At 40.8% G+C, this 72089-nt stretch overlaps 3 protein-coding genes across 4 annotated transcripts; 1 reads left to right on the top strand and 2 right to left on the bottom strand.

The window, feature by feature from the left end:
• Positions 1–1102: 1102 nt before the first annotated feature.
• LOC134224067 (ragulator complex protein LAMTOR1) lies at positions 1103–2861 on the bottom strand. 2 transcript variants are annotated; one of them, XM_062703304.1, is made up of 6 exons: positions 2718–2861; positions 2560–2637; positions 2319–2482; positions 2094–2230; positions 1697–1770; positions 1103–1630 (listed from the first exon to the last, which is right to left on the bottom strand). In XM_062703304.1, the coding sequence occupies exons 2-6, from the start codon at positions 2632–2634 to the stop codon at positions 1538–1540; spliced, it is 543 nt and encodes a 180-aa protein (XP_062559288.1). In that variant the 5' UTR covers positions 2635–2637; positions 2718–2861; the 3' UTR covers positions 1103–1537. The 2 variants fall into 2 exon arrangements, with proteins under 2 accessions (XP_062559288.1, XP_062559289.1); XM_062703305.1 differs by having other exon boundaries at positions 2696–2818.
• A 7588-nt stretch (positions 2862–10449) lies between these two features.
• Positions 10450–37905, top strand: LOC134226973 (GDP-Man:Man(3)GlcNAc(2)-PP-Dol alpha-1,2-mannosyltransferase). The gene is made up of 3 exons (XM_062708139.1): positions 10450–10685; positions 10764–11957; positions 37432–37905. The coding sequence occupies exons 1-3, from the start codon at positions 10666–10668 to the stop codon at positions 37670–37672; spliced, it is 1455 nt and encodes a 484-aa protein (XP_062564123.1). The 5' UTR covers positions 10450–10665; the 3' UTR covers positions 37673–37905.
• Positions 35364–36730, bottom strand: LOC134226974 (uncharacterized). Its single transcript, XM_062708140.1, has 4 exons — positions 36654–36730; positions 36315–36420; positions 36181–36255; positions 35364–35573 (listed from the first exon to the last, which is right to left on the bottom strand). Exons 1-4 carry the CDS (start codon positions 36713–36715, stop codon positions 35484–35486), a joined length of 333 nt encoding a protein of 110 aa, XP_062564124.1. The 5' UTR covers positions 36716–36730; the 3' UTR covers positions 35364–35483.
• Positions 37906–72089: the final 34184 nt, after the last annotated feature.

Consider the following 72089-nt stretch of genomic DNA (forward strand, 5'->3'; position numbering starts at 1 on the left):
TTTATGCACATCGAATATAAAAACAATCCAAGCTGCAATTGCCAAGCTGTAGCATTCGGGGAAAGATTTCGCTTTAAAAATCTGAGGAACAACACCAAACAACCGGAAGGCGCTTTCATTTCTCACTGCTTGGAACTGTGTCAAGGCATATTGTTCCACGTTGTTTCACTGTCCACAGTTGTTGAAGCGGATAACCGTCTGGGTTTTTGTCGTGCTCTATTTCCATGCAGTTTATGCTATGATAAATTTGCCAACGGCAAAGAAGAATGTATTGTATTGTATCCTACCTTACATAGGGGAGCTTTTCCCTTTTTCGCTCCCATACTCTTTGCGATGTCGAAAGCAAAGAAAAAAACAAAGCAACGATTTCGACGATCCGTCCTACTAATATACACATTTTTTGTTCCGGTTAAAACAGGTTAAAAAGTACAACAGGAATTGGATTTTTTCAAAGGTGTATTCTATGTTTAAAGTGTGATATGTATAATACTACTAATAAATTATATAATCAAAAAGAAGTGTTAATTACACAGTATAAGAAACGTTCCATCCCGTTCGGTAGACCGCTCCTTATTAAATTGTTTTTGGAGGATAACAAAATGACAAACTCCATTCCTCTATAAGCGCTTCTATAATTGTTGTACGGTCCCTCCCTGATACAGTGATGATTCTTTCGCCTCATTTACATACTGTCTGTCATTTGCATCCCATCATACATCGATTTTGGTTTTACGCATCAAAAACCGCATGAACTCAAAAACCCGTAAAAAACTGCTTCGATAGAATCACTGGCAGAGACAGAGGTGGGGCACCACACGATGCAATCACACCATTGTTCTCAACGGCTATTATTCTTGCACCAAGCGGTGCCCCACCAAATAACAATAGCTGGCTGCGCCAGTGGATAGAATTCGATATTAGCAGTTTTAACATACTAAAATAGGCAAAGTGAATTCTGAACAAACAATTACTTAAACATATCAAAATAAGTGATCATGATAAAAAAAACTGTAACTAAAGGTTGGAAAACTAAAACATGGTAAGATTAATCCGGACAGCATCTTCCTTGTTCAGTATGTAGTCCCAAATAAAACGTCCGATAGACTTTCATAAAAAGCTTATATACTTATACAAATATTCATCATTTTCTTTAAATACAGGCTAGCATTTTTTCCACATACATGTTGCTTTGATTTTAATGATACTTAGAGAAATCTTTCTATCTGGGGCACACAATGTTCAAATTCAAGAATGTTAGACTTGAATTTAGCGAGAAGAGATTTGAAACTGTTTTTACATAGTTGATTCTTGATCTATCTATTACACTGTATGTAGGAAACCTAACAAAACGGAACTAAATAATGTTCGACACTGATAAAATATATGTAAATAAATGATGTTATTGCATCATGGTTACATAACCACCAAAACTATGATAGCGGAACAAACAGAATAGGGATTGAAAAACTAAACGAAATTGGTTGCAGCATCACCCATCCTGCCTGTGTTTCTACAGATGCCGCCGGATAGCGTGGTATTATGGAATCCTGAAAGGAACCACCAGATTCTCAGTGTGTTTAACCTTGATCTCCCCGACGGCAATATTTGCCTTCTGCACCATGTCACGGATCTGTGGGGTTGAGAAAATCCATTTTTCGATCAACTAATAGTTGGAAAACAAAATCAAAATACTCACCATACTCAAGTCTGCTGCCGCGATGGGCACTGACGTTAATACCGACTCGGGCTTCGCGATGTCCTTCAGAAGTCCTAGAAGCATCAATAAATAGAGAAGATGAATTCATTTTACTGGTTCTAATTTCTACAGGAAAGATAATGTGAATATCTAAGATACTCATTAGCCCTTGTGTAGATTGTGCTCGATCCGATTTGGAATAAATCTGCCAAGCAAGGTAACTTTTCGAATTCTATGCTAGGCCAGAATCTGTTCTAGGCAAGATTTTTTTCCAAGCATATGAGACAGTAGTCTGACAAAATCCCCATGCCACATTTAAAAACTAATTCAAATTATTTTGATAATTTTTATACTCTAGCATAAGAAATTCATAGTTCCGCAACAACATCCAACTTACCGATATGGTGCACATTATTGGGATGCTGCACGGTACTCCATTGCTGCGTCAGCCTTTGGGAGTAAATCTTCACCCTATCGTTGTACTCGTGAGGTTCGATGTTGTGTATGTCCATGGCTGCAACATCAATTACATTGCTGCAAAATATCCGAATAATTAAAGACAAACATTACGACATTGTATAATAGAACTCTTAGTTTTCCAGTCAACCAAGCCGAAACTTACGCCGCCGTATCCTGTATGATTTTATTCAAAGCCGAGACGTCGTCCTTCTTGGGCATGGAGTTGGCATATTCCTGGGTAAGATCCTCGCTGTCCGACCTTCGGACGGCGGGACTGTTGCTCACCGGATTGTCCAGCAGGTGTGTCCGCTCGTTCGGTTCATTGCCCTATCAAATGGATTATTGATCATTAAATTATTATCGGTCGAACATTATCACTTCGTAAAAGGAGAAAGGTAACATACCTGTGCCGAAGAATCTTCATGACAGGAGAAGCATCTGGTAGCGTAATCTACCAAAGTACGAAAACAGTCATCCATTATCTGAAAATATTCCAGAGAACAGTTTTTATTTTTACTGCCGTCGAACTGTTTTTCTCACAGATTGCACTGCACTATTAGACTTGAATGTGTAGTGATTTTCCCGTTAGAATTAATCGGATCTTTAAATTTTAATTAGCAATAATAACTTATCGATACAGTAATCTGAGTTATTGACCACCATTGACTATACTTTCGCAGTTGACGTATTCCTTTGTTTAGAAAAATGAGAGAACCATCCAACAAAAGAAGGTATGCCCTCGCAATGTTGCCAGAAAGTCTTACCAACCAAAAAGACAATATTATTGACCTCCCGGATAAAAAATATCATTAAAATATTACAGTCAAACCTCCATGAGTCGATATTGAAGGGACCATCGACTCATGGACAAATCGAGATGAGGAATATGAAATCCGTGGAGAACTGTTTGAAGGGACCATCATAGTAACCCAGAAAATATTTTTTGATATGGAATAATTTGCTTCCATGAGTCGATATCGAGTCATAGAACATCGACTCATGGAGGTTTGACTGTATAATTTTTATTGTTCCAGCACCATTTAAAACAAAGTTTTTATCATTGAATATAATGGAATTTTGACAATAAAATCACATGAGAAATAATGGTTTCTTCTTCTTCTTATTGGCATTACATCCCCACACTGGGACAGAGCCGCCTCGCAGCTTAGTGTTCATGTTCATTAAGCACTTCCACAGTTATTAACTGCGAGGTTTCTAAGCCAGGTTACCATTTTTGCATTCGTATATCATGAGGCTAGCACGATGATACTTTTATGCCCAGGGAAGTCGAGACAATTTCCAATCCGAAAATTGCCTAGACCGGCACCGGGAATCGAACCCAGCCACCCTCAGCATGGTCTTGCTTTGTAGCCGCCCGTCTTACCGCACGGCTAAGGAGGGCTAAGGAGGAGAAATAATGGTTTACCACGATAAAATGAATGGTAAATGGAACTTTTACAATAAAAAAGGGGGGTTGTTATGTATCTTTACAATAAAAAAATCGAAAATTTTCCATACAAAATTCGGAGCAAAACAATTGATTTTACGGTTCTTCAATGGGATGATTTCGAGCGACAAAACAATAGAAAACATTGTGTTTTAAAGGTTTTCAATTACTTTTTCTATTGTTTTACAGTAGAAAAACAACAGGATTTAGAAAACATTATACTCCAATATTACAATAAAAATACAATACAATTAATTATTTTACAAATTATTTTATTTTGAATATATTTTAATTCAGTTCAAACTTTTTTTTTCTCTCATTTTATTGTGGATTTACTTGACCATTGGATTCGAAGGTCGGTTCACTTGCCTATTTCAAACGTTCCTTTTTCCAGCAAGGTATGCCAAACTCAATAAAATGTTTGGTAGATTACCTTGTTTTTTACTCCTTGTCCCTCAAAAAAGATGTCAACACATCGGAAAAAGAAAGAGAAGTCCGAGGGAAACAGCAAAAAGCACGTGGCAGACTTGTCAGTTTTGACGGATTTTACTATGAAGACGGGTGTGAAGGTGAAAACGGCGATTTCAACGACCGTTCAAGGAGCGACTATTTCGAACGGTCGGGTCCAATAGGGAAATCCACGTACAATAACTCGTTGTGCGTTGCTTCCGTATCGAGTGGTGTGCCCCCGAAAACGCGAGCACTTTAAAACTTGGATTCTGTCAGGAGTGACCTTAAGAGCCCCGCACATAGGATACGTTTGCGTTGCGTTTGACAGTTTTCTCATGGGAAATGTGTCAAACGCAACGCAAATGTAGGCTATGTGCGGGGCTCTTTACAATCGTGATTTGCTGGTTTGGATGATAATACATGTGTCATTTTTTAGTTGGGCCTCCGCTGGTTGGGCCATGACCCAACAAAAAAGCATTCATACATCAAAATTCAATGCAAACGCCGAAAATGGGTTTTGACGTCATTGGACATCATTTGCGATGTTGAATTTGAAATGCACGAGTTTAAATTTATAACAGAATTCGTTAGTTGGGTCGAGGTTGTGACCCAAGCAGCGAAACGCGACTGTACATTGAACTTTTGTAGTATAACACTTTAGATATTTACCTCGATGCAGAAGCCAGTGACCGCTTGCCCAGCACCAAAAACAGCAATGAGAAAGACACTTCCTGCACCATACAGAGCAATTTGTGGAGGAACTTCAGAAGGAATTTTTGCAGGAGTTTCTGACGGAATTTCTGAAGGAAAGACTAAAGACTAAAGAAACTTCCGAAGGAATCTTGAAGAAATTGCGGAGAAATTTGTGGAGGAGCATTCGGAGGATTCCCTGGTAGAACTCCATTAGTAATTTCTTGAGGAACTTTTAAAGGAATTTCCTGAGGAACTCTTAGAGGTTCTGATATATTTAAAGCAGTCACTGAAACAACTAGAATTAATTTAAAAGTTTATTTAAATAATTAAAATTAAATCGCCTCTAGATTTTTTTTTTCGGTTTTTGTTCTCGATTTTAAAAACATTTAGGGGCTTATAGGGTAAAACGTCCTATCGTTGTGGTATGCCCAAATGTTGCGGTAGTGTTAAAATAGTCCATTCTGGATATAATACCATTGAAAACAATTGTGGGTACGCTAAAACTCTTCGGATTAACAACTAGAACAGCTTTTGTTCAACATTTTTCGTTAAAAATTTGAATCCTTTGAGCCTATTGCGGTAATGCTAAGGTCCTATTGTTGCGGTATCGTTCTCCATGAGAATTACATGCAATATCGCAACAATAGGAATTACCTTCAACAAATATCGCAACGATAGGCAACTGCGTCCTATTGTTGCGGTAGCTTGATTTTATTGTGATAAAAACAAAACAACATAAGTTCAGCACAATTGACGTAATATCTACGAAACTATAATTAACGAGCATCCTATTCAACTACTACAATGTGGAAATCGATCAACAGGTAATTTTTGAAGAATTTTTGTAATGAATTTGGTTTTGACACGGTGCTTAATCCCTCCATAATAGGTCGTTTTACCCTATATAAGTTCTTTGGGAAACATGACCTTAAATAAGCCAAAGAATCGACTGAGACAATAAAACGAGATACAATTTTTGACGGGAAAAGTCAATTATTGATGGTGAAGTCTCGATCAGCTGATCGAAAGTTCGGAGAAAAATTACCGTACACTGTAGAGTATTCTAAGTGTGTACGATACTAAACAACTAGTATAACCAACAGATAGTAGAATCTATAGATAAGCGAAAGCATGATTGGGTTCGCTTTTTGGCCGCATATGACATATGACATTAATATTTTGATTGAAATCGTGACGTCATGCTCGTTTGGAGACACGTTTGACGGTTCGATTGGAGACAGAGGACTTCTCTTCGCTCATCTATATTCTCAATCCAGTTGAAACCCGGAATTGGGGGATAGCGAAGTTGGATTTTTCTCACAATCCGTACGTTAAACCTAACTTCGGAAGTGGTGCGCTGTTTTTATATCGCGAAGCGCGATTCAGCGCACCACTTCCGAAGTTAGGTTCAACGTACGGATTGTGAGAAAAATCCAACTTCGCTAGCACCCAATTTCGGGTTTCTACTGGATTAAGTATATATTCCACTATCTATAGTATAATCTATTTGTTGAAGATGATGCGACTACAAACCCCAGCATGCCATGACTTTTAAGTGAGCCACAAAATGCAAATTAATATAGAAATAAAATTTAGTTCTGATTTGACCATCTAGCAACAAAGTCGTTTTATTGCTTTCGGTCCGAGCTACGGCCACTTCCCATAGGTTATGGGCAATTTTGAAGAAAGTTCTAGAAGTTCAGTACCCCAGTACTTCAGACGGACTCGTGGAAGGAAGGAGATGCCGAGGCACGGGCCACTATTGTTCTTCTCGTTGACGACAGCCAACACCCGCTGATCCGAAACTGCAAGACCGCTAAGGAAACCTGGGAAGAATTGAAAAAACACCACCAGAAGACGACGATGTGCACCCACGTGTCGTATTTGAAAAAGTTGTGTAAAGCAGAGTACACCGACGACGGGGACATGAAAGGCCATTTGTTCCACATGGAGGAGCTGTTTGCATGCCTCGCGAACGCAGCGATGGTGTTGAAGAGTATGCTCGACTCGTTCGATACCTTAACTACAGCGTTGGAAAGGAGAACGAACGTGAATATGAATCAGATTCAGCTTCATATGATTCAACTTGTGATGCAGTCGAAGATGACAACGAAGAAGAAAATGATGATGAAGTAATGACGCCAATCCGGCGTTCAACTCGAAGTACAATGGGGAAAATGCCAGTTCGATTTCGGGAGACCACTTATGGCGGAACCGAGAAGTTTCGCTGAAGCAGTCAATAGACCAGAGGCGACGCAGTGGCGTGCTGCGATGGATGACGAAATCAAATCGCTGAAGATACATGGTACCTGGAAGTTAGCAATTTTGCCCGCCAATCGCAAACCCGTTGGCAGCAAATGGATTTTCAAGCGCAAGCTCGATGAAGATGGAAATGTTGCGAAGTACAAAGCCAGGCTAGTTGCGCAAGGGTTTTCCCAGAAATTCGGCACGGACTTCGACGAGGTATATTTCCATCAGTGGTGCGGCGAGTGTTGTTTATAGCCGCCAGTGCAAAAAATATGCTGGTGAAACATGCAGACGTGAAAACGGCCTACCTGAACGACGATCTAGAAGAGACGATTTATATGCGGCAACTACCCGGCTTCTAAGTTGGAAATGGTGGCGTCGTATGTTTTCTGCAGAAGAATCTGTACGATCTCAAGCAAGCGGGACACGTATGGAACCAAAAACTGTATAGCGTCTTGAAGCACCTAGGTTTCATGCAATCAGCAAACGATTCGCAATCGCAATCAGCAAACGTATCTGGTAGTATATGTAGACGATATGGTCATCGCTTGCCATACCGAAGAAGAGTACGCCAAACTGATAAATTCCTATGGACCCTGGCCACCTGCAACAAAAGAAGGAGGATGAGAAACTGCCGAACAGTCACCAGTATTCGAGTCTGTTTGGTGGTTTGTTGTATGTGGCAGTGAAAACTCGACCGGACATCGCGGTCAGCGTATCAATCCTTGGGCGATTGGTGAGCAATCCAGCACAGGCAGATTGGATGGAGGCTTAACGAATTCTCCGATATCTCAAGTTCACCATGGACCATGAACTTGTTCTGGGGCCAGGACCACCGGCAATGGAGATATTCGTCGACGCTGATTGGGCCTGCGATGCATAAACCCGGAAGTCGAATTCCGGATTCCTGGTGACATTTGGTGGAGGACCAATCCACTGGGCATCGCGGAAACAAACCTGTGTTGCATTGAGCAGCACCGAAGCGGAATTTGTGGCGCTCGCCGAGTGCTGTCAAGAGGTGCAGTGGATCGATGCTGAACGATTTCTGTGTAAACGTGCCGAAGCCGATTCGAATTCACGAGGACAACCAGTCGTGTATCAAGCAACTGGAATCCGAAAAGATGAATAACCGATCTAAGCACATCGACACAAAGCACCATTTCGTTCGCCAGATGTATCAAGAAGGAAAAATCTCGGTGCAGTATTACCCAACCAACAGCATAGTAGCCGAGTCGTTAACAAAGCCGTTAGCAAACCAAAAGTTAAAAAGGTTCCGCGAGACAGCTGGATAAATTCTTGTCGACATTAAAGATTTTCTTTGGCTTGTCTAAATTTATCTAGTTTTCCTGCATCACATTTGGTAGATACGATTTACAGTTTGATCGAGAAATAACATGTAGAAGAAGCAAGGGGTGTCTCAAACTTTCAATTTGTTTGGTATTTTCATTTTTTACTAAAAGTCTATTTCTTATTTTAGACATTATTGGGCTTAACAATATCGCCATGGATGAAAACCTGAAGGAACTCTGTTATGGAATAACTGAAGAACAATTTTTAACATTAGGATATTTGAAATACATGAATGTTTGAGGAAAGCTCAAGAACGTTAATATAACTCGCAAAGATGATGCACAAAATAGCAAGGCAAACAGTGTTTTAGATTTAGTATTAGCTTTTTGGAAACTAAGTCATTGTATCCCGTCCGTGATTTATTATTCTTATTATTCTTGGACTTTTGGCGGCATAATTACGGCAAACTACCAAAAATCCACACATTTTTATTGGCAAAAATCCATAGATTTAAGTTATGATGTATATAAGCGCACACATAACCATTCTTCACGTAATAAACCACTTATAAAATATATACAGAAATAAACTTTATGTGCCTCTACGAGGTGAACCGGCCCAGGGCCGAAAACCTCTCTAATAAAGATAATAATAATAACCTTACGTGTGGTCACGAATAAGCAATAATTTGATTAATGTGTGGATCCATATCGATTATATTGGGGTGGCGCTATTGCAAAAAATTATAATCGCGACACATATACTTTATATAGTTATTTTTAGCAGTGCATAACTTTTACCTGATTTTTCGATAGAATTTTCATTCTACGTGAAAATTAGGTAAGTTCTACCGGATCAGGATAGAATTCACCGGACACGTAAGTTTCACCTGAATTTTCTGAAGCATTTGCAGTATAACGTGTGCACGTAAAATGTACCACAAAATTCGGGTGGAAACAATGTTTAGATTATTGTCGGCGTAGGGTAACTGTCCTATTTTGGACCCCTTGAGGAAGTGCATCCCAATATATGCTTATATCTATTGAAATACAGGTTCGATATGGGCGGAAATGACACCATTTCAAATATGAATGTCTTATTCATGAAATAGAAATTCTAAATGAGCTTCAGTAATTGATAAATCAGTTAAATTTCTTATTTTCTGAAATGAAAATATTCTTTGTTTTGGACAGTGCAACATATTTTGGACCCCCAAATGTACACATTTTGGACACCCCTAATTTAGTCTCTTCAAAGTCGAATTTCTAATTTACCCTGGTCAATTAAGCCGAAGCCAAGTCTTATCTTTCGATTGGCATACATAAATAAGAAGATTCCTGCGTTTTAAATTCACAATTTGGACAAAAACTTATTGCGTACGTTCTGAGATTTTCAGTGATGTATACTCTGTATACTTTAAAGCGTAACGCATTGTAACGCTCGCCTCCTTGAACAAACTTATTTCCTCGAAATTTTATCTAAATATTGCTTTTTCGCACGGGAAACCAGTGACACAGATGCTGAACAGTATTAATTTCCTGAAGCCAATGGGGGAATTAGCAGCGGCATTGTTTTTAGTTCTGAAATCAGAAAAATGTCGCAAGGAGGGTCCAAATCAAGTTGGTTACCCTAGCACCAACTTAGAATTCGGATGTCAAAGACTTCCGAAACGAACTTTCTTCCGAAGTTTTATTTGTCAAACTAATTGATGCGTTGTTTAGCGCATCTTGAGGCGAATCCAGCGCACTACTTCCGAAGTTAGGAAAGTTGCCTGTATCTGGAGAAAAATCTAACTTCGGTATAAAAAGCGTTCTAACTTTATTCCGGATTGAGAATATTTCTCGCTTAACTTTTCAAAAGGACCTAAGTAACATTTTTTCAAAAAATAATTTGAATACTGCAATCATTAGCTTTCATGTTGTTCTGTTGATTGCGCTATTCAAATTAATTCATGAAAAAAATGTTACTTAGGTCCTTTTGAAAAGTTAAGCGAGATTTAGAGCGTGTTGAAATGATTTGATGGCTCCCCTGCTGAATGCAGAAAATCTCAAAATCTGGAAAAAGAATGTATTCCTGTATGCCAATTTCCGTTTTTATTATCTGAACTTTGGTTTGTGTCTTGGCTGACTAATCGTACTGTTTGTTTTGTTCTCTTTCGCATTCCACTTCCACGTCCACGTCAAAAACTAAAACCTGTCGCAATTTTTGTCACAATTTCGACTACAGGCAGAAAAAGTAAACAATCCTTATGGGCCGGTTTGGAATCGATTCCTTCCCAATAAAGTAAAAATCTACTTCGTGCAAACGTCTATTGAGTGAATCAATAAATTTGTGGATAATCAACAACTTTATATTTGATGTGAAAATTTGAAGGAAGCTCGCAATGTTTTGCATGTGCAGTTTGTAAGATTTAGACGATAATTTTATTTTTTCTAAACATGGATCAATAAGATCGATTGTGCTTTTTTATTCTCACCGTAGGATCTACGTGGCGCTTTTCATCGGATCGTTTCTATTGATTGGGCTGCTGACTGTATTCCTGCTTCTTCGTCAATTGATTAGAAGGCAGAAAAATAAACGCCGGTCCAATAACGATAACGACAAGTATGTGGCACTGTTCCATCCGTATTGTAATGCCGGCGGCGGTGGAGAACGAGTTCTTTGGTGTGCTGTAAAAGCTTTGCAAAACAAGTACGATGGAATCAAACTGTTTATCTACACCGGAGATTTGGAGGCAACTCCGAAAGAGATTTTGGATAAGGCGGAAAGAACTTTCAACGTCAGTTTGGACATCAAGAGAATACAATTTGTGTATTTAAAGAAGCGAAACTGGGTGGAGGCCAGACGATATCCGTATTTCACCTTGCTGGGACAAAGCTTGGGCTCGATGGTGCTTGGAATGGAAGCTTTGTTGGGTTTACAGCCTGATGTTTTTATTGATACAATGGGATACGCCTTTACGTATCCAATATTTTCTTACATTGGAGGCTGCAAGATCGGGTGCTATACACATTATCCGACGATTAGCACAGATATGTTGAGGAGAGTGCAGAACCACGTTAATACTTTTAACAATCGTGGTTATGTGGCCAAGAATCCTTTTGCAACGTGGATAAAAATCGTGTACTACAGGATTTTCTCAAGAATATACGGAATGGTTGGACGATGCGCAGATACGGTCATGGTGAACTCCAGTTGGACAGAGAATCATATAATCTCTCTTTGGGATGTTCCATACAAGACGCATCGAGTATATCCTCCGTGTGAGGTCTCACACTTGAAGAAACTCGAGTCGTTGGCAAGTGGCCACGAGAAGATTGTAATTCTATCGGTTGGACAGTTCCGCCCAGAGAAGGATCATCCCTTGCAGCTTCAAGCAATGTACGAGTTGAGAACATTACTGAACAAGGACGAAGCACTGTGGAATCGGCTCCGTTTGATGATTGTTGGATCGTGTCGAGATGATGAAGACCGAGAGCGTGTTAAGAATATGCAAGACTTTGCTAAGCATCTATCGCTGGAGAATTCTGTTGAATTCAGGGTTAACGTGTCCTACCAGGAGTTGATTCAGTGCTATCAGGTGGCGACAGTTGGTTTACATGCGATGTGGAATGAACATTTTGGCATTAGCGTGGTCGAATGTATGGCAGCAGGATTGATTATGGTGGCGAACAGGTGAGTCAAAAAATACAAGTTTAGCGTCAATTTTAAAAAGATCTTCAGTCAACGGTCGAACGGTGATAACATAAAGTACATAATCACAATTGAACATTTTTTATTTTATTTTATTTATGCATAATGTCCATCGGATCTTAAAGTCTACATGGACAGGAAGGGTGGGGTAAACAATAATCACTTTAAAACAATACAATATTCTTACAGAAAACATAATTCAAACAGTAAAAACATCTTAGAGGCTACTACATAAAACTTAAAGTATGCTCGATCTTTTATTCTTTCGGAGAAACGGCTAGATGACTCGTCGAATTCAAAGAGGTCCTCAACTAACGAGAAGGTCCTAACACATGCGGATATCGGTTCGTTGAATCCAAACAGGTTTCTATGGAATCTTTGCACGAGCAGGGTAGTACTTCGCAATGTTCTGTTAGGTATCCGGAAAGCTATCATTGAAAGCAGTTCGGGGGCATCTATCTCTCCATTGATCAACTTAGCAACCAGCAATGCTTGCTGAATTTTTCTCCTGCGTTCTAACGTGTCCAACCCTAGTAACCGGCACCTCTCAGGATATGGAGGTAAGTTGAACATATAGAGGGAGTGAGTCAGTTCCATCGTTGCTGTCACTGGCACCAGTTGTACAAAGGCTTGAGTTCCGCCAAGGCCATTCGTCGATTATGGGCAATCGTTTCGGCACCGACTCTATTGAAAGCTACTTCCTTCTCCGATTAGGGAGACAAATTTTCGCTAGAACAAGAACTAAACTATATGCACCGTTTAGTGCTGGAGATCCTTTCCTTTGGGAATGAGTTTAGAACTTGATTGATTTTGAGACGATCTGTACTATATGATTTCTTGTTTTCCTAGATGAAATCTGAAAAACTACACTACGACATTAAAAAGTTGATTTATTACTTTTTTCTTGGCGGTGCTCATAATCTTTAGTATTGTGAGTCGTCATCACGGTTGTCCGACATTTCGCGGTCTGTAATCTGTTTCGAGGTACATATATAAAATTTGACGGCATTGCCACTGGATGACTCCAAACGGGCCAGTGTAATGTGGAGTAACGTTACCGTAACGCTGGTAGATTACTTTTATGTAATGTGTTACGGAGTAAGATCTACCAAACCGAGCCCTAGCTTAATTCATTTTTGAAGCTAGGGCCATAAGTTGTGGTAATAAGGATTCATCGTTAGTCCTCGCTACCAATTGCATCTTGGAGGTAGCAGAAAGTACAACCTGTTTGGTTGATGGTCTAAGAGTAACTAACGTTTATTTCAATTATTAATTCTATGAATTACAAAATCATGGCATGCTAATCATCGTGCTTGATATACAGGGCTGGTAGCGAGTCACTTTTTAGTGACTTGGTCACTATTTTCAGCCAAGTCACTAAAAAGTCACTATTTGCATCCAAAAGTGACTAACGTCACTATGTTTCTGAAAATGGTCACTAAAGTCACTATTTTCGCACCGCCGATTGTATGAAAAGTTTAAAATAAAAATCATTTGTACCTATTATTGTTATTAATGTCAACCAAATCAAATGTAAACCTGGTAGCAATATATTAAATTTGGGATATTGCACCAAAAAAGCTCCAAGTGTATTGTGGAAATCGCCAGATTACTTACGATTCATATCAACTATGATCTTCTTCTCTCTAAGGTGGCCAAGATATAAAAATAGGTTTACTGCCGTGAATCGCATATCTGTCCCATCTTTGCTGGGTTTCATATTCATATGGACAAGTATGCGATTCACGGCAGTTGAGCTCTCTTACGTCAGGGAGAATAATGAACGATAATAGAGTATTGATAACGGAAAGTAAATTAAAATCGTTTTCGATTGATAAATCCGTCTTCACAGAAGAAAAATAATGAAAACTAAGATGCGCGTAAAAAATAAAGTCATGGAAAATTACAATATTTCGGCGCACATTGCCACAAGAAATCGCCTTTCGAAAAACGATTTAAATTTAAAATCGGGATCGAGAGGCTTGCATGCAGACCATATAGCGAAGCTTAGGCATACGTTTAGGCAACTTCGTATATAATTGGCTGTTGGTGGAATAATCAGTCAAAGATTCATGAAGCGCAACTTATAAAGTTCGATAGTTCACTTAGCTGAGTATGGCACTTTTTGTATTGCCAAAATACACATTTTTGCTGAACATGTCATCACTCTAAAACCTAAGGAAATCAAGATATTTTAAAAATATTTTTTAGCGAAAAAAAATTGTTTTGGTTTCACCTCAATATTATTTCACGCTGTGAACCAATATGGTTGGAACTAAGTTATAGTAAAATTCATGTTATATCTGAGTTCTGATCAAATTTTTAGTAAAATCGGTTCACGGGCAGATCTGGAGCTCCAAAGTTTTGTACGAAAGCGGAAATGGGCACTTTATTTTGCCGACCACTATATGTATTTAAATCGCTGGAAAAATCGTTTTTTAAAATTGTCATCAATGCTGCTTGAAAATCGTTGTTGAAATTATAAACACGAATACCTACCTCAATATCCAACTTCTTGCTACTTATGAGAGTGTCTCAAAATCGGTTGCCTCTTGCTAAGCTCCATTCTCCTACTAGTTACTGTGAAGATGGGCACAGCCAGCAGTAGCAATCATCATGATTTTGTAATTTTTGTCTTTTCTGTATTTTTGATAGTATTCTAGATAAGGATTTCAAAAGAAAAACATGATATCACTAGTTTCCAAGCTACTACGAGTTACACACTGACAATGCTAATGTAACTCAGCTCTCTATATACCTGGTTAAGACTTCATATAAAAGTCACTATTTGGTCACTTTTTCTGCATCTGGAAGTCACTATTTGGTCACTTTTTTCATCATCGTTGGTCACTAAGTCACTATTTTGAACGGCATTTAACGCTACCAGCCCTGTTGATATACCTTCAATACTCCTTCTCAAGAACGGTGCTAGTACAGGCCAATCTGTTCTCTCATCTTGTGTAGGGGTTTTGTCAGCATGTCAGCCAACATTTCCTCCGTCGGACAATACTTGACCTTCAAGACTCCAGTTTTTGCCAAATCTCGAACAAAATTGTACTTCGTGTCAATATGCTTTGTTCGTCTATTGTCGCCTTCAGTGCTTAGCATACTTATACAGCTCTGGTTATCTTCGTGGATGATCGCTGGTTGCTGGATGTCTTCGCCAAGTTCTCGCATCAGTTTAAAAATCCAGATTAACTCCTTGCTCGCTTCTGCCAGTGCAACGTATTCCGCCTCGGTGGACGATAATGTTACGCACTCTTGTTTCCGTGCTGTCCAGCTAATCGTACCGTTGCCAAGCATAAACAAAATCCCGAGTTAGACTTCCTGTCTGAACGATCACCGGCCCAATCTGCATCCGCGTATCCTTTGATGTCACCACAACCACCTAGCTTTAGTTTTAGTTTCGAAGTTTCTTTCAAATAACGCAATGCCCTTTTTGCTTCTGTCCAATCGCTCTCTGTAGGCTTACTAACTTTACGACCTAGGATGGACGCTGTAATAGCCAGATCCGGCCGAGTGCATACGGCGACGTAGAGCAAAGCGCCTACCAGACTCTGATACTTGTCGTTGGTGTTCATTATTTTCTCCTCCTTTTGCTCTGCAGTGACGTATCCAGGGTCCATCGGAATTGATGATGATTTGGCTTGTTCCATCCCAAATTTCACAAGCATTTTCTCAATATATTTTCTTGATTTATCAGAAAGCTTCCGTCTTCTTTCCGTTCAACACGTATGCCAAGATAACTATTTATATCACCTAGGCATGATATTTTGAAATTTCGTTCTAGATGCTTCCGTATTCGCTCGTACTCTTCGTTATCGTTGGTGACGATCAACATATCATCTACATATAGCAGAATAAAGGACAAACCCCCATTCCTTTTTACGTAAAGACATCTATCCGCTTCAGTTGCTTCGTATCCAATCTGCTTTAGAACATCGGTGATCGTCTTATTCCACACTCTTCCAGCTTGTTTTAAGCCGTATAGGCTCCTCCTTAAAAGACATACCTCTTCAAGGTTTTCGGTTTCGTATCCGGGTGGTTGGCGCATATAGATGGTTTCGAGAGCTCACCATACAGATACGCAGTTTTGATATCGATGTGCTTTACTTGCATCCTGCGACGTGCTACTACCGATAAGAGTGCTCGGAATGTGGTGTGTTTCGCAACCGGCGCATAAACCTCGTTGTAATCTATGTCGAACTTTTGGTTGCATCCCTGGGCAACCAGGCGGGCTTTGTACCTAGCTACATTTCCGCAATCGTCAAATTTCTTTTTGAAAATCCACCGACACCCTACCGACTTACGGTTTGAGGGTAGGCTCACAATGTCCCATGTGGAGTTTTCACAAAGCGCAGCATATTCTTCATCCATCGCGTTCTTCCAATGTTCTCGCTCTGGACAAGCTAGTGCTTCTGCTATCGTTCTCGGCTCGAACCATTGACTTACCAGACTGCTCGTTTCACGGAATCGGAGCGGTGGTAAACCTTTATTCGGTCTGCTTGACACACGTATCGGCGTGCTTGTTGACGGCAGTTCACACGGTGCGTTGAGGGGACGTTCGTGTTGTTCGTTAAGTGTGGTGTCAAAATACTGCTCGGCAGACATATCACTGCGATCATTACTTTCTTCGCAATCAGTTGTTGGTTCCTCTTCATCGTCGGTTGTCTTACTGAGAACGTCCCCTGCAACGATAGGAAATGGATTCAAATGGGAGTTGTCACTCGATGGGAAACGGTATTCAGTGATACTTCCATTGTTATCTTCTTCTTGTTGAACACTGGTGGTTGGCATGAAACGGGCATCTCTGCTATTGATGATAACGCCGGTACTCCTGTCCAAAAATCGATACGCCTTCTGCTGCGACGAATAACCAACGAAAGTCATCTTCCGCGCTGCTGCATCCAACTTCGTTCGGTTTTGCTTTGGGATCCACACGTACGCATCAACACCAAATATCTGCAAGTGACTCAGGTCCGGTTTTTGGCCCCACCATGCTTCATAGGGTGTTGTCTCCAGTGAGCTAGTAGGTAGTCGATTTTGGAGATAATTTGCTGTATTAATAGCCTCCGCCCAGTATTTCGTCGGTAGCCTTGCGTCCAACAGCATGCACCGTGCCATTTCGTTCAAAGAGCGATTTTTGCGTTCGGCTGTTCCATTTTGCTGCGGCGTGTGTGGTGTGGTAAACTGCTGCCTAATCCCTTCTTGCTTGAAAAATTTCTCCAGAAACCTGTTCTTGAACTCACCACCATTATCAGAACGCACGATCTTCGGTGGCTTCCCGAAAGTGGTCTTCATTTCCATTACGAAGTCTTTCAACTTCTCTTCAGCATCAAATTTCTCCGTAGAAAATACACGGTTGTGTATCGAGAACAGTCGTCGGTGATTGTGAGATAATATCGACATCCTCCTGGTGTAACGTTTTTCATCGGACCGCATACGTCAACGCTGACTAAATCCAAAGGCCTATCAGATCGCTTCTCGATTTTCTTTGGAAATGGCAGTCGAGCAAATTTCCCTTCGTGGCAACATTCACATACGGACCGTATACCACAATCATCAAGTTCAATACCGGTTGCCAACTGCTTTCGAAATACTTTTTGAACCGCGTCGTTATTTCGATGACCCATTTTCCTGTGCCACACGTGCTGACAATTTTCCGTATGATTCTGAGCTTCTACCTTCATTGCGTTGTGAGCGTTCTTGATGCAATACAAACCACCAGACAAAAACGCCACAGCTGCTACTTGTATACCCTTCATGATTTTGCAGCATTTAGAATCGCTTTGGCTTCTTTGGCAACTATCTTGCGCACCGAGATAAGATTGGCTTCCAAATTCGGTACGAACAAAGTATCTGAAAGTGTAATGGTGCGTTTGTTACCTTTCAGATCGCAGCAGTCTACTATGCATGTTCCTTTGCCTTTTGATGCTGTCATTGTTCCGTCGGCAAGCGTGATGTTTTCGACGATGGTTTCATCCAGTGCTAGGAAGAAAATCCGGTCGGCACACATGTGCGACGTTGCCCCAGAGTCCACGATCCAGCTTCCGGTTTTACTACTTTCGTTTACGGTGAATGCACAGTTCTCAGACTTCACTTCACGTACTGCTTTCGCTTTCGAAGGGATATTTCGATGTTTCTGGTCGCTCTTTGGGTCCGATCCTTGATCACTTGCTAGTTTTCGGCATTCTTTTTGCTTATGCCCTGGCCTTTTACAGTAGTGACAGATGATTGTCTTCTTGCCGCATCCAGCTCTCAGTACGGCTTCGTTGTAGCTTCCTGCTTTGACGCTTCGTCGATCAGCTTGGTTTTAACGAGCTCCAACGTCAGTTCATCATCCGCTCGGCTCTCCAACGCAGTTGTTAGAGTATTAAACGTTTTGGAAGACTGATTAGCACCAAGGCAACCTGTAGCTTTTCGCCTAGTTTCAATCCTGCCACAGAAAGACGATCGAAAACTTCCTCCATCTCGTTCACGTGCTTTTCCATGTTCTCACCTTCACTATAACGCTTGGCTATCAAATTCCGCAAAAATGATACCTTCGACGTAAGCGTTGGCTTCTCGAAATGGTCCTGCAATTTGTCCCAAGCCTCGCGAGCCGTTTTCGTCTGCTTCATGAAGCCATGCTGGTTGCTCTCTATCAACAGACCGATTGTCGCTCGCGCATGTTGGTCTTCGACGTCCCAGGCTTCGACAGCAGCAGCATTCCTCGTGGCAGCATCCCCAGCGGCAGCATTCGCTTGTGATCTTGGCTTGGTGACGTACTTCCAGAGGACTTCACGGATCAGAAGTAGTTCAGTACTGAACTTCCAGCTGCTATAATGTGATCCGTTTAGTTTCGGGACTTGAACTTTTTCCATTTCAACTTTGGCTTCAGAAAATTTTCTACTTCACTTGTTGATAAGAAGTTACTATGGCAATGGTAACCCAAGCTCTGGGCTCATAACCTCTTGGAGGTAGCAGAAAGTACAACCTGTTTGGTTGATGGTCTAAGAGTAACTAACGTTTATTTCAATTATTAATTCTATGAATTACAAAATCATGGAATGCTAATCATCGTGCTTGATATACCTTCAACATTGCAGTCTCTTATAACTAAATTATCTTTACCCTACAGATGGTTGAAAGACTCGAATTCCCTTCGTTTGAGGCTAAACTGTACGCAGCGGATGTAACCTTTCAAGCAATTTAGTTTAAAAACCACGGTGCCCATCGTCCTAGGCTGAACTTATTGTTAGGAAAAAATCGAGTTAGGGGTTCAAATACGATAGATATAAATATAGATAGATTCAAATATTTAGAAGCAAGGCAAGGATTTGGCTGGGTCTCCGATGCATGGGCTAGGACTCCGATAAAGGGCGCACCTTCAATGAGATTGTTCTTTGTGAAGGGTATAAATAGTGGGACCTTGTCATAATACTCTTGAAAAAAAAAAAAAAACAGAAACTGTGTCGAAACCTATACCGCATTGCTCCCCAATAGTAATGGAGTAATTCGACATGCAGCTATAAACTAAGGATACGGGGAATGCTACAATAGATCTAATACTGGTCGCAGTGGCACACCCGAACTGGAAAAAATGAGTGGTAGTCAGGGTTTAACGATATGATTAATAGGGACACGGCAGGTATTTCCGTCCATCGTCGTAGGGGCTAAAACCAACGAAAGCAACGTACATTTGCTAGAACTCCACTATAGCAGAACGTTTCTCCTGAGCTTACGATTTGGTACGTATGAGTTTTACAAAAAAGCGTCTTTTTTATTGGTTTTCGAGACTATGACGAACAGACGAAAATACCTGCCGTGTCCCTAGTATAAGTTATTTTGCCACGCATCAATTTCGTGAGTACGACAGCTGCCCAAGCCACGACGTAATAATCATCATAGGAGATTTGAACACTCAGGTTGCCCAAGAGGAGGAGTTTAGACCGACTATTGGAAAGTTCATCGCTCACCGGCTGACGAACGAAAACGGCCTACGACTAATTGATTTCGCTGCCTCCAAGAATATGGCCATTCGCAGCACCTACTTCCAACACAACCTTCCGTATCGGTACACCTGTAACGTTCCGTTCCGTTCCGCTAAGAAAACGGCTTAAGCGCCACCTTCCAAATTGAAAGGACCGTTAACTCGTGTCCGAATTACCCGACATGAAACACCCTTTCAGGGCAGGTTATTATAATTTAATTAGAACCGATGTCGCAGTCAGTTACCCAAACGTCTCTGACAATTAAACCGAACTAAATTCAAAGACAAAAAAAAATTTACGAAATAAAGAAAAATAATGCTCGAAAAATTAACCAATGGGGAAATGCTTAGTTACTAAATAGAACCCAAACCAATCTTAAAATTAATAATATATTTCGTGGCGAAAGAAAAATAATGGAGTAGCCTAACTAAAATAGAAGTAAGTTTTATTTTAATTCAATTTTAATTCGAAGTTGAATCTAGAAACAGCTCAAATTAATCGAGTTCAAATCGAATACCCTAAAAAAATTGATTGAAAAAAAAATACAAATTAAGGCAGACCTAAATTCCCTAGGTGACGTCACGTTTTGATTTATTACGTTCTGATACACTAGTTTTTTTTTCGGATCCACGGTTATCAACAAAAATTTCTTGACCGGTCTAACCTTCTTGGCGGCAACAATGCCTTGACGGATGCGCGGAGCGATCCGAATGGCCAATCGTGCTTTGCGTTGCTGACTTGCCGGCGGGCTATTTGAGCGTCGCTGCCCTGACGATCTCCTGTGGGCTGGCGTCACCGCGTGACTCACTCAGGGTATATGCGTCCCTTACTGCCGGTATTTTCATATCAGTCCCATATTGGTTTTTCGCATACTGAGATAATAGCCGGTGAAGTCTCAAAACGCATTTCCCATGCAAAACTTTAAAAAACGTAATAAATTCAAACATTCTGCGATCTGGTTGAAATTTTGCAGAGTCATTCCTCATTCAATGAGTTAATGCAAAACGATTCAAATCAATGGAAAAATAGTTGAATTTTAAGCAATCCACTTATGTAAATTCTTAATGGGACTGGTATGCGGGTACATTCAATATGGGACAAGGCTGGTTTGGTATTTTTTTCACATTTCTCCCGAACAAAGTCTCATATTTTATCATGTTATGTGGAAGTATGATAAAATGAAATGCTGTTCACGGTATTAACTCAAAAGTGACGAAAACCGAAATGGGACTGATATGCGAGTAGCGGCAGCTTAACAGTGGAGTGATGAGCTTTTAATGGCTTTGCTCACGCCTCACGACTTATTGGCTAGCGATCCGTCACGTTCGTGCACGCCTATAATTAAAAGTAGCGACGCAGCCTCACGCCTCTCAGCCTTGGGTTCACTCCCAGGTGAACACAAAATTAGGCACTTATTTCAATAAATTCAAGTTAACTCAACAAATTTAAAACCTAATCACATAAAACAGTTTTCCGAACTTACTTCGAGTTTAGTTTGATGATTCACACAGTTTAGAAGAGCTTTAAATTTTTTAAAAATATCACTCTGATCGTAATGATCTATTCACGAACAAGCACTCCACTTTTGTGAGAACACAATCGCGACCGAGATTGGGTTGAAACTATTTTTCACGACGCAATTTCCACCTAAAATGTACGACTAAGGGGAAGACTCGGATACAGGGTGACAAATGAAAATTTCCAAATCCGAGACCGTCACGAAATCATGTAAGATTTTGAACGTTAATAGCGCATTCATCTTTCGATGGATTTTTGAGATTTATATATCAATCGACTCGGAAACTCTCCACCAATTTTCCAGTTATATTGAAAAATTTGATTATCAACGTTAAAGCAGGGTATTGGACCATTTTGGCAGCACCTTTTTTTCCTGTTCGCAACGTTCGTTCGGCGGTCGTTCAGTGTATTTGGTTTTTGGGCTCTTCTTTTTGTGCGGTGCTTCGCACCAGTTTGCCACAAAAAGTAGGGCCAGAGCAGTGACCGCAGTCGGCGAAGTACATAAAGCGCATGTTTGTGCAAGGATAGGATGATCGATTGTTAGCAACGGCAATGCAATGTCATAATGCGATAATCGCAATGCAAATGAACAAACATGTTCGATTCAAAGATAACTTAGGAGCATGGTAAGCCATTTTATGATAAACTGAAAATTGTTAATTATATTTTTATTATTAAATATGCGCCAAAATCAAAAGAATAGACCTTTCCCGTCCGACCAAACACCTATGTTTTCTATTTTCCCCCAAAGCGTCCTTGGGTTTAGTTAACATTGTGCATAAAATAAGCTTTTTATATGAAACGGTTATTTTCTTACAAATTTAAAAAAAAAATTAACATCGTCTGTTTTATGAGGTGAATATTCCTGCCAGACGATGGTGATCCTATGAGATTTAGCATATTTGGCAACACTCAACAGTGGTGAGAACATTGTATAAAAATACTTTGTCTGGCAACTCTGTGTCATGTTTATTTATGATTGAAATGTCAAATGTCATCGCGAGCATACCCAGGCGCAGTTGTTTACCTATATAGGGCTTGGAACTCATGACCTCTGCAGAGGAGATGTGTACGTTTTGCCGGAACCAAGAAAGCTGAAGCTGCAACAAGAGGAGAATTTCAAGGACGCGATGAAAACTTGTAGGTGCTTCCGAAGGCGCTACTGCTACGAAGCATTACGTGGAAGGCGTATTCCAGTAGTTCCTGGAAAGCCGGATTGTTATCGAATTGGACATTGCTTTAGGAAAATATACGCATCAAGAATGGCCACCGCCGTCGGTCCGGTACCATCGCGGGAGCTGGAAGGACGATAATCGGCGAAGAGTGCTTCATCTATGCTATCGTGGGCAGTATTGGGGTTCAGTTTGTGCTGCTTCCTGCTGTAGGTAAATTTTGCTCCATTTGATCAGTTGGATTGCTTGATTCTGCCATCGCAAATTCTCCATTATAAACCTAATGCAAGTACTGTTCCACATTATCCTTACGGAATATCGTTAATTCCCCGTTGAATAACCCACAATGCTCAATGACTACCAAATAATACTGGTAGAAGCTCTGTCATGTTAAAAAAATCCCAGTCATTCAGCAACTGGCGGATTTATTTACAATCGCTGATCGCAGGGCTCGCCTCTATGCTCTGTCTCGGGGGGTTAGCCCTAAAATTGGCTACTCGTTTTCGGCGAATAATGTGATTTCTACTTTACGTCGTACTGAATGTTTTAAATTGCATTAAATAACTTAAGGTCACTCCTGACGGAATCCAAGTTCCAAAGTGCTCGCGTTTTCGGGGGCACACCACTCGATTCAGGGACGGCACCCAACTGTCATTTTTGTTGATTTAGCTTTGCTTCGTCGCAGCATGCGTGAAATAATAAAAAAGACAGTTTTGCGTTGCTTCCGTATCGAGTGATGTGCCCCCGAAAACGCGACCACTTTTAAACTTGAATTCCGTCAGGAGTGACCTTAATGTCCAAGGTCATGCCTCTTCGCTTATATCACGCATCAGCGGAGAGTGAAGGTTTTGGCAAACCGTTGTGAGACCAATTGCCTTCCTTCCTAGTCCCTGTCTGCGTGCAATGCTACCGTAGGCTAGCTTGATACGAGGTTCTCTGTAGTACGAATCAGCTTGATATTTTTGTTTAAGCTCATGATGCAGAAGCTTCTTCGTAGACAGTGATGTACAACTTTCCTTTGGCACAACCTGGAACAATCATTTGTCATAGTAAACATGTTCTCAAAAAGTGTTTCCGTCGCCGTTTCGCTACTTTGCGTAGGAGACTCACGGAATCATTCTTCCCCACACTGGGACAGAGCCGTCTCGCAGCTTAGTGTTCATTAAGTACTTCCACAGTTATTAACTGCGAGGTTTCTAAGCCAAGTTACCATTTTTGCATTCGTATGTCATAAGGCTAACACGATGATACTTTTATGCCCAGGGAAGTCGAGACAATTTCCAAACCGAAAATTGTCTAAGCCGGCGCCGGGACTCAAACCCAGCCACCCTCAGCATGGTCTTGCTTTGTAGCCGCGCGTGTTTCCGCACGGCTAAGGAGGGCCGCTATCACGGAATCATATTATCAATAAATACTTCAACCATTCAATCATCTAACCACTCTATCACTCAATTAATCCATCATTCACTTCTATTATTCCATAGTCACAAAATCAATGAACTCCTAAACTGCCGTCATACACATATTTGTCCCATATTTGCTGGCATTCCTATGTACATGGGACAACTATGCGTATACCGGCAGTAAATCATTTATCAGTTTCCTAATCATTACATAACACAATCACTCAATGATTTTTTCAATCCTTAATTTGCTTAACCTCTTAATCGATGAATCAAACACTCAATCAATCAAACAAGCAATCTGTTATTATCTCAACTGTCGTAATGTGGAGACTGTGTCTAAAAACTTATTCAAAAAAAAAACGTTGTCATTTGCAGCAAGGAGATGCAGTTGTTTATACTAAGTGGCCTGCTGACGTATGCATATTAGCATCAAAAGGATTCTGGAAAAAGTAGTAAAAATCAGGACCTAATGGATCACGAGAATTCACCTGAGGTATTATTGATAAAGCAGGAACAGGTCGTTTGTTGGACATTCCTTGTTCAGCGTTCAGTTATTTTTTGTTTACCTTGGAATGCTTTCAGAGTTGCTCTGGTAGTGCAACAGCAGTGCATGGGTTTACTGGAGTTCGGAATGCACATTTTCCTCGAACAAATTCGGTGAAATGTGGCCTAGAAAAGTAAACTAATGGTGCCATTATCGCCCCGCCCCGACCAACAGCATCCGGTTAAGTGGAAGACCATGTCGGAACCGAACCCGGTCAAAATACGTCCCGCATAAATCATTTCAACGTTGATGGCTTACGTTATTATGATCAGCCGTTAATCATGAGAATTTCCGTAGAGTTTCCTTGTTGTCTATTACGTAGCCACATTTAAGGCACCCGAAAGGTATTCCGATCGTTGATAGAGATGCGTCCAACGATGCTTGGCTTTCGTCCACTAGGATCAGCGTGCAGTTGCGGAATAACAACGGCCGAGAAACCGAAGATTGAACGCGCTTGAATTTGCACTTTGCTTGTCTGTTGAATAGACTCATTTTCAGCACCAACAATCAGCATCAACAGTGAACTGATATTTGCACCCACTTCTTGGTTTAGGTGGTCAGATATGGAATAAAACAAAAACAATGGAAATATTTCCGATTTGTCACAAACGGTGCTTGAATGTATTAAAATATCAGTTTGGGGAACTATCTACGGCTTCGAGGAACTACACACCCTTCTCTAGCGCATATCGAAACTTTCTGAGAAGTTGCACCACGCAGATTGGCGAAAACCAAGGCCGGCCACTGTCATCTTCTTTCGCCCGTTCGACGCCGCCCGCATTATGCTGCTGATGATTAATGTCGAATTCGTTTTAAAAGTTCCAACCTAGGTTGGAACCAATGTCATTTATTTTATACAGGTCCGGTTGAGCGTGCCTTTTGTTCGTATTAGTAGCTCAAAAAGTGTAAACATTTCTGATCAGCTGATTGCTGACGTCAAACTCACACCAAATTTCATTCATGAGGTGTGAGTTTGACGTCACCGTTCTTTTGTTTCCGGCACCCGAGCCACCGCCGGCGTCGTGCGAAACGAACACTGTTACTGATTCCGACATTTCACGAACACGTTTGCGCTCTCTCGCCCGAACCTGTATAAAATCCATAACATTGGGTTGGAACCAGTTCCAACCTAAGTGCTGTCAAAGTGTTTTTTTATTCGCTCAGGTTGGAACTAGGTTCGCACTAGTTCCAACCCCAAAGCTGTCGGGTTCGCACTGTGTTGTTTCACGGTTTCGCACCGGGTTCACCAATACAACTGTACTTCAACTGTCAAAACCACGTGGGTGGGTGGGACTGGGCGGAATAAACAAGCAGAAGGGAGAAACGAAACTGTCTGTTCATTAAAATAAAATGCGCGCTAAAAATCTTTTTTTCCGGGAATTTTGTGATATTTGTTATTAAAGTTTTAAATGAAATTAATCCGGTACTGTTGTTTAGATTCAGTTTAAAAAAAAAATTGTCAGGGAAGTTATATATTCGTAAGTTCATACAGGTTTTCCTCACAGATGGTGTCCTAAATTAGGTCGGTGGATGGAATTATGTAGTTTGAGAATTCCCCTTGAAACCCGTTTACAAAATCCGCTAAGAATTGTCAGAAAAATATATTTGAGGAATACCGAATAGAATTATTTCTTTTGCAGAATTTCTTTTGAAATTCTTCCAAAACTCTTGAGCGTTTCAGAATTTTCTTCGGGAATTCTGCCAGAAATTACTTCAGTAATTCTTTCTTGAATTTTTGGCGATATCTTTCAGGCATTCCTCCTTATTTTTTTCCAAGGGATCCTTTCGAGATGAAATTCCTTTGGAAATTCTTTTAGGAATATCTTTGAATACTGTTCCTGGATTTTCTCTGGAAGTTACTACAAGAATTTATTTGGAAATTCCTACAATTTAAGTCTTCTGGAAAACAGGAACTTACTCGAAGTTTTCGTCAGGAATTGCTCCGCGAATTTCGTACCTAAATTCCCCCGGAAGTACCTTGAGCAATTCCTCCGGGAGATTCTTGAAAATTAAAAATGCACGGGGCCCAAAATCCGGCGGAAAATTTTCCCGAGGTGTGAGGCTCCCTTTATCAGGAGAGGTAGCGTGGAAAAAATTAGCAAATCCTGGAGAATTTTTATTACATGCTTCTGAGTGTCCTCCGAAAATAAACTTTTGCAGAAATAGATGATTTTTTGTAGAATAAAAAATCTCTTTTACATGAATTCTATACGGAATTCTTGGTATTAAAATGTGCACGGGATTATTGAATATAATTAAATAGGGGAACTGTTCCGATCTCCATCTCACTGAACATATATTCATCTCATCGGGAAACAAATAAATGCAGCACCAATTTCGTTACCTCTTTTTGTCAACATGCGTGCTCACTGGCAGTGAGTCACTGCTGAGAGAAATCACAAAAATAATAAACAATCCAATTTCCTTTCAATTGCTTTGTCTTTGATGGGATGAATATCGGAGGCATGAGATGAATTCCAGGAGCAGTTTTTCTATTTATATCCACCCAAAAGTAAATTCCACTATCCGCACTGCCAGTGCACTGGATGTCCTGGATCATATGTTTCGAATCAAAACAAACGCGATGCTACGCACACCAACATATCCACTGACAGATGGAACTGAAAATGTTTTTTATTCAGGGTTCGGGTTGGCACTGACTTTAAACTGAGGTTTAAAAACGAATTCGACATAAGTTAATTGCAATCGATTGTCCCGGCAGGGCATAGACGACTATCCCTGGGCTTCAACGTCTGGAGACTGGTTATTACCGAACCTACCGGTGCAATGTAAACACGCCATTCGTTGCAGTTGCTGAAGGTACGGGCATCAATCATGCTACTGCAGCTGTCGGCAGTTTCGGACAATACCAGGCAGCCGGGTGACGAAATGTCTTCACCATATAAACGGGGGTGTACTGACCGATTTGGGCACCTACGAACGGATTCCAAAGGTGAAACAGATTTTTTTTTCAAAAATGCATAAGTTAGTATATGAACACAGGATTTTGTTTTACACAATTTACATTTTTCCACTTCTGCATCTAAAATGTTTACCGTACATTAATTATCACCTGCTTTTTCTATGAATGATTTAGCAGCTTGGTGCAAAGATTTTTGTTGTAAATTGGAATCACACAATCAAAAATTCGACGTAGAAAATCGTGTAAAACAGAATTCTGTGTACTCTAATTAACAGCTTTTCAAAAACACTCACCTCATCGATTCCATGAAGGCCAAAAAATGCATGGATTTGCGGTGATCGGTGTTGATAACCGTAGGCTTTGGCGAAAATGAGGAAGAAACGTTGCAACAAAGATGTGTTCCCTTGTCATTTCTTGACCAATTCGTATCGAGATCACGGAGTATCGACGGTATCGCCGAGGTTCCGTACCGCGAACGAGGAACCCACTTGGCACAGCAAATTTGGTTGACTTCAGCAAAAGAATAACATTGAACGGAGAGGGAAGTTGGTTCCGTTGGATCATCACAGCTGCAGGGAGCTAATTAAACCTTCATCTGGAATTTGGGTGTTTTTTTTTCAGTTCACTGGGTTCACTGGCAAGCGGGCCGATTGACAAACGCTAAATAAATAACACGATAAATAATATAAAGATGCAAACATTCTTGCAATATTTTTTCCGTAAAAAGCGGTTGTTTTTGTTTTTACTGACAAAAGCAAAACCAGAGCAAAACAAAAACAAATTTTAATTCACCACTCAAAATGACAGGATGGAAAAGGGTAGACTTGGGCTCAACGAGTTTTGTGGAGAAAAAAATTAAAGAGGAAACAGGGGTGAAAAAACCCTAAAAAAGTTTTTGATTGTTTTTCAATAGTTCCAGGCCTACAAAAATAGTGGTTTCTTAGGAAAAGTGTCTCAGAAAAATAAAATGAACTATTTGAGCAAATAATATTTTTTCACGGGAAAGGTCTATTCAATTTTAATTCAGGAAGTTTGAATGCACTTCAGATACTCTGTGGGTACAATCATGCAGGCTTATTGTATACGGCTACAGCTTCGGAACGCATACTTTATTGAAACGGGCTATAGGTTACAATAGAACTATTACTTTCTAGCTCCCGGATCTAAGATTCTTGCAATTATATTAATAATATGGTTGCACGAATATGTTATCCATAATGCCACTGCCAGATATTGGGAGTTAGATTGTAATAAAATAGCACAAACACCCTATTCCCGTCCGCAGCGTTTACTACTCTGGCGCATCTCAACCGAATGGCTTGGTTTTTGGTACCGTTCTGACTCAAATCCCGAATATGACTCATATTCCGAACACTGGCGTTTTAGCGCCCTAAAACTAAAACTGTCATTGGTTTTCCGCACTGATGATCAAGATAACAAACGAATTCAAACTCCTGTGGAGAAAATTACACGAATAAAGTTAAAATGGGCATTTAAAAGCTAAAGTTCGGAATATGAGTCATGTTCGGAATTTGAGTCAAAACGGTACATGGCTAGTATTTGTTGATTTCTAGTTGGCGCAACCGGGTTTTATCGACTCGCGCTTTTTTGTCAGACTCAACAATACGACTAAGTATCCCTTCTCTGCCAACTATTCCTCGTCACTCCAAATAACAGAAGGCGAAAATTCTGCCAAAGGTCCAAGGCTCGTATTCTTCCACCAGTGATGACTCGATGCTCTGACTACCATTGGACAGAGGCACCTGTTTGTCCGTAGCCAGAGCAGAGATTCTTTGCAAGGTCCAGGGTCGATGCGTATCGTCTCGCATCTAACGTAAAATCGCTAAATCGTGGTACACGCACTCACCACTCACCAGTATACACCCCAGCAACAAACATATTGCACATCGATCACAGTAACTTATATATGCCCGAATTTTCTCATAATATGGTTATTGCAACAAGATTGGCTCAACGTGTGCTGCTTGTGATATCATAACCACAGACAAACAGACGTAACAGCTTGAACAATTTTCTGAAAAATCCATCGCCCAACTCCTCTACCACCATCTTGCGAGCATGTTACACGAAACAATATTTCGTATGACATTATCACCAGAAGGCGCTGGAGTGAAATGTCAAACTCGAAGGTTTACGACGCAAGCGCCTCTTGTTGTGAAACTCGCAACCAATCAAATTCAAATTGATCGTTGAAATCATGGTCGATGGTATTTTTTCTAGTGTTACGTCTGTTTGTCTGTGTCATAACCATGTAACGCTAGTGAGTTGTTTTTATTTCAGAATAGTATTATTCAATAATCATACTCCACTATTTTCACCTATATACTACTAGAAATAAACTAGAATAGTGGTCGAAAATTTGGAATGAAACTGAATCCCTACTAATTTTACTCGTAGTCGAATGTAACAGTTGGAATTGCGAAAAGCATTATTACCACTTGGGGTTTTAAAGTTAAAGTTTTAAGTTATCGTACCGTCGTCGATGAGACAACGGGTCAAATGGGGGTGAGAATGGGTCATTGTTTCAACTACATAGAATGCTTGTAGAATAGATTTAATGTATCTGAGATGAGATCAATAAAACTGAATTATAAGTGACCTTTTTGAACGATTTTGTTATCCGACCTCCAGACTGTCGGTAAGGGCTTGGACGTCACCCCTGACTACGGTATCCAACAATTTTTTATAGTTTAAGTTATGGTAATTTTGTTCTAAACCAGTGACATAAGTAATCGAATGAATTATCTTAAAATATGACTACATTCCTCAATGCACCAAACTGTTCTACGTAGTTTACGTTGGGCGGTCGTGTCTTGTACATAACCCTTCAATTTTTTGGTTGGCTAATTTAATGAGAATCTCATTAATATTAGACAAGTAAGAGTAGCTCGGGTTAATTCTCTACGACGCAATAAATTTGAATTTATGAAATATTTATTTCATTAGAATTTTCATCTTACGTAGATGGCGCATCGTAGGTTTCTGTCTTCGATAGACTTTCACATATTGACAGCCTTTTAAGATTTTCATAGCGAATTGCACTATGTACTACTACATGAATACTAATCGGGTGGAACAACATAAATAGGGTTCTAAATAACGTTACACACCTGGAGATCACCACTGCAGACAGAATTACAAATCGATCACGTTCTGACTGATGGACGGCACTTCTCCGACATTATCCAGGACATATCGTGGCGCTAACATCGACTCTGACCACTATCTGGTGATGGTTAAACTGCGCCCAAAACTATCCGTCATCAACAATGTTCGGTACCGACGACCACTGCGGTACGACCTAGAGCGACGGAAGCAACCTGATGTCGCCACTGTATACGCGCAGCATCTCGAGGCAGCGTTGCCGGAAGAGGGTGAGCTCGATGGGCCCCTCTTGAGGACTGCTGGAATACAGTTAAAGCAGCCTTTAACGACGCAGCGGAGAACAACGTCGGGTATGTGGGACGAAGGGACGGAACGATTGGTTCGACGAAAAGTGCAGACAGATTCTGGAGGAGAAAGACGCAGCGCGGGCTGCAGCAAGGTACCCGGCAGAACGTGGAACGTTATATACGGAAGCGGAGACAGCAGACCCGCCTTTTTCAGGAGAAGAAACGTCGCCTGGAAGAAGCGGAGTGCGAGGAGATGGAACAGCTGTGCCGTTCTCAAGAAACACGCAAGTTCTACCAGAAGCTCAACGCATCCCGCAAAGACTTCGTGCCGCGAGCCGAAATGTGCCGGGATAAGGATGGGAGCATCTTGACGGACGAACGTGTGGTGATCGAAAGGTGGAAGCAGCACTACGAGGAACATCTGAATGGCGCTGAGAGTACAGGCAGTGAAAGTCAAGGCAGCGGAGGAGATGACTACGTCAGTTCAGCGGACGATGGAAGCCAACCAGCCCCCATCTTGAGGGAAGTTAGGGATGCCATCCAACAGCTAAAGACCAATAAAGCAGCTGGTAAGGAAAGGATGGTATCGGAGCTGAGCTCATCAAGATGGGCCCGGAAAAGCTAGCCGCTTGCCTGCACAAATTGATAGTAAAAATCTGGGAAACTGAACAGCTACCGGAGGAGTGGAAGGAAGGGGTTATATGCCCCATCTACGAGAAAGGCGACAAGCTGGAGTGTGAGAACTTTCGAGCGATCACCATCTTTAATGCCGCCTACAAAGTGATATCCCAGATCATCTTCCGTCGTCTGTCACCATTAGTGAACGAGTTCGTGGGAAGTTATCAAGCCGGCTTCGTTGACTGCCGCTCGACAACGGACCAGATCTTTACTGTACGGCAAATCCTTCAAAAATGCCGTGAATACCAGGTCCTAACGCACCATCTGTTCGTTGATTTCAAGGCGTATAGTATCGACCGCGTAGAGCTATGATTACGGGCGAACACTCCATTTCGTTCGAATCGCGCCGGGGACTAAGACAAGGTGATGGACTTTCGTGCCTGTTGTTCAACATTGCGCTAGAAGGTGTAATGCGGAGAGCCGGGTGTAACAGCCGGGGTACGATTTTCAACAGATCCAGTCAATTTATATGTTTCGCGGATGACATGGACATTGTCGGCCGAACATTTGCAAAGGTGGCAGAACTGTACACCCGCCTGAAACGTGAAGCAACAAAAGTTGGACTGGTGGCGAATGCGTCAAAGACAAAGTACATGCTTGTGGGCGGAACCGGGCGCGACAGGGCCCGCCTGGGAATCAGTGTTACGATAGACGGGGATACCTTCGAGGTGGTCGATGAATTCGTCTACCTCGGATCCTTGCTAACGGCTGACAACAACGTTAGTCGTGAAATACGAAGGCGCATCATCTGTGGAAGTCGGGCCTACTACGGGCTCCAGAAGAAACTGCGGTCAAAAGAGATTCGCCACCGCACCAAATGTGTCATGTACAAGACGCTAATAAGACCGGTTGTCCTCTACGGACATGAAACATGGACAATGCTCGAGGAGGACTTGCAAGCACTCGGAGTATTCGAGAGACGGGTGCTTAGGACCATCTTTGGCGGTGTGCAAGAAGACGGTGTGTGGCGGCGAAGAATGAACCATGAGCTCGCCCAGCTCTACGGCGAACCCAGTATCCAGAAGGTAGCTAAAGCCGGAAGGGTACGATGGGCAGGGCATGTTGCAAGAATGCCGGACAGCAACCCTGCAAATATGGTGTTCGCTTCCGATCCGGCAGGTACGAGACGACGTGGAGCGCAGCGAGCGAGATGGGCAGACCAGGTGCAAAACGACTTAGCGAGCGTGGGGCGTATTCGAGGATGGAGAGATGCGGCCTCGAACCGTGTATTGTGGCGTCAAATTGTTGATTCGGTGTAGATGTAGACTAAATAAATATATAATAAGAATATTTGAAAATGTCTTGAATTAAACGGATTAATGTGATATGAATCTAAAAGTATTTTAATTTCATCGGAGTGACGTTTGGAAAAAACTGAAACCAGAAACTCTCTTAATTTGTAATAAAACAACAAATGCTTATTTTACCCCGATTGGGTACTAATATTACCCCATACGATTTTGATTTGGTTAAAAAATCAATATTTTTAATTTGTATAAAATGAATATAAAATGTAATGTTACTCTACCGCAGTCAAGGAAAAATGAATTCTTACACAACCCAGCAAACACAAGATCGTATATCATAGCGAATAAGTGTACAAAGTGGAGGCCATATACGCACATTTTGCTTGCAGTCAAATGGAGGAATGCGAATTTATTTGCAGTAACTAACCGAATATAAAAATGTTCGCATTAACGATTGCACCCTAACACTGGTTCTAAGCTTTGGTGCAGACCTGAGACGAGACCTGCAAAGACGGCTTCTTTTTCCTTGTTTTAACACTTCTCGCGTGATTTTTGAAAACGTCGTAAGTCCAAAAGAGAGGCTCTCTTTGTTTACTTTCTCTTTCGATTATTACAAAGCCATATTAACATTTACATTGGATTTTCCAGCACCGAGCTGAAGAAAATAGCTTTGTCTAGTGTGCTGAGGTGAAAATATTGCAACAAATTTTAAACTAGCCTAGATATTAGCAAAAGAGAGCGTAATGAAAGAGAGTCTCTCATTTGGACTTACGACGTTTTCAAAAATCACGCGAGACTTGTTCTTCTTTTCATCACAGTTGATCATCGTTTCTCAACTGTTTCCTTGGGTGTTTCACCTAAATCCCGGCTAGAATCTTCTGAACACAATAAAAATGTTTGCAATTGGATTTGTAAACATATTTTTATAAAGATTTTTCTATCGGGAATAAAACAGGTATTCATAATTGTTCAATATTAAGCTGTCCTGGGACTTTATACAGGGACATAAACAATAATTGATAGGTGGCATAAACAAGGGCCCCATACGCCAGTCACTGGCGAACAACGCTCGTGTAGTCTGCACCAAAGCTTAGAACCAGTGTTAGGGCGCAAAAGATATTTTAGTTACTAGATAAACTGTCGTCGCTGTTCGGAACATCTTTTGCTGGCGAGGATAGGGGAGCTAAATGTCAAAGAAGGAAAATCCATACGATTTGACAGGTATGTACCACACATGTTTCGGACAGCAGAACAAAGGGAACCGAAGCGACAATCTTTATCTAGTAACTAAAATATCTTTTGGACGCAATCGTTAATGCGAACATTTTTATATTCGGTTAGTTACTGCAAATAAATTCTTTTTCGAGTCCCTATAATCAAGTAGGTATCTCAAGCATACCACATCGTTATATTGCTGCGTGATTGAGTGTTAAATTTTGATAAAATATCAAAAACAAAAGTGTGCATAAAAATTGCCTCGCCATAACAAAAAGATGGTATACTCTATAGAGAATTCACACTGTTGTTTACACTTTAGACCAAATCCAGATGTCGCACATGTCGGAGTAGGGATTCAGTGCTCCGCTTTCTCCCCCTGGGCATAAAAGCATGTGCTGACTGTTGTCTGCTTGGCGTGGCTGCGGCTGCCGTGGTTTTGTGATTGCATGGAAGAATGGATGGTAAAAAAAATGTCAACCATTCCCGTCCCTGCCTAGAATATTATGATGAGTACTGAGTGTAAGTTTCAAAAGTACAATGGATTATTTTAGGTAACTCATTTTGCACTCACCGCATCAAAACAAAGTCGTTACTGTATATGTCACCCTACTGTCATCGCCTATCTCTCCAATGGAAAAATGGTGGCTAGCATCTCTGGGGTTAGCGCGAGGTGGGCCCCACTGACAATTCAAAATTAGTAAACAAAACATCATTTCAGGACTAGTTTTCTGTGATGGGGTAATTGTTGTTAAGCGATTGGAATAAATTTATTACTATTATCGTTATGCCCGAATAGAATGATATTATACATCTATTTTTCTAGTTATCGTTTTTTGATTATAGCGAATTGTAATAGAATTTTTCATGGAATCATAAAAAATATCAAACAATAATTATACCACGAATAATATTTATGATAGTGTCTATAATAATTTGATTTTAGATGATACACTCAATGGGTTGTTAAGTATCGTTACCATTCAAAAAGGCCAATTTTTTCATATATTTTCATTGAGCGATTTTACCAGAAATCATTAGTTTATCATCATACTTTTTTCTTGCAATGATTCGGAGTATAATTGATTTTAACAAAAAAGATTGATATTATGAGTTTTCGTAAAATGAATTCCAGACCAAATAATTATTCAGTGATTAATCCAGATTGAAAAGCGTGTAATAATTATTCAATTATATGATAACCGTATTATAGGATGTGTAATATTATTCTACGAACTACGATACTGGATATGATAGTTTTGAAGGTGTTTTCTCAGTTTATAATAAATGATCATCAAACAAGTTTTATTTATATTTTAATCACCATCTTATATTTTATTCGAATTACGTTATTATCAGTATATCTCCGGCCTGTGGTCATCATCTTGATATAATGTGACCATAGCCCATAAGTTCACCTTAAATATGCAGTTTATTGGGATTCAGCATCATGGTTGCTTGTAACTTCCACCAATGACTCTTCACAGATTTCGATGGCGCTGCATGTTCCTATAAGAAATCAAAAAAAACAATGAATAACAGCTTAAAATCAGTCCTGGATGTGCATTTTTCAGGCCCAGATTTCTTGATAAGCATGCCCCAGGGAATAATTAGAACGCCAGCGCTGATTTTCATATAAAATGATCATGATGGAAGATCAAAATCTCAATTTCCGAGATATTATGTATCCCAGTATAAAGTGACCTAAATTTGTATTCAATGAATGTTATTATTTTGTAAGCATGTTGATTGAAAATTCACTCCGGGGTGGCAATATAATTATTTTTATCTGAAACGTGCCTTTTCAGTTAACATGCATACAATAATATTTAAAATATAATAACACTCAGAGCTATCGGATATAAAATATGTATTCGATCTAATAGTTAAGATCGATCATTTTTCTGAAAATCAGTGCTGGGGTTATAATTATTTCCCGGGGTCAAGCCGGCAAGCCATTCTGCTAATAAATGATTGTATGAACAGCAACCAACGTCGATATTATAATTGAAAGGGTGTCTATTGCCATTGGTTGTGTAATCATACAAAAATTCTGGATACATTGTGTTTAGGGGATTTATGTATCCATTATGGTTCTTATGCCCATCATTCTTACCTTGGCAAGCGTTTTTTCGCTGTTTAACCATCCGCTCGTGCGATGGCGTAGTTTCCCGGTATGAGGTTGATATTTCTGGAAATAAACAATAAATGTATATTATTTATGTTTTGTATAATATAGTTTATACTTACATGCATTATGATCCATTGGATTTTATGTTTTTTCGCACAAACTTTGTATTTTCTAATAAACACCGCCATTGTTGGATCTGTTGCCGATGCGATTGTCACTATTACACTGAAAAAGAAACAACATCATTTCTGTGTTGGTGAATATCTAAATTATTTATGGTAAGATACGTATACAATAATATGATATCAGGTAATCCTTATTATAACATGTATAATCTGTGAATTATTATATATGATCGTGGTTTTATTTTGGTCAATCATATAATTGTACAAGTATCATACTGTTTATAATGATTACAAGTGGAATGGAATGCTTATAATATCAACTATTCGGCGTACCATTTATTTCTATTCGGGTGTACCACGTATTCCGTGCCGTGAAAAATGTGTTCGGTTTTCATTTTAATTGTAATAAGACCGTCATTCAACACAACACGGTTAGTACGGTGCAAACCAAATTTGAATATTTGGTAACAATATTGTATCCGAAAATAACGCCCACAGCAAAATAATAACGTGAATTTTATGCTGGAGCCAGAAGCATAGTTGTGTGTCATCCGGCTGGTATATGTAGGTTAACATGCGAGAGGTTTTGAAGGAACTGGTCTACGGTGGCGCAATCTACTCGTTTCATAGCGGCAAATTTTGCTTTTTCAATAATCCATTGAGTTGATACCTTTTTCATATGCATGGGATTGAGACGCAAGTGAAAGACACATACTTTGAGGACATTATTGTTTTGATGCCGAAGCTAAGGACATAATGGTAGCCGTAAGTTTTTCGAAAGACCATTTGATTTAAACTACAGAACAATTTGGAGACCAGGAGATATCTCATATGTCATGATTTGAGACGCAAATGAAAGACAAATACTCGAAGGACATCATGGGGTTGATACCGCGGTTGGCGACATCATCATAGAAGTCGTGATTGATTTGGTAGAACATTTGATAAGAACTCCAGGGCAATTTGAAAATCTTACAACATCTCACATGCCTAGATTTGAAATGCAAAATTGAACACCCCTAGATACCTTATCCCTATAATTGATGTTTATTGAAATTCAAAATGTTTTTTGATATCTCGTTCATGATTACCATTTTTTTTATTCTTTCAGATCTGGTGGCCCACTAATGGATATCGTGGAAACATCGGAAGGCAGTCAAAACGGTTATTTGGCGATCGATGCATACGATTACGCCCGCTGTATCGCAACTATTCTGTACAACAGTCGAGACTACAACAATAAGATCCGCGAATCGGCTCGTGCGTCAGTAGACCGCTTTTCGGAAAAGGAGTTTGAAAACGGTTTCCTCCGAGCAATTTCTCCTATTCTGGATGATAAGGAATTTCGTTAGAAGGAAAAAAAAGGAACTTATCTGTAAATACCAATGTTTAGTAGAATTTAGTAGTAGGCATGTCGCGTACTTCTCCAATGACTCTCAAAAATAATTATGTAGTAGACTTATTTCGAATGTCTTTTCAGTCGATCCTGCTATATTTAGGTCGTTCGTAACCATTATATATCATTGTAGGAAATTAATTTTAGACAGAAGCAAAATTGAATAAACTTTTCCCGAAACAGTTTAAATCATTCACTGTAATGCAATTAGTGTAACAGAAGGTTCTTTTGCTCAATCCCTCTATTCAAACTGACTTTTCGAACCCGACAGTTCTCTATCCCTTTCCGCACGGCGAATGAAATGGGGGGAATCGGGGTAGGTACCACTGAAAACTTTTACTGAAATGCAATTAAAAGCGAATCCAACTTACAGAAAGAGGTTATCGATAGGTTGTTCGCGAAAGTTCGTTGTGCGCTGTCTGTGTGACACCCTGGCAGTAAATAGTGGCCCACGGTCGACCCGGCCAGGAGTGCACAGGTGAGAGGAAAAGTTGTTGGATTCATTTGCTGAATGAATTCAATTTATCCCGTTCCACTCTTCCCGGTCAATTCCCGCCAATTCAGAGCGGTAGACGCTATAGATTCCATAGATAAGCGGAAACTAGCACGAACTGTTGCCAGACGAGCGTGATGCCATGATTGCAATCAAATCGTTGTCGTGTGGGTTTGGTACATGTCCGCACATCTATGGACTATGAAAAATTTATAAGCTGAACCACTAACTAGCGAACGCTGGGATTGACGACGACATGGTTGACAAAAACTTTCGATCGTTTTGTGTTCACTTGTTTCGCTTCTATGTATGGAAATTTGATATAGGGTTTCTTACCCCATTCCCGGCCTAACATGCGTACGACTGCATTATTCAATTGATATTTATGACAGGAAGCAACTTTTCCTGAATTTTGTGGGCTGTATAATACTGCATTGGGGTTCACTTTTGCTTAAAAAATAGCTATTCGTGCTAAATATCGTTCAAAAAAGCTTTTATTTGATTTAAATTAACGAGGTGCAGCACTCATTTCAGTCCTAGCGATTTCCATTCGGCATATCATAAAACCAGTTCCCGGCCTAAGCAAAATTTTACTCAATCTCTCAGCATTTTTCTCTCATTCTCTCTCGGGACGGTAGAAAATGCGACGTAAACAAAAATATGCACGTTCCACGACAACAAGATGCCAGATGGTATCATTCATAATCATTTTTATTTGGTTGAGAAGATATATTTACTCATCCGAATTTTTTCCAAATACTTAAAAACAATATTTTTTCACCTTTTGAAATCGAGAAAATTATAAATAACATGATAGCGTCAACGTATTAGACAGTTTTCCTATTAACGATGAAGGATCATTTTCATTCTCCTGGCCTTTTGGCAGCACGGTGCGGCTAGAAGTTTTTGGGAATATATTTTTAAATGTATTCTAATTATGTTTATATAAATTCTAGTGATACGTTCTAGTGATTAGATTGAAGTGCGTGTGTTAAGCATTATGGTGTGGTGATTAAAAGCTTGAAGCAATGATTGTAACGAGCACTAGGGCGATTTTCAGGTAGGTGTTTATTTGATGATACCGTTTTGTAAAAGTGGAAAGAATCACTCCGGCTCAGTGGTGTGGCATCGGAGAGCGAGATTTTGAAATCAACTTTTTTTTTCTACAATTGGATCAATTAGGAGTAAAACAAGTGATTGGAAAATATTGTGTATTGTAAAAATAAATGGGAGACTTTTTAAAAATTATCAATCATAACCCTACCGCTTCCAAACAGTATAAATCATTAGTTTTCTGTGCAGTGAGCTGGGAACCGGGTCCATAGGCCCAAGTAGTGATTTACCCTAATTAAGCAACTTATTGTAATAGTTGGGCTTTGACGTTTTCAACTTATTGAAAGAACTGCTTGAATCATTTATCATTAGGACAGTTTTCCACTTTTAATATGAAAAAAGCGAGCATGATAATTAATTTAAGGAGAATGAAATCGTGAATGACAAGTTTATTTTATATATGTTCAAAGCCGAAGCCGTAAATATTCATTGGGCGTCCGTTTTGAACTAAGAAGAAAAATGTACAATATTTTACATTTGGATAACAATTTGATCGTAATGCACTTTATAAATAATTCCTCAATTATTTTTGTAAGCCCTCTCTAAGCTATGTTCGTGTATGGTCAAAGCAGCATGGATTGCCACATATCCATAAAATTCCTAGAAAACTCTTGAAATTTGAAAGAATTTCCGAAAGATAGAATGAACTTACGCAAATCATAAGGAAAATGTAACGACCTAGGCGACGAATAAAGGATCACGATTGGAAGCTTGAAACATGGAACTGCAAATCGCTTCGTAGGTTGCGACAGGATAATCTACAATGAATTACATCCCCGCAACTTCGATGTCGTAGCGCTGCAGGAAATCTGCTGGACAGGACAGAAAGTGTGGAAAAGCGGGCATCGAGCGGCTACCTTCTACCAAAGCTGTGGCACCACCAACGAGCTGGGAACCGGCTTAATAGTGCTGGGAAAGATGCGCCAACGCGTGCTTGGGTGGCAGCCAATCAACGCAAGGATGAGTAAGCTAAGGATAAAAGGCCGTTTCTTCAACTATAGCATCATCAACGTGCACTGCCCATACGAAGGGAGATCCGACGACGAGAAAGAAGCGTTCTATGCGCAGCTGGAGCAGACATACGATGGATGCCCACTGCGGGACGTCAAAATCGTCATCGGTGACATGAACGCTCAGGTAGGAAGGGAGGAAATGTATAGACCAGTCATCGAACCGGGTAGTCTGCATACCGTATCGAACGACAACGGCCAACGATGCATGAACTTTGCAGCCTCCCGCGGAATGGTAGTCCGAAGCACTTTCTTCCCCCGCAACAATATCCACAAGGCCATATGGAAATCACCTAATCAAGTAACGGAAAACCAAATCGACCACGTTCTAATCGACAATAAATTCTTCTCCGACATCACGAACGTACGCACTTACCACAGTGCGAATATTGAATCCGACCACTACCTCGTTGCAGTATGTCTGCGCTCAAAACTCTCGACGGTGACGGTGAACACGCGTCGAAGTCGGACGCCGCGGCTAAACATTGGGTGGCTGCAAGACGGTAGACTAGCTCAAGACTACGCGCAGCAGCTGGAAGTAGCACTCCCAGCGGAAGAGCAGCTAGGCGCAGCATCTCTTGAAGATGGCTGGAGAGATATTCGATCCGCCATTGGAAGCACCGCAACCGCTGCACTAGGCACGGTGGCTCCGGATCAGATAAACGACTGGTATGACGGCGAATGTGAGCAGTTAGTTGAGGGGAAGAATGCAGGAGGAAATCTAGGAGGAGATCGGCCGGCTGAAAACAACAAAGCCCCTGGAGTTGAACAACTACCAGGAGAGCTGTTTAAACACGGTGGTGAAGCACTGGCTAGAGCGCTGCACTGGGTGATTACCAAGGTTTGGGAGGATGAGGTTCTACCGCAGGAGTGGATGGAAGGTGTCATGTGTCCCATCTACAAAAAGGGCGATAAGCTGGATTGTAGCAACTACCGCGCATTCACATTGCTGAACACCGCCTACAAGGCACTCTCTCAAATTTTATGCCGCCGACTAACAACAATTGCAAGAGAGTTCGTGGGGCAGTACCAGGAGGGATTTATGGGTGAACGCCGATCCATCGTCGCCATGATCAACCGTATCAGTTTATCCGGTAATCCGTTTTCGTGCATTAGCTGCCATAGCTGGTCCCGATCGATTGTATCATATGCGGCTTTGAAGTCGATAAATAGAGTTGTGTGGGCACGTTGTATTCGCGGCATTTCTGCAATACCTGACGTATGGCGAACACGTATGAACTACCACAGACCAGGTGTTCGCCATACGTCAGGTATTGCAGAAATGCCGCGAATACAACGTGCCCACACAATTCTATTTATCGACTTCAAAGCCGCATATGATACAATCGATCGGGACCAGCTATGGCAGCTAATGCACGAAAACGGATTTCCGGATAAACTGATACGGTTGATCAAGGCAACGATGGATCGGGTGATGTGCGTAATTCGAGTTTCAGGGGCATTCTCGAGTCCCTTCGAAACGCGTAGAGGGTTACGGCAAGGTGATGGTCTTTCGTGTCTGCTATTCAACATCGCTTTGGAGGGAGTAATACGAAGGGCAGGGATTGACACGAGTGGTACGATTTTCACGAAGTCCGTCCAGTTATTTGGTTTCGCCGACGACATTGATATCATGGCACGTAACTTTGACAGGATGGAGGAAGCCTACATCAGACTGAAAAGCGAAGCTAAACGGATTGGACTAGTCATCAACACGTCGAAGACGAAGTACATGATAGGAAGAGGCTCAAGAGAGGTCAATGTAAGCCACCCACCACGAGTTTCTATCGGTGGTGACGAAATCGAGGTGGTTGAAGAATTCGTGTACTTGGGCTCACTGGTGACCGCCGATAACGATACCAGCAGAGAAATTCGGAGGCGCATAGTGGCTGGAAATCGTACGTACTTTGGACTCCGCAAGACGCTTCGATCGAATAGAGTTCGCCGCCGTACCAAACTGACTATCTACAAAACGCTTATAAGACCGGTAGTTCTCTACGGACACGAGACCTGTACGATGCTCGTGGAGGACCAACGCGCACTGGGAGTTTTTGAAAGGAAAGTGTTGCGTACCATCTATGGTGGAGTGCAGATGGCGGACGGTACGTGGAGGAGGCGAATGAACCACGAGTTGCATCAGCTTTTGGGAGAACCATCCATCGTTCACACCGCGAAAACCCAGAATGTCGGACAGTAATCCAGTGAAAATGGTTCTCGACAATGATCCGACGGGAACAAGAAGGCGAGGTGCACAGCGGGCAAGGTGAATCGATCAGGTGGAGGACGATTTGCGGACCCTCCGCAGACTGCGTGGTTGGCGAAGTGCAGCCATGGACCGAGCTGAATGGAGAAGAAGCAGCACAGGCCACTCCGGCCTTAGTCCGATAATAAATAAAATAAAGGGAACAGTCTCCTCACCTTCCCCTATAGTTAATTTTAATTGATCATTTAAAACATATTCGTACAAACACATTTTTAAAAGAAAATTTAAATAATTTTTCAATTTGATACTGATTACCAAGGTAAGGTAATTTTAGCAATTGTTGTATTTAGTATTTGTATTTAGCAATTGTTGCCAAATTTCATTGCTATCTGGACAAAAGTTAAATTAGTTTTCAGAAAAATATATTAAGCTCTTTTAGTGGAATGTATTAAACCGTCTAAGACGAATTAAGTACTGTCCATTTAATTCCACCAGTTAATTTTCGTTATCTTTGCAGATACGTATTTCGACCACAACTGTGTGGTCGTCTTCAGTGTCTTGTACTTGACTCGACTCGACTTAAAGTCGAGTCAAGTACAAGACACTGAAGACGACCACACAGTTGTGGTCGAAATACGTATCTGCAAAGATAACGAAAATTAACTGGTGGAATTAAATGGACAGTACTTAATTCGTCTTAGACGGTTTAAATTAGTTGTTTGATTATGGTTGCGCTAATTTATTTACAGAAGTCTATGAATTTATTTTTTTCTATTATTCGAAGTAAAACATCATTGTGAGCTTTTACGTATTGGACTTTTCTATCTTCTTATTGGATGCTACTCCAGACATCACAATATATTCTCCATTATGGTCATTAAGGTTAAAGCCGAGAATCAATCTGGTGTAAGATTACGTGCGCCCATATGAGCGACAAGAACGTGATTGTTTTTTGAAACAGTGCTCCGGTATCCGAACAGCGATGTCTCCGTCGTCGTCTGTTCTGGCCGGCGAGCGAGCGTTGCCCGAAAATCTGCTAAAAGAACATGCAAACATAAACTGGAATGCTTCAGTTACACGCTGATGGGTATGATTAGAGAGAAGCTGTTGCAGCCAAAAGCGTATTCGTCGTCATCCAGACGAACAATGAAACTGCTCGGAAAGAGTGATATCGCCAATGAACATCGCATGCGATGATGGCCGGGTACAGCGCATGCATCGGGCAAATGCCGGAAAAATTGCTCCTTTATTGGATTTCTATCAACAACCGGGACCGTGTTGGGTGGTGCATCTGGCGTCCTTTAAATGCTACGCACGCAGGAATCCATTTCCATTCAATAAAAGCATTCGTTTCGCGATGAACTCACTGCACAGTGAGTGATGGATAGGGCAGAAACGAATCGAGGTCATCATACGGACAACTCAGCCACTGAGTCTAACCCAATCAGCGTAGATTTCCGGAAAATGAAGTGCGGGCCAGCATTTTGCGGTTCCAAATCGACCGCGCCGTTATTTCGTTGGCGCGGTTTCTGTGTTGCATTTTGCAGGTGCGAAAATCTAATTACTTGAATCAATAGCCGGCGCTTTTTGTTTCTCAAGCGCCTCTAAATTGAAGTGCGCGCTGCTGCGGCACGTGCAAACCAAATCTTTTGAACTCCTCCTACATAGATGCACGAGACGAGAGTGCTTCAGTTTGAAGTGGGATTTTAATCGCTGGGACTGAGTAGATTTTAAGCAACGGTAACAAAAGAAAGAAAAAATAACTATTGACAATCTAAAATACATATTAATCTTGCTGATGATGCTTTTATCATAAACTAGAAAGGTATATAGGTACACATGCACGATGAAAACTATTGAATTTACCTTAACATTTATCAATTAATCATGAGCCGCAGTATCTGACATCTTTGCTCGAGGCATAAAGATTTATTTTCCGTACAGAAGCGATGAATTTTCATTTAAATTATTTATGTAAAAATGAAGGATTCTCCATTTTTAATTTAATGCCAACAAAACGTGCCATAAAAGCACTCAATTATTAGCCAGCAGCAACCAGTTAGTGATCATCGATACATTGGAACCTGTCTCCTGTTTCTTACTACAGGTAATCTTCGATATAACGTACCCGCGATATAACGTACACTCGATATAACGTACATTTTTCCCCGTTATAACGTACACTTTGAAAAATAATTCTAATGTGGGTAGTTATTACAAAAATGTAGGGATGGCATTATTGTATGGAGTCTAATTTTATGCCTCTAGCTAGCATTAATTACTGTTTTTTTTGTTTCAGTTTGCACTATCCTCAGAATTCTCCCGAGGTATTTGATGATGAGGTTTTAGGCATATTCTATGGACAAATGTCGAATTGTTTTCAGGTCTAAGTCAGCCATTCTCGAGTAAAGCAATGGTATTGTAGATCTAAACTTGAAATGTGCACCAGATTATTTTAAAATTAATCCTAGAGGAAATTCCTGGAGGAGCTCCCAACATAATTTCTGGCAAATTTTGTAGAGGAATTCCTGTAGGAAATTCTAAAAGAATTCCTAAAAGAATCTCCGAATTAATTCTTTTAAAAAATCTGATTGAATTCATGAAGGGAATAAAAAACTGAATAAAGTAATTTCTGGAAAAATATTTTAAAGAATGTCCAATGGTATTTTTGAAGGAATTACTATAAGAATTTCCGAAGGAGTTTCCTGAATATATTTTTAAGCGATTCCTAAAGGTATTTAGGAAGGAACTCCAAATAGAATTTGCGAAGAAATTCCTAGATTTCTACAGGAATTCCTTCGAAAATTCCTTCAGGAACTCCTTCCAGAATTCCTTCTGGAATTGTTCCATCTGGAATTTCTCCTGGATTTCCTTCAAAAATAGCCCCAGGTAGTTCTTCTTTCGGGAAATGTACCAGTAATTTATTTTCAATTTGCTCCAAAAATTCCTTTGAAGATTACTCCAGGAATTCCTTCGGCGATTCCAGGAGGGATTTCTTCAAAACATCATCCAGAGATAAATAAAGTAATTCCTTCGAAAATTCTTACAGGAATTTCTTCGGAGTTTCCCTTGGACATAAGGTCAATATTTTCACATCGAATTTTTTCTTTAATTTCTTTCAAGATCCTAAGACTAATCCAAAGACCTCCGGAAATTCCTGCAAGAATTTTTCAGCCCGAGCCTCCTGCAAGAATTCCTTCGGAAACTCCTTGAGCAATACTTTTAGAAATTATCCCAGGAATTTCTCAAAAAAATCTAGAATAAAATTCAAAGAAACTCCTGGGGAATTTATAAACGAATTTGATAGTTTTGGTTATGTTATGTGATGAGTGTTTCCGAGAAAGTCTTGAAAATGTAGTCTAATGCGTTAATTGTTTGTGAATGGCAGGAAAAACTCGTATTTATGTGTAGGTTTTCCCAGTACCTTAGCAACTGCTGTAGAGAAGGACGTGATTAGGCTCCACCACCCTATAAGACCGCATCCAACCACTCACCATAGTCCTCCAACATAACACCAGAGGGCCAGAAGTACCTTCGTTAAGTAGCCATTAAGGGGTGGCATAATTGGGTCAATACTATGAGAGGAGGTCACTAACCTGAAAAAGGAGGTTATGACCCTGGGATGCGTTCACTATTCCAAAGTATTTCGAAGCGAACGGATGTTACAAAGCTATAAAGTTACCAAAGTTGGACGGATCCCCAAGCCACCCCGGCGATACCACCGGTAAGCCCGCAGAAGGAAGGAAGGAAGAAGCGGAAGGAAATAGTGGTGCAGTGCTGTGAGGAAAACCAGGACTCTAAAAACTCAAAGGTGCAGCCCAATCGGGTTGTACGCAAAGGTGACGTAGGACTACGTAGCTATTCGAAATTGATGATATATGCCATGATTATTTGTGTCTTTTTATTAACATTGAGCAAACTGCTCGGAGGACAACTGAATCAAGAAGTCGAATAGTTGCTCCCAGTTAGGAAGACTTTGAGTCTCCAACCGTGGAATTAACATGACTCATCAGCCTCATCGCTGCTGAAGCCACTCGACTGGTTTTCATTGGAGGACATCACAACCCTAGAGAACACCATCCTCAAAAATGTCCGAAATAAAGGAGAAATAAATAAAATCAAAAGTAGCATCAAACCAAACTCAAATATATTTATTTAAAACGTTTGGTTTTCGCCCGCAATGGAAGCGTACGTGGCAAAGTAAGGAGAACTTCAAGAATTAATTACAGACAGTCCTCGATGATTTTTCGCTAAGCCTCCACCATTTGGAATACATTTTTCAGCATTGCCACTACTACCCACGCCTTCGTACTGCTGTGTCCGCTCCGCTGCATCAAATTTTGTCGAACCGCTCTTTGCGAAATCCCGACCAAAATGGCTCGCGCGCGCCGGAAAGCAGCTTTCTTGTATTCTATAAATTAAGCCCCGCCCCTTTGTGATCTGATATGGGTGTAAATATAATGTGCACTCATATCGATTAATGAAGGGGCGGGGCTAATGAAATTACTTAGTTAGATAAAAGAAATCTGCTTTCCGGGGCGCGCGAGCCATTTTGATCGGGATTCCGCAGACATCGGACCATTCAGAGAATGACAAATTCTAAGAATCCTATGAAATTTTCTCGCAAGATTCTAAATTTAGTTATGATCTGTTGGTTATCTAAGATGCGTATTGTTGTGAAGAATAACAACAGAAATTCAACTCAAGACGGAATTTCTTCACAGAACAAAACATTATCTCTTGGCATATGTCTGTTCGAGCAACCTTCGCCGATGGGTGGTTGCTGTAGATAGTTTCCACTGAGGTGGTTGCTTCATCGATTTTATACAAAAGTCACCATTTTATACTAAAGAAGATGAATCCGACTATCCGAAATGAACTTTCTTCAAAGTGCAAAACTCAATCGTAACTTGCGTAACTCAAAATGCAAAACGCAATCGTTACTAGCTTACTACTATTTGATAGCGCGTCGGAGGGAGATGATTCAGTAAATTTGAATGGATGGAATCACTAACAGCAACCGATGCCACCGAAAGGTGCCGACAAACCTTGCGTTGAAACTGTCCGACCACCACTCGATGATTTTTCGCTAAACCTCCAAAATTGGGATTGCCACTGCTACTCACACCTTCGTGATCTGATATGGGTGTAAATATAATGTGCACTCATAACGATTAATGAAGGGGCGGGGCTGATGGAATTACTTCATTAGATATAAGAAAGCTGCTTTTCGGTGCGCGTGAGTCATTCCAATCGGGATTCCGCAGAAAACAGACCGTTCGGGGAATGACAAATTCTAAGAATCCTGTGAAATTTTCTCGCAAGATTCTGAATTTTGTTATGAGATGTTGATTATCTAAGATGCGTATTTTTGCGAAGAACAAGAACATAAATTTGACTCAAGGCGAAGTTTCTTCATATTGCCAAACATTATCTCTTGGTATCTGTCCTGTCTGTCCGAGCAACGTCCATCGATGGGTGGTTGCTGTAGATAGTTTCTACTCAGTTGGCGTCTTCATTGATTTTATACAAAAGCCACCATTTTGTGCAAAAGAAGGTGGATCCGACTGTCCGAAATAAACTTTCTTCAAAATGCAAAACTCAATCGTCGCGTCGGAGGGAGATGATGCAGTAAATTTGAATGGATGGAATCACTAACAGAAACCAAGCTTCCACGCCAAACGCCGAAACAGTCCATTTTCGCCATTAAACCTTTCTTTTCAGAAAATGCTGGTCCTGATAAGAACCAATTTTCTTTCCCCAGTGTGCCTTTCCAACTAACTGACACCACAATTTGTAATACATTTTCAGCATCGCCACTGGCGGTGCGGGATCGCAATAGTACTATTTTTATAGTCAACCCTTTTTTTCATATGAAATGCTGGTTCGTTGAGGTTGAATTATCTACAGCAACACATAAAGCCCCAAAACCAATGCAATGTATTTCTTTTGATGTTGTGTCCGCTCCGCTGCGATCGCTTTGATGCGTCCGCTCTGCGTGAAATCTTGTTCAAACAGAGGATTAGATCCAAACCCGCAAATGATTGATTTTTAATGTCTGTGCTAGTGATGCATGTACGTGATTGGTTGATTTACCTATTTCTAAACTTTTTTGTTATCAATTATCGATAATGAATAGTTAACCTTCTGTCTGTGTTCAAAAAAACTTACGTTGTCTGTACTCTGGGGTCAAATTGACCCCAAATTGAAATTGCTATAACTTTTATATTGTTTGCCCGATTTTTGATTTTCGGGGCTGTTTCGAAAGATAATTTGGTCACGCCTTCCTGCATAACCGTTTTGAAAAGGCGCAGTTCAAAATGGGTAGGATTTTCAGATATAAGTGAAATAAGCATAAAAAATCACTGTTTTTGTACCCGTTTTTACAAAAAAAACCCTCCCCGCTATGTACCCGTCCACCAATAGTCAGTCTTTGGTAACGATCTGAAAGATGATTAAATTATATTTCGAAACAGCCCCAAAAATCCAAAATTAGCCAAACATTAAAAAAGTTATAGCAGACAACGTAAGTTTTTTGAAAAAAGTACACTGTAGCGCATATTTTCAAGATTTTTCAAGCGAATTTGCACCTAGGAGAGAGATCTCGGCGAGTTTTACCAAACTACCAAAAATTAGAAGAATCGGTTGAAAACTAAAAAAAATGGCTGCCACTCAAAGTGATTGTAGTGGCAAGATGGGCAATGCCCATCGTGCGGTAAAATCTCACTAAGAATTCCTCTCGATAGAGCGAACCACACTACTGCAGGCAGTTAATTTAAGTTTATGTAATTGTATTAAATAAATGAGTTTTGTTCCTGTGATCGCATGAGTCAGACGTGTTATCCTTTCTTCCCTCAAAAGAGAATTTCTTTTAAAAGTTAGACTTGCATCTTAGGATGTTACAGTGATCTGGGGTCATATTGACCCCAGAGCACAGACAAAAGGTTAAAAATCAGTATTTTCAGATCAATACAAAGAAGCGTTGACTCTTATTTGATCGAATGGTCCAAAATAATTGGAAATCCATCGAGAAACGGCTGAGATGTTAACATTCAAAGTCTATCATATTTTCGTGACGGTCCCCGATTTTCGCAATCGTAAAGTGTACCCCAATATAGAGAAGACAGACGTAGTCCTACGTCAAAACAGGCTAACTAGAGGGATTTCTTTGAAAAATCCTCCGGAAATAACTTCGGAAATAAATCTAAAAATCAATTTTAAATGCCTCCTCAATGTTTCTTCGAAAAGAATAAATTTTAAGTCACACTATTTCTTTCCATTCATCTAATGTGCGATAATAGGTAAATCCATTCAGAAAACTGCCTGTTTGGACATAATAGAAAAAAAAAACTAATGCAGAGCCTGTATGCTTAAGTGGCTGCTGAAAATCGAGTCAACATGATTTTTCTCGCAAGTTTATTGCGTAACTAAAATATGCTCGATATACTACAGCATTGACCCGATTTTGTCTATCCCCGATTTTGTCTTCCTCCGATTTTATCACGTTTTCGATCCGATTTTGGCAACCCTATAAATTTTGAAAATTCTAGTATTTTTTTTATATTTGTAAATAATACCGCAAATAACAATGATTTTCATGAAACAACTTCCACCGCCTGGTTTTTTTTTAATAATTTCTGAGTACCTGTCAAAAGTTTTGTAAGCCTTTTCGACAGGAAACTATGGGTTCCGTTCACGCCTTTCCAATGTATAAACTCATTTATATTTCTGAAATAAATAAAATGTATGTGCAATTTGCGTGGGCAGCAGGGACTATGTCCAAGGGCTTGACGATCCCTCCCCAGGCCATCTGCGAGTTGTGGAGCTACTTCAGAATCTACCTCATGAGTTCCTTCGGAATTCAAAACTTCTTCCTGGAATTCTTTAGGAAATTATCCGAATCATTCATTTAGAAATATATTCACGAATTCCTTTTAAACATTATCCGGAAATACCTTCCAAAACTCCTTAAGAAATATCTACGGAAAATATTTTGGTAATTCTTTCAGATATTCCTTCAAAAAATCCTTTGGGGATTCGTTTTGGAATTCCTTCGGAAAATTATGAGGGTTTTGGAAATTCGCTTAGGAATTTCTTCGGAAGTTGCATTAGATTTTTTTTAGGAATTCATATAAGAGTTCCTTCAGGAATTCCACCGGAAATCCCCATAGAGATTCTTTCGCAAATACCTTAAGAAATTTCTTCTGAAATTCTTGTTAGCGTCGAACTTAGTTTCTAAATTAAATAAGGCGATAATAAAAATAAAAAAAAACAGGATTTTTTTTAAAAAGTCCTCCAGAAATTTATTTAGAACTTTCTCCAGCAAATCTTTCAGATCTTTCTGTTGGAAATTACTTAGGATATTCCTCAGTTTTTTCAGCAACCTCTTCCTCTGGAATTTTCTTCAGAATTTCCAGAGTTTCTTTAAACATTTGTGAGGAAATTATTTTAGAATGTTTTCGGTAATACCAGCGGAAAATCCTTAGGAGAATTCTTCCGATTTATTAGACAATGTCATTTGTAATTTCTTGGCAAATCCCTTTGGAAATTTTTAACTATTTCGTTGAGAATTCCATCAAACATTCTGTTGAAAATACCTTCAAGGAAGTATTAAAATTTCTGGAAGAATACATCCTAGAAAATATCGGATAGAATTCAGGTATTTTATATGGTTTAATTGAAGAAAAGAATTCCTAAGGCATCTCTGAAAAAAATATCAAAGGAATTTCCGATGAAAAAATCATACATTTCTCCAGACTTATATTCAGGAACTTCTCTAGAAATTCCATCGGAAATTTCGAATAAAATTGATCAATATTACCATATTAGATTTTCAGAATAATGTTGGCGTATGTAATTAAATATCCATGAGTCGGCGAGTCACGTGCCAATCGTGTTTAGTTTGAGGTCACTCCTCCACGGAATCCAGGTTTCAGGGTATTCGCGTTTTAACCACGATACGGAGGCAGCGCACAACTGTCATTTTGTTGATTTAGCTTTGCTGCGTCGCAGCATGCGTGAAATAATAAAAATGACAGTTGTGCGTCGCCTCCGTATCGAGTGGTGTGCCCCCGAAAACGCGAGCACCATGAAACCTGGATTCAGGGAGGAGTGACCTTAAATTCACTAAAGATTGCGGATACTCAATAAATGAAACAAACGGTGTAACAAAAAGCAAGCCTTGTGTTTTCTTTGCCTCTTAGCCTCTTATTTTTTCGTACTTAGTTTAACAGATTTCACCATTTCTTTAATATCCTGGTTTGGTTGAAAAATTGGCTTGATAATCCTCTTTGTTCTGAAGTACCTTCTACGAGATCTTGACTTCAACGCAAATCAAAATGGAAATATTGTTAACCCTTCAAACACATAATCATGATCGAATTGTGGTATCGGAGTACGCTATTTATGTTCCACGAAAAAATCTGAAGACCAGGAAGCAAACAAATCCACGTACTTCCTGGATAAATAGGGAATATGACGTTGGCTTCTGTGGCGGAAGTACACTCCAATGCCACCAACGCATAGAGCCAAAAGAAAAACTTTCTCGGGTGCAAAATCTATACTGTCTTGTCGGTCGGTCGGTCGGTCGGTTTGTTTGGCTGAATAGAAAAAGAGGTTGTCAAGCTTCTAGAAAAAACATAAAATCTGAAAACTCATGAACGATTCTAATCAATGCAATCGCGAGTAGTAGCCCGACAAAAAAGCATTGCCGGTAATAATTGTGAAGTGCTGAATGCTGAACTCGCTGAACTGCATCGCCGCTATGGTAGATGGGAGATGTAATGCAAATAAATGACAAGCAAGGGATGAGTGAGAAAGTTTAAATCTAAATCCCGCTATACTAATAAATCGAAATAAAATGACACCATCAGTTAGTCGTGAGTGCAGTTGTTCAATTAACACATTTAAAAATATTAGTAGTTGAGAACATCTGACGACTAAAGCAAAGATGATTCGTTCGAAACTGAAGAAGCTTGCTCTACAGGAGGAACCAACAAAAGCTGCTGGATAGCTACGATATCTGTGTAGAGATTAAATAAATTTTCCGTAAAGTGTTCGCCCCAACGAATCCAGGTTTTTCAATTGTCTGTGGCATACAACGCGGACGACAATATTGCTGCATCTTGCAGACAACTTGTGGCATCTCTTAGATGTTTTGTACATTCCCACCAATATATGTGCTGCAGAAGACTATGCGGGCGGTAGTTTTTGTTGTGATTTACCAGGCAGACGTCGATATCCGGTAGGTCTCTATTTTCCAGTTCATCGCAATAAAGTCTTGGCCAGAGAAACGATGTTGCCTGACAGCTTGTTAAAAGCCGGAAGAAGATAACCGAATTTACCCGTTCAATTGGGAACAGAGAGAAGCGAATAGAAATAACTGTCAATTTTCGGAAGCAGTTTATTAGTATATGATTTTATGAATACCTATCGTTGTTATTTATACATATTGTAGACATTGAACTGAGTCAGCTTTAAATTAAGCAAATTAAAATTTGTTTTTAAAAGAGGCACCCGTGCCGTGATGGGAAATGTCAAAAAATAACATGGGATTTGCTAATAACTTTTCAATAAGTTTTTTCTATTCGAATGCTTTGATTAATAAGTAATGCTTAAAAGCTCCTAGAACTTTATCAAATAGATCATTACTCTAAATACAAAGTGTGAGGCATGAGAACAAAATTTAAAAACGGACGTTGGTCGACGGCGTTGCCGGAAAAAGCTTAGTTGCAGCGAATGACGGCGTGAATAGATCCATGGCGTTACAGACTACATATGGCTTGCTTGTGTTGGTTGCAGGCTGGTGATTTGCTTCCAGTCACCGATTCCAAATCGGTACAAAGAGCGTAACTGAGTCTACGATCGCTGGGCCAGGGTTGTTCAGAGGATGCTGGAGCCTCTAGCGAGCTCGGCTTGAACCGAAATCCAGTTTGTGAAGATGCTTCACCGTCGAGAAGGCTTTCACTGGTACCAGCCCGGTATCCAGACTCAAGGAGCAAAACGTGTTGTGTCCGATCCCTTAATTGATTGCTTTTAGTCGTCAAAATGGCCGCCGGGGACCTGGTAGGTGGCGACTTCGTCTTGACCCGTAATTGGACGTTTTTTTCCCAAATGGTCGCCGCCGGGTGAAGGGTATCGGAGGGATGGTAGGTTCCACTACCGCACGGTATTTGCTGACCCTCTTATCGGCTTGGCTGGTCCAGGAAACTGTGGATGCAGAGAAGAATACCTCCGGGGTTACACACCGAAGGAAAAAACGGAAAGAAAAGGCCCAGATATGGATCTAATGCCGGAATTAGTACACCTATTAATTGTCATCTCTCTCTTCATTCCACCCCTAGTAGTTAAACTTTTCTTACAAGTATTTACCTTTTCTTTAGATTGTTCTATTTGTGTCTTACAATACCCGCTTTTTTGTGGGTCTATTGTGAAGCTATAGAACAAAGAAACAGATTAAGATGTTACCCCTTATAATCACTTTGTCTTGTTGGTTTTGAAACTAACCGTACTTTCAGCAAACAACCGTACTAATTTAAACTTACCGTACTATTAGGCTTAACTTTTTCGATATTTTATAGGATCTAAAAGAGAGAAAACACACAACACTATTATGCACCTTACTTATTCTTAATTTTTAAACATTTACACTACTGTTTGAGATATACGACGCGCACTACTATTATCTGAATAGTCTTGAACGGGAAGAGGCTCAATGTCTTGCTGTAATTAGTTTAGTGGAAATTATTCCAAAGTTGGACATTTAACGAAGTTTGGCAACCCAGATTTAAAAGGTAGGGACCTGACAGCTGATGCTTAAAAAATAGGTTACGTGCTTTCTTAAACAGCTGTAAGTAAATAATCCCAAGGAAAGGTAGCGAGTGGTGTTAGCGGAATAGCGATTTGCTCTGCATTAAGAAGAAAGCTAAGGATTCAACCGCCAGTGAGGCTGTCCGTTTTTATTCAAGTTCTTTTTTATCTAGGTTAGGTGTGGGTATTAGGATCTCCCTGGCAGGCGTAATAAGTGAAGAGGATGTATGTGGAGGATCCAACAAACTATAATTGAAACCAACGGTTACAATATAAAATTTGAATGTTTAGAAGCCTTAATGCATAAAGGCTTTTTTTATTCAAAAAAAAACTTTGGAAGCGTGGTTCGAAAGCATCCTTCGAAGCAGGTCGTAAGCTTCCTTTTGAAATACTGTGACGACTCCTTTCAAGAGGCTCGGAAGCTTTTTTTTTTAGTCTTTATTAAGGTGTGTTTTAGGCTCGGAAGTTCTCTTTTATGAGGCTCGGAAGCCCCATTTTAAAAGGCTCGGAAGCCTACTTTCAAAAGCGTCGTTCTTTTCAAGAGGGTTGGAATCCCTCTTTCAAGACAGTCGGAAGCCTCTTTTCAAGAAGCTCGATAGCTTATTTCTCAGAAACCCAATCGAGGGGCTCGGAATCCTGCTTTCAAGAAGCTTGGAAGCCTTCTTTCGATAGGCTCGGTAACGTCCCCTATTAAGTGGTTCGGAAGCCTATTTTCAAAAGGGTCGGAAGCCCTTTTTTCAAGTGGCTCGGAAACTTCCTTTGAAGGGGCTCGGAATTCTTCCTTTGAGAGGCTCAGAAGAAGGCTCATTTCAAGATGCCCAAAGCCTTATTTCAAGAGGCTCGAAAGATATCTTTCATCAAGATCGGAAGCCCCCTTTCAAAAGGCTCAGAAACCTCCGTTCGAGGGGTTCGGGATTCTTTTAGACAACCCCTACGAATGACTTTTCAAGATGGTTGGATGGAAGCTCCCTTTCTAGAGTCTCGGAAGCCCACTTTCAAGAGGCTCCGAAGCCCCCTTTCAAGTAGCTTGGAAACTTCTATTCCACTGGCTCGGATCTCTTTTTTCAAGAAGCTGCTGCGAGGCGGCAATGTCCCAGTGGGGGATGTAATGTCAATAATAATAATAATAATAATAATAATAATTGTAGGTGGGAGCTCAGGTGAAATACCCTGGGCGTCCATGAAAACTACCATTTCGAGTAGGTGGGAGCTGAAGGCCCAATTCCTAAGCACCAATGAAAAACCACCCTCAGGCGAGCACTGGCGCTTGAACCTAGCACAACCAAATATGGAGTTATGCTCAAGAAGAATACCACCCATGCGATTGCCCGAGGAGGGAGCCCTACTGGAGCTGGTCCTGGAACGAATGACAGAGCGAGCGGCCAGCGGCTAGAGGAAGGAGAGGTGCAACAGCGACCCTCTAGTCATCGGGCTCAGCCCGTGCCGACAAGGCAAAACAGAAACGGCAGCAGAAGAAATCACCAAGGCAATGCTGCACCTGCTGATGTTGCTGTGGTTGATCGACGTCAATCACTCACGTTAGCGGGCCGCCGACGGCAAGGGATCATGTGGACAAGGGAGATGAATCAGTACGTGATCCGTTGCTACTACGTTTGCACCAAGATGCTGACTCCAGAAGACGTAGAGTACATCAAGCGGGAAGTGCAGAGGGAATTAGGAGAGGAGGAGGAGGCAAGATCGAGCGATACGTCGAGAAGGAGTTCTGTTGGGTTGGATGCATCAATCGCAAGTAACCGTCGCGATTCGATTGCACCCGCCGCTCCAGGACCAACAGTGGAATTGCAACGACAGCAATTGAAGGACGAACTAGCTAATCATATGGGCACAGCAGTTACACAGTTCCGTGGGACAGACCCCATGTCCCGAAGTTGCAGTACTCCTATCGGTTGACGAGTACAGTAAGCATCCTTAACCAGGATATTTTGCCACAGTACTTGGAAACCGTGGAGAACCTTGAGGAGCTGCAATTTATCGTGTATTCGGCTGCAGTGGCTGTTGTAAGAACGTTGGGATTGCGAACACGCCCACAAGGTGAGAGTGATGGACGCGCACGCCCCAAAGCACGAAAACCCGCGTGGATGCGACGTCTGGAGACCCGCATCGCCACACTGCGGTCAAAGGTTGGTCGATTAACACAGTACAAGCAGGGGAATCGATCAACCAGGCTAGTTCGGAATGTTGCTGACATTGTGAAACCCACAGAACTCCGTGATCTCACCGAGGTGAACATAACTGAGATCCTCGACACCCATGTACAGCGGTTGAGTGCTCTTGCTAAACGACTGCGACGTTATGGAGAATGTTCGAAGAGGAAGGAGCAAAATCGAATGTTCAACATCAACGAAAGGGAGTTCTACAACCACATCCGAAACGACAAAGCCGACTTTGGCGAGGGCCTTCCGGAGATTGGAGAAGTCACGCAGTTTTGGTCCAATCTATGGGAGAACCCCGTCATACACAACGGCGATGGGGTGTGGATGGCAGAAGAAGAGCAATATTGTGGTGGAATTGGAGACATGACCGCTATCAACGTGACCGCCCAAGACATACGTGAGGCTACTCGGTATACCAGGAATTGGGCTGCACCAGGACCCGATTTTGTGCATAATTTCTGGTATAAAAAACTCACAACGGTCCACGAGCGAATGGCGGAATGCTTCAACACGGTACTAGATTACCTCGGCCAGCTACCGGAATTCATCACTAGGGGTGTCACTTATCTTCTGCCTAAGGATCGGATCACTTTGAACCCAGTCAAGTACAGACCAATAACGTGCCTTTCGAGCCTCTAAAAAGTGCTGTCATCGATAATAGCGAGTAGGGTGCAGAACCATTGCGACCTGATGACCGAAGAACAAAAAGGTTGTCGACGTAACGCACGAGGCTGCAAGGATCAGCTCCTCATTCATGCAGTCGTTGTTGGGCAGGCCACCCACAAGCAAAGAAACCTGAGCATGGCTTAAATCGACTATAAAAAGGCATACGACTCAGTACCTCACTCGTACTTTCTTAAGGTACTGTAGTTGTATAAGATAGACGGTAACGTCATCAGGCTAATGCTGCACGCTATGGGGATGAGGAGCACATCCCTACACATTACCGATGGAGAAAAGGTGTTACGGTCCAGGACTCTCAGCATCAGGAGGGGCATATTCCAAGGCAATACCTTTAGTCCTCTATGGTTTTGCCTTGCCATGAACTCTCTTAGCAGAGCACTCAACCAACACAACTATGGCTATCATTCGAAGAGTGGGGAAAGGAGTACAAACAATACCCACACCTTCTTTATGGACGACTTGAAGCTATTTGCGGAATCTGTGGAGAAGCTGCACCAATTTCTGCGGCTTGTAACGGTATTCAGCAACGACATCCGGATGGGGTTTGGCATCGATAAATGTCGATCCATACATCTACACCGGGGTCACCTGGTGGATGCCGACAGTTTCCGCGTCAACGAACAGGAGGAGATTTGAAACATGGTTGAAGGCGAAACGTACAAGTTCCTAGGTTTCCTGCAACTGAAAGGAATTCGCCATACGACGATCAAGAAAGAGCTGCAGGAAAAGTTCTTGCATCGTGTCAACGGTATTTTGAAGAGCCTCTTGTCGGCCGGCAACAAGGTGAAGGCGATAAACACGTTTGCTGCGCCCTTGTTGACCTACAGTTTCGGGTGGTGAAGTGGACCAAGACTGACTTGGAGGCGTTAAAACGAGCAGTACGAGTGGCGTTCACTAAGCATCGCATGCGCCATCCAAAATCGTCCACTGAGAGAGTCACTAACAGTAGGAGGATGAGGCGTCACCGATATACAAACACTATGTGTTTCCCAGATCCAGCAGTTGCGAAGATACTTCGTGGAAAGCCAGAACCGCCACGAAATCTATCGCGCTGTGTGTGAAGCTGAGTACGGATTCAGTGCCCTGCATCTGGCGCAGGAGGACTATTAGCTGAATTGCGACATCAAATCTGTTGACGAGATGATCGCATCGTGGAAGCAGAAGGAGTTACATGGGAGTTACATCAACTGGAGCTGGAATATATCGACGAAGCGGCGTCGAATACGTAGTTGGTGCGGGGGGAACTCTTCTCAGAAACAGAAGGATTCATGGTAGCCATCCAGGACCGGGTAATTGCGACGAAGAACTATTGGCACTATATATTGCACGAACACGTGGAGGGCCGCTGTAGGAAGTGACGATCGAACAAATCGTGTCTGGGTGTTCAGCCTTAGCTGAATCAGCCTTAGCTGAATCAGCCTTAGCTGAATCAGCCTATCTCGGTCGTCATAACGAAGAAGCCAGGACTGTGCACCAACAGCTTACTTTAAAGCACAACTTGGTTAAACAATTTGTCGCATACTACAAATAGGTGCATGTCACGGTTCTGGAAAATAGTTTCGTGAAGCTGTACTGGGATCGCGAGATCATAACGGTGCCAATCGACCCGATATTGTGGTCTACGTCAAAAGGTTGAAGCGGGTAACCCTCATCGACATTGCTGTACCGCTAGACCATATTGTCCAAACAACATTCTCCAACAAGATAACGAAGTACCACGTCTTTGCGGAGGATTTGAAGCACATGTGGCACCAAGAGTACGTGCGTTTACTTCCGGTAATTATCTCAGCAAGCGGAATCGTCTCGAAATTTCTTCTGAGATTCTTAGGAGACCTCGAGCTATTTCGTAACCTCCTTAGCATTCAGAAGACAGTGGTTCTTGGAACTTGCAGCATTGTGAGAAGGTTCCTGAACCACCACAATTAATATATCTGGTCCAAACGCTTAGTATAGAATTTAAGTCAACCGGCGAATGCGATCCACATTGCCTAATTCCCTTTGACATTCAGATTGTCCGGGGTAGGTGAATATTCCCAGCACGTTTGCTGAGGAAGTGCCAAAACTCTATAATAATAATAAGAAGAAGAAGAATAAGAAGAAGAGGATATTAGCTGATTAGCTGAAAGTTTCAAATTATGCTGATTGGATGTCGCAAATTTGGAGCGTAAGTCGAATACTTTTAAACGATTTTTCCTTCATAATTAAGATCAATGCAATTTAATTTTTAAATTATCTGCTACTATGACTACTCATTGTTTTGAAATAAATCGAGTACTGATTGAGTTTCGGTTAAAATGGTCGAGTAAAAGATAAAAATATTGCTTTTAGTTTTCAGTATTGCTAGGCTAAATAGTTTCATGGTTCTGTCTCATATTCCGAAATAAACTTTAAAATGACAGTATGCAGTCAAATAAGTAATATTGCTCTGTGAGTAGGTTTAATCAACAATTAGATTAGTCAACAAAACTTAGATTATTCAACTCTAACGTGAAATCTGTGTTGTTTTGTTATACAGTGAGTCTTAGCGCATCTGCCAAAATCACGCAAAAGCTTAAAGTATTCATCAACCGATGACTACGATTTATAACTCTGGCCTGACTAGATCTTGAATGCTGATATCAACATTAATTCGGAATCTGGCAGTACACCGCAGCACAGGGACAATCAAGAGAAATAAAGGAAGTCGATAGGATTCTGATTTGGGCCCAGGTCAAGGCTAAAGCGAGCAGCCTGTGAAATATTTGTCACTATGACAAAGAGTGTACTGATAGTCCATGGGGGTAATAAATCCATCCTCTATCCGCGTTTGGTGAAGTGAATTTGTAATAATCTTTTATACAGATTGTGTAAAATTTAATTATCTACTATTACCAAAAGCTTAGAAAAGTTTGCCGTCCTCCATCAGTTGAGATGAATCGAATTTCCATGGCTCTGTCTCTCGGATTCGTACTATTTTCAATTTTTGTTAATGCCAACAACTAACGAGCACTTGTGTTTTGATCCAGGGTCTTATCTTCCAGATAGAAATGCATAATTAAATTTCACTCAAGCGCTAATAACGACTTGGACGTAAGCGTTGAACAGTATCATCATCGCTGTAGCTGAAACGAAATATAAATTTAGATTAAAACTTCAATGTCCATTTCTGGAACAAGTGGACCGTTAAAAATGGTTGTGATTGGCGAAAAGAAATAAAAAAAACTCCAACAAAAACAGCGGCACTTCCATTCCCGTCTTTATTTTCCGGTTCGTGATAATTCGTTCTGGGAATAAGCTGGAAAATGAACTCCAGTTTTTGGTGGTAGACCAGCTTTGGAATTGACCATCAACTTCCCATGAGTGTGGCACTTTGGCAGCCACTTGAAATGGCACATTTACTCGATCCGTTTTCAAGTGGCTACCAACTTCGACGTCCTCTACTAGTCGCAACGCAATAGACATCGATGGTCAAGGTGCTGCACCCGCCGAAACCGTTCGAGCGGATTTGATGATGACTGGCAGTCGGGTGGTTCTACAACGAGTTGGCAAATGAACGGGATCAGCCGGGGGAGCCATTCCCCTTGTGAGCCATCCTGGTCCGAAATGGAATCAACCGAAGTCTATTATGTGTGCAGGCCACTTTTTCAACACCCCAATATCAGATCAATAAAAAGCAAAGAAACTGACCATCGCAAACCATCGTCTTCTGCGGAAGCTTGAGAAACGACTACAGTTTGGGAGATAAGGGTTACCATTGCAACAAACACTAAGCAATCCGAGGGGTGGTTTTATCAATTTTTGTTTCAATTTTAGATGGACAGTCCGCTGAATTTTTGATGAATTTCACACTAAAAAGAATGTGGCCTAAGAACATGTTATAAAAATATGAGTTATAAAATATGGATGCAATTTAAAAAAATCATCTTACCCCTTGATTTTTACGAGTGTGGATCTATCCTGTTGACCCTATGCCAACAGACTTGATGATACACAGAATGATGCAATTCTCCCGGGGGAGAAGCTGGTTTCAAAAAAGTTTAACTTTTAAATAAGGTAGATGATCGTTTTTGAACATGTTATTGTGTTTTAAGTTGTCGTACTTCCTGTAGAAGATTTGGAGTTGCACGAATAAAATGATGAAAAATAGCAAAAATCCCAGCGAGTTGAAGCGAAGGATGATCAACCCAAAGGCGGCAAGTGTGATTCACAGCCACTAGCGCAAAAAGGGAATTTGAACTAAATATTCTAATTGCATCGTTCTAGAAAAAATCGGTTTATGACATAACTAGGAATTGATGAACACAAGACTCATGTGTTTCTGAGACCTCAAATGGTTGATGTTTTATTCTCAAGCAATGAAGGTTTTTTTTCTTTATGAAGGTGTTTTTGAATGAATGTATTGTAGTATTGTAGTTTTTACCTTTTCAATTCATTTCAAGTGATAAAAATAGTTCAGTTTCGGGAGCAAAACATCTAAATTTTAACATATGTAACAAAAGTCTTCAAAATAAATGAATTTATCACCCGATTCAATAGTTTTGAACTTGTCCATAATAGATCTCCTACCTTACATAAATAATACCGTGGATCGTGTGACCGAATGGTCCTTCGACGCAACCGTCCATATTGGATCATGGTCAGTTCAATTTAATTTTATATATTTGTGTCCTTTTTCCACTCTCTAATTCCCCATCCTGCAGCACTGCTGGAAATTTAGACTTTGTCCACTTCGTACTAAAACCAATCCCAGGCGAAATGGGACCGCTTTATCGTAGCGCGCTTGAATTGGACACAATTTGTCCCACACGGGCTGTGAACTGAATATTTTCCATTTAATTCGATGCTTTGGAGGCGAAAAGGGATCCGATTGTGGGCCCAGCCGGACAGTTGTCATTCATGTCGTATGGTGTCCGTTTTCATTTGATAGCATCGATTATGACCAATGAGCCCTGGTCGAGCTGGTTGGCTGGGACATGGTGCTCCGTACCTGCCCGGCCGTGACGACAGGTCACTGTTAGTGCTGGGAGGATTTAAAACAAACAAAAAGGGGATAACATGATAGCAAAGAAGACATGACACAGTTTATGGGCAAGTAAAAGTTTTAAGTGCTATGTTTATTTGGCAAATGATCGTTTGTGGGACTTGTTGGGATAGGGCTGGAGCAACGTTGACGACTCCAAATGTATATCAATATTACTCGACCCATGTGATATTTTTACTTTTTTTCCAGGTCATATGTAAATTTTGTCAGAAATTAAAATTAAATTAACAGCCGTTTCAAAGTCAACATAGGTATATAATATAAAAACAAATCTTCAATGCGATTCCGTAATGAGTTAAATAATGAAAATAATTAATTGGTTATGATTTGGGGCCTTCCTTAGCCGTACGGTAAGATGCGTGGCTACAAAGCAAGACTATGCTGAAGGTAGCTGGGTTCGATTCCCGGTCCGGTCCAGGATATTTTTGGATTTTCCTAGACTTACCTGGACATAAAAGTATCATCGTGTTAGCCTCATGACATACGAATTCAAAAATGGTAACTTGGCTGAGAAATGTCGCAGTTAATAACTGTGGACCGGCCTAAAGACAAGCATAATGGAATTCGAAACTAATTTCACTCGACAGCTGTTCTTTGCTTCCGTATCGAGTGGCGTGCCCTAGAAAACGCGAGTGAAATTAATTTTGGATTCCGGGATGCTTGTCCCTAATGAACACTAGGCTGCGAGGCGGCAATGTCCCAGTGAAGGATGTAATGCCTATAATATTAACAATAATATAAAAAGATGAAGAAGTTGAAGTCTGCTATGAAGCAGCATTATTGTGTTCGACCCTTAAGAGTCATCAGTGCATATCGCATCGTATCTCGCGAAGCGCCTCGTGTACCCGAGAACATGATGCCTATCAAACTGGTGGAAGACGAGGAGTGCTACGTTCTGAGCAGCACCAGTAATGCCCGGAGGAATATCAAGGAAGTAACGGTAGCCAAATGGCAGAGGGAATGGGACAGCTGGACTAAGTGTATATGGACCCATCACCTAGTCCCAAGCTAATTTTTTTCTTTATTTAAGTGATTTTTCGGATTAAACAGAGTTCATCACTGGCTAGTTCGAAGTGTGTCGGCATGTACTAGCAGAGCTAAGGTTTTGCCACCAATAACATCGTCGGAATAATGTTCCAGAACGCAGAACAGTGGAGTGTTGTCGCAAGAGTGACGACCAGGAGAGCCGACATCCTACCAAAAGGATGGCGCACAGAGCAGCAGTTGGTTGTCATTATTGCGGTAAACGTACCATGAGCGTCTGTTCACACAACCGCGGAAAATAGATGTCGACATTGAATGGAAATGCAAGGGGCCCTCCTTAGCCGTGCGGTAAGACGCGCGGCTACAAATCAATACCATGCTGAGGGTGGCTGGGTTCGATTCCCGGTGCCGGTCTAGGCAATTTTCGGATTGGAAATTGTCGATATAAAAGTATCATCGTGTTAGCCTCATGATATGCGGATGCAAAAATGGTAACTTGGCTTAGAAACTTCGCAGTTAGTAACTGTGGAAGTGCTTAATGAACACCAAGCTGCGAGGCGGCTCTTTCCCAGTGTGTCCCAGTTTAGTGGATGAAGTGCCAATAAGATAAAGACGAAAAAAAAGTTTTGAGTTTGCGGCGAGCACCTAGACGTAGAACGTGCCTTTACGGCCGGTTACGAGGGTGTTATCGCTGACATGAAACTTCTCGTTTAAGATAGATCCACCGTCGACGATTATCCGAATCGCTCGCGATCGCGACCAATGCAGGAGCTGAATGGTTAAACGACTAAGTTGGGAGTTAATTGTTAAGTATGCAACCGTTCAACACGTTACCATTAGTAACTATGTCCAAACTAAATATGTATTACAATCTAAGTAGACTGCGTTGCTGTCATAATGAATTTTCCTCATTCGTATTCAAGTCATCTCCCAATAAAGCCGAACTTCTTTGTAGCTCTGCCTGTTTTATTAGGTTATGAGCCCAGAACGCTGACGAAGAAAGAAACTTCAAGGCGCTATTTTCCTTGAAACCTTTTGCTTGTTGAAATGGGCGAAGAAAAGTTGTGGTTGTTCGATGGGACCAATTTCGGCAACTGGAGGTTCCGAGTTGAGGTCTTGATGGAAGATAAAAATTTGCTGGACTGTCTGGAGAATGCCATCGAGAACGAGGAGTACGCAAGGGAGCTTCCGGAAGACACAACGGCGGTCAAAGCGGAGAAGAAGAAGAAACTCGAAGAGCGCATGGCAAGAGACCGGAAATGCAAGAATTTACTCATCCATCGAATCGCAGAAGATCAACTGGACTACGCGAAGGACAAGCGGACAGCTAAAGAAGCATGGGATGCTTTGAAAAATGCCTTTGACCGTGTTGGCATCGCTGGAAAGTTGTTTCGTAAGAAGCAGTTTTAAGATCTGCGTTTGAAAGAAGGCGAAAATGTGAAAGAGTACCTGCTCAAGTTTGAAAAACTGTTGCGAGAAATGAAGGCTGCTGGGGTAAAAATCGAAGAAGAGGATGTTATTTGCCAGCTTTTATTGTCGCTATCGAAGACCTACGACGCGTTAATCACAGCTTTAGAAACGATCCAGCCCGGTCAGCTAACTCTGGAGTACGTCAAGAAAAGGCTGATGGACGAGTCTGCAAAACGGGTGAATCGATCAAGCCATGAGGAAGATCACAACGGTGAGTCGGCTTTCGCGGGGAAGAAGGTCAGTTTCAAGTGCTTTCAATGCGGCCGGTACGGGCATAAACGTCTGGATTGTCCTGAGTATCGACCTACAAGCGGAAGAAATCGAGAGAAAAATGGCAAGCCAAATGGAAAATCAATCAGGAAACCAAAAGAAAACGCGCACGTCACATGTGAAACGGAGATTTCGTTTATTGCTACCACGGGCAACGGTGCATTTTCAACGTCTACTGCGGTATCCAACAGAAAAATTGAATGGTTCCTGGATTCAGGTGCTACAGAACACATGATCCGAGATAAGCATTTATTCGAAAAGTTACATCCACTTTAACGAAAAGTGTTCATTTCGGTAGCCAAGTCCGGACATGCAATTGTAGCAGAATCTGCTGGCACTATCCGTGTCGATATGATGGTAGATGGCAAGAAGCAACCTCCTGTAGTGAAGGATGTCTTGTACGTACCTGAGTTGCAATGTAACTTATTTTCTGTTCGCCGACTCGAAGACAACGGAATGACTGTTAAAATTGCTGGAGGAAAAGTGACCATCAACAAAGACAACCGTGTTGTGGGCGTAGGACGTAGAACTGGTCAACTGTATGCCCTGGACATCTACTTCCGTGGCGTTATTGGATCTGCAAGCGTAGGTGTGGCAAGAATGAAGGACGACAGTTTCGAATTGTGGCATCGTAGATACGGTCATCTAGGAGAAGCGAATCTGAAGAACCTCTGGAAACATCAGATGATCGAGACATTAGTAAATATTGAAAAGTTCCCTGATCGATGTATGTGTGAAGTGTGCATGATAGGTAAGCAGACACGACAGCCTTTCGACGACGTTGTGGAGCGACGTTCATCTCGTCTGTTGAACTCATACACTCCGACGTGTGTGGACCGTTCACTCCAACCACGTGGAATGGAAAGCGCTATTATGTATCGTTTATGGATGATTATAGCCACTTCACGGTGGGCATCAAAAGACGAGGTTCAAGAAAAGTTCATGCAGTATTGTGCGCTGGTGACGTCATTCTTTGGCACAAGAGTGTCGAGGCTGCGGTGTGACAACGGTGGAGAGTTTACAAGCAAATCATTCAAGAAATATTGCCGCACGGAGGGGATTCAAATGGAGACAACCATTCCGTACAGTCCGCAACAGAATGGGGTGGCGGAACGCTTAAACCGTACCTTGTTGGATAAGTCACGTTCTATGCTACACGATGCTAGTCTGCCGAAATCGATGTGGGGAGAAGCTGTCCTCACAGCTGCTTACATTCTGAATCGTAGCCCGACGTCCGCTCTGGAGGAAAGAAAAACGCCGTTTCAAATGTGGTATGGTAGAAAACCGAATGTGGACAAAATGCTTGTGTTCGGTTCAACTGCATTCACGTGGGTGCCAAAAGAGAAGCGTAGTAAATTGGACCCACGCAGCGAGAAAAATGTCATGGTCGGGTATACCACGAACGGCTACAGAATCTGGGATCCTAGAAGGAAAGTGGCACAGCGTCAAGAACCTGTGAAGATTGTTTACGAGTCCGACGACGATGACAATGGCAAACCTGCCATTTATGTGGAAGATGCTGGTGCGCTTGAAGTGCCTGATTTAGCCGACAACGAATCACTTGGGAAAGCGAATCCGCTGAAGGAAACGATGACGAAGAAACGACCGTAGCGCTCCCTTCGCAATCGGATAGTGGAAGTAGCTCACCAGAGGCGTCCACGAGGCAAAGCGGACGGGAGCGCAGAATTCCCGGTAAGTTTCTTGATTTCATTACTGGTTTTGAGGCAAATACTGGCAGTGAATGTTTTCAGAGTCTGCTGAAGGTGTCCGGTCAACAAACGACACGATGATGGTTTTGCATTGAATGCAGAGGCGTTCGTAGAGGACCTACCTTCATCTGTCGGCGGTCTGAAGAAGCGAAGCGATTGGTGCTACTGGAAATCCGCTATTAAGAGTGAGCTGGCATCCCTACAGAAAAACGAGACTTGGGACCTCGTAGCCAAACCAGCTGGAAAGCACCTTGTGGACTGCAAGTGGGTCTTCACAGTCAAGCGCGACGAGAAAGGTAACGTGGACCGCTACAAAGGCGCGTCTGGTTGCGAAAGGGTATTCGCAACGGAAGGGATTCGACTTCGACGAAACGTACGCGCCGGTAGCCAAAATCACCACTTTTAGAACGCTTCTATCGGTGGCTAATAAGGAGGGTACCATGTCCATCAGATGGCATACGGCATATTAAAGGAGGAAATATATATGCGTCAACCAGAGGGTCTGGCGAGTTCGGATTCAAATCTTGTTTGCCAGCTGAAGAAATTATTGTACGGTTTGAAACAAGAACCGGGGAGTTGGAACGAGCGATTCCATTCATTTGTGACGGAGCTCGGATTCAAGCGATCCAGTGTAGATACGTGTCTGTATCACTTGAGATACAAGGGATCTGTCATCTATTTGTTGCTGTATGTCGACGACATTATCCTTGTCTCTGACCAAATACATCTGGTGACCAGGTTCAAAAGACGACTGTCGGAACAGTTCGAGATGTCCGATATGGGAGAGTTAAAACTCTTTCTCGGCTTGAAAGTGGATCGTAAACCAAGCGAAGGTACGATGAGGATCAGTCAACCTAAGTACATAAGCGATCTGCTCCAACGGTTTGGCATGGGCGATTGCAAGCCGGTGGCGACTCCGCTGGAACCAAACTTGAAATTAAAAAAAAAAAATCTATATCTGGCAACGTGTTTCAAATTTATGGAGCTACTGTTTCGTGGATGACAAGAAAGCAAGCAACGGTATCACTTTCATCAACAGAGGCGGAGTATATTTCTCTAAGTCAAGCTGCATGCGAAGGGATTTGGCTCAAAACTTTGCTCGAAGAATTAGGTGTCGTATTTCGCCATCCGATACCATTGTTTGAAGACAACCAATCCTGCATTCGAATTGCCGAGGAACCCAGGGAGCACAAAAGGATGAAACACATTGATATCCGGTATAATTTCATCCGAGAAAAGATTCAGGACGGTGTATTTCAAATCATCTTCAAACCGACATCAGAACAAGTTGCAGACATCTTTACGAAGGGATTGGCGCGAGGCCCGTTCGAAAAATTACGTAATAAGCTAGGTTTATTCGGTTGAGCGGAGGTGTTAAGTATGCAACCGTTCAACACGTTACCATTAGTAACTATGTCCAAACTAAATATGTATTATAATCTAAGTAGACTGCGTTGCTGTCATAATGAATTTTCCTCATTCGTATTCAAGTCATCTCCCAATAAAGCCGAACTTGTTGGAGCTCTGCCTGTTTCATTATTAATGGCATTGAAATCGGTTATCGGAGTAGGCTGAATCCACCGCCGGAGACTAGTTGAGTTGATCGTTTTCGTACGAGTGCACCGGTTTCGGGTCGTCGAGGCACCATTGAACTGGGAGCTATCTCCACCCGGAATCTTTGGATCATCCTCGGCACTCGTTCGGTCACCCGGCGTGACGTCGGTTACGGAGCTTGCGACGTTGGGGACTTCCCCGTCGGGGTAGGATTGATCCATCGCCAGGGACAGTTGAGTAGTCCGTGATCAAAGCCGTAGCTGAATGTTAAGCTCAATGTTTAAGCAGTAAGCCAAATGGCTCGCGGTCATTGGAAATCGGGTCATCGGAGTAGGCCAGATTCAATGCCGGGTACTAGTCGAGTAGATCGTGGCATTTGAATGCATCTTCTTCGAGTCATCAGGTTATCCGGTCACCCTTTGAAAGAAAGTGATTAAGACTTGAGTTGATGAACATGGTGAACCAGGTGAAAGAGTAGTGTTAGTAACGTAAAAGCCTTCCACAAATGTGGGTCTTCAGTATGGGGGAGTATGCTGAATGGCAAAAGGAAAAGGGCTAAAGGGCTCAAAGCTTTGGTATGCTTACACCGTAAAGTATGTCGGAGGACTACATAACGGACTGCACACTCAGTTCAGTACGGCATTTTATGATTCCTGACTGGAATATATCCCAGCTGAAAATATCGTGTATGCAGTCTTCCACGACCGTGATATGTAACCTGAGATGCGATTAGCTCAAACTCTTCGATGGATTCTCCGTATACGGTAAGTGTGACATTATCTGCGCAGCTCACTATTTCGACTCTTCGAAAGAGTCTAAGGCCATTGTGAACGAGAATAGAAGAGACACGACGAGTTCGAGTTTTGATAAGTGATGAGAGAAGCGTTCTGTGACATACTGACAGCATTTGTACAATCGTGTAGTTCTGTACAGTTTAAGCCCTCTGTACACCTCCCGTGAACATGAACATGAACAAGAGGTGAGAAAGAGCGATGATTTCACAGTGAACATCGTCGTGGACAATCGAGTCTAGTTGGAAGTGTTGAATTATTGCCCACGAATGCAGGCAGCAAGTAAGTGTGCAGTAGTAAACGAAGAAAATAAAAATGAAACATATTGTCGCATATATGTATATGAATTATTTGAGTGGGTAATCTAAGGAACGATGTTGATCAAGCTATTTAATTTTAATCGTAATTTTCGTTTAAATAAAAAATGGTTGCAGCAACTTGATTGTGACTAAATCTGGTCACATATGAGTTGCAATAATCTATGCGAAACATGTGTGCTGCTAGGGTTTTGTTATGAAAAGCCAGTAGTTACATGTACTTAATGATTTCTTAATGGCAAATTTTCAACTGTGCTACCAAATGTATTCATTTTCCACCGTTCAAAGTTGAATTAACAAGTTCCGGTGGTCAATTGACCTGAATCCAAATATTATCTTGGTACCTTTGCATCAAAGGAAAGAACAACACATTTAATTTAATTATCTATATAATTATGCACAGGATCATTACAAAATGTATACACAAATTGGGCCATACAGAATTGCTAGATTTTTCTATGTACATACAAGAATGTTGGCCTATATGTTTAATGATTTTCTTCGAAATGTATAAATATTAATTTATCAAATATTCGTTGAATGAAATAATATTAGATACATAAATTGATAATGCAATTGAAATATGAAGCAATTTGTAATGTTGCAAGAAGCAAATCTACTGAACAGAGAGACACGAAAATAAAAATAAATGAGATGGAAAGTAATCACTCACGAACTCGTGAGGATGCGAACGCAGCGTTTTGTCGATGATGGTTTTATTTAACTCTAGTTTGAGTTAGTTTGAGTTTGAGTAGTTCTGGCAAACCTACCCACGAAGCATGTAATTCGCATGATTCATTCTGTTTCATACATTAATACAATAATATTCAATTATGCAATTATAGTTAAGAACATACGAATGTACGAAAAGAGAAGTAATTTCTTCAAATTTTCTATCTAGTGACTTCTATCCCATTTGAACGATTGATTTTGACATGTAGTAACAAGTTTAATTTGATGAGGATTTTTTTTTATTACTTTTGCTAGATATAATTTTTGGCTTACATTTGTTTAATACTTTTCTTTATTTCTTTTTTTTTTATTTTTTTTTTTTATTTATTATTCATTTGTTCGAATAGTGTTAATTAATGCTTGAACATTTGACCGTTCGCGAATAAAAAATCCCAATTTTTGCTCAAGTTTTGGTGTATAAAATTCAATTGATCACATATCGTATCGTATATAATTGTTGTGCTTACTATTAAAAGTCTTAATATGCATTTAATAATTTTTGCTGTGCTAAGATTTTGTTGATAGTCATTATCCAAATTATGTAAATAAGTCACATAAACTGTTTGACAAAACAAGGTATAACTTTCTTGAGTTTTCGTGGAATTCATGTTTTCTGATTTTCAAATAAACACCTTTGTTGAATGAATTCATATAGGGGAACTGCTCCTTGAATTCATACCATGTACCCAAATCAATACCATTCGAAAACAAAGAATCGGTGCGCAAATTGTTTTACAACACCAAAACACGACACAAATTGAGCCTAAATTGCCTGTTTCGCGAATGTTATTGATACAAGAGCATGTTATTATTAATGGAACAGATAATCACAAACATTCTGAATAATAATTATTATTAATATTTGTACCTCGTGGACGGTCATAACGTAAAGAGCATACGAGCATGTGTGTACCAAAAAAACAAGGGCGGACAGACAGGCAGGATGAAAACGTCAGAGAGGCAATCTACACATCTTGTTAGATTCTTCATTCTCCCTGTATCGCTGTGGTGTATATGGCGTATATGGTGTAAATATCAGAGAGGAGAGAAGCTTTCTCTGGTGAATACAGGTAAAAAAATTCCACGGAGCTCGTTCACGTTCGAATGCCAAAAGCATTCTGAAAATCTGTTCACCGTGAACGACAGAGACGATGCGCAAGCATTTCAGAAGCATATCAAATGATTCAGCAGTAGCCTAATAGGCAAAACAGAAAAGTATGCCCAAGCATTTATAACTAATATAGATAAGACTTTGAATAAACAAATGAATCAATTAATGAATAAATAACTTGAAATTAATGAGTTGATAAATTAAAAAACTAACAATCGATTAAATTACAAAATTATTGATTTAAAAATCCAATAAATGGATAAATTTTTAGATTAATAAATTCAGAAATGAATAAATTAATGAATTACTGAATCAATAAAAAAATAATAATTAAAAAATATAATAGAATAATAAAAAAATAAATAGTAAAATTATAAATAAATATTTCATAATAAATAAATTTATAAACTTATAATAATGAATTATAAAATTAGCAAATTGATAAATAAACAAATTAATAAATTCATAAATCAATGAAATAATAAATTAATAAATTGATGATTTGAAAAAAAGATGAATTAATTAATTAATAAGAAAAAAAAATACTAAACTGCCGAAGCAAGCATAACTGTCCAATGTTTACAAAATTTGCTATCTATATGGGAAAGTTATGCTTTTATGAGCAGTAAATTAATTAATTAAAAAAATAATGAACTAATAAATCAAAAATCTAATATATCAACAACAAAAAATAATAAATCTAGTAAATCAGCGCCTCAATAAATAAGCAAATGTACAAATTATAATTAATTAACAATAATGATGGTGTTGTAAAAAATACACGAAAAAAATAGAATGATATTTCTCCTTCATTGCACACTAGGTTTCAAAAGAGAAAAAAACTTTCTTTACGGACAACTTACAGAAGAGATGAAGCGCTTATTCCAAATAATTTAAGAATCAAGAACGTGGAATACTTCTGTATGTAGT

This window comes from Armigeres subalbatus, chromosome 3 (genome assembly GCF_024139115.2).
Source record: "Armigeres subalbatus isolate Guangzhou_Male chromosome 3, GZ_Asu_2, whole genome shotgun sequence".
NCBI lineage: Eukaryota > Metazoa > Arthropoda > Insecta > Diptera > Culicidae > Armigeres > Armigeres subalbatus.

Excerpts from the sequence above, each read along its gene's own strand:
- LOC134224067 (XM_062703304.1), bottom strand. The coding sequence starts at position 2,634 with ATGGATGACTGTTTTCGTACTTTGGTAGATTACGCTACCAGATGCTTC. Across the intron at positions 2,483-2,559 it reads ATGAAGATTCTTCGGCACAG|GGCAATGAACCGAACGAGCG; the intron begins GTATGTTACCTT and ends TCCATTTGATAG. Across the intron at positions 2,231-2,318 it reads ATCATACAGGATACGGCGGC|CAATGTAATTGATGTTGCAG; the intron begins GTAAGTTTCGGC and ends GATATTTTGCAG.
- LOC134226973 (XM_062708139.1), top strand. The coding sequence starts at position 10,666 with ATGTTTTGCATGTGCAGTTT. Across the intron at positions 10,686-10,763 it reads ATGTTTTGCATGTGCAGTTT|GATCTACGTGGCGCTTTTCA; the intron begins GTAAGATTTAGA and ends TTCTCACCGTAG. Across the intron at positions 11,958-37,431 it reads TTGATTATGGTGGCGAACAG|ATCTGGTGGCCCACTAATGG; the intron begins GTGAGTCAAAAA and ends TTATTCTTTCAG.
- LOC134226974 (XM_062708140.1), bottom strand. The coding sequence starts at position 36,715 with ATGAAAACCGAACACATTTTTCACGGCACGGAATACGTGGTACACCCG. Across the intron at positions 36,256-36,314 it reads TCCAATGGATCATAATGCAT|AAATATCAACCTCATACCGG; the intron begins GTAAGTATAAAC and ends GTTTATTTCCAG. Across the intron at positions 35,574-36,180 it reads GCGAAAAAACGCTTGCCAAG|GAACATGCAGCGCCATCGAA; the intron begins GTAAGAATGATG and ends GATTTCTTATAG.